The sequence below is a fragment of the Gossypium hirsutum genome, chromosome D11, assembly GCF_007990345.1.
Source record: "Gossypium hirsutum isolate 1008001.06 chromosome D11, Gossypium_hirsutum_v2.1, whole genome shotgun sequence".
NCBI lineage: Eukaryota > Viridiplantae > Streptophyta > Magnoliopsida > Malvales > Malvaceae > Gossypium > Gossypium hirsutum.
The window spans coordinates 23,434,866-23,501,238 of NC_053447.1; the positions used below are offsets into that span (position 1 = coordinate 23,434,866).

Consider the following 66,373-nt stretch of genomic DNA (forward strand, 5'->3'; position numbering starts at 1 on the left):
TGGGTGTTTGTGGAGAGGAACTTACATGAAGAGTTTGGTGAGAGGGATGATGTTCCTTGGATTCCAAGCATCCTTCATCCGTACAATCTAAACAAGACGATGTATATTTAGAGGCATGGGTCTCACATAAACTAAACAACTTGGCTTCCAAAGATGGCAATACCCCGCTACTTTCAACCTTATTCTGTTCCTCCATTCTTAATTTCTTTATTTCACAATTCACATATGAAACTCCTCCTAATATATACGTATTTGTATTACTCACATATATGAGAATAAGGAAATCATAGTTCTAAGAGAAGTAGGACACAAGTTTTCCATATTGTATTAGGAATTCCTACTATTTCCCTTTTTTGTTGGATGACGATTTAACTACATTAATAACAAAACAAATTCGAGGGTGACTTTATGTACTTTTTGTTATTGCATAACATCTGAAAAACAAAAGAGTGAAGTTCATTAATACATCTCTTATATTTTTAGTCAAATAAATATAAGTTAGACAATGCTAAACTTTTGTACCCTTACCCTCAAGCATTCCCTTCAAAATTGAACTAAACTATAACATGAAAATTGAGAATTTCAGTTCATAGGTGAGGCAATGGAGGTTGATTTTGACTTTGGAACATGGATTTGCTTTTTAAGTCTGTTCATTGATGGGACAATTGTCGAGATAATAATGGAGGGGTGATTTGAGGGCTTTGGAATGTTTGGCTGAAATTGGTGGATTTTTAAGGGGTAATTAAGAAATGGCCCTAGTTGGTCATTTTGGTACAACCGCAAGGGACCCTTTGCAGTTGTAGCTGCAGTTTTTCTTTCACCACCTGCAAGAATTTGCTGAATGTTATATTTTTAATAAACTGTATGAACTAGATAAATGAATCATTGAATCGTAAATTGGCAACAAACTTTATTCAAAAAATATTGAAATTCAATTTTATCGTTCAAGATTTTGATGTTTGTATATGATACTGTCAATGTACACTTCTTAATTTGAACATCTAAGGAACTGTCAGGATCTGCCTGCTGAACTTTTTTGTGTATGAAGAAAGGGTTGGAACTAGGAAGTTGCGAGTCGCTACAAAGACGGAAGGAGCCAAAGGTTGAAGAGAGTTGAAGCAAAGGATAGAAACCACGACATGAAAGCCATAGCTGCAGACAACTGATATCTACTGCATATCTTTGACGGGCAATATGTTGAGCTGACATTGACCAAGAGACTTGTCACACTAGCAGTTGAGCAAGCCGCGGCTAGTGAGAGAAATGACAAGGCCTGCAATCAGATAAAACACATGTTTTTACATCAAATTATGATAAGGGATAACACCATGGTGATGATATGCATAATAAGCCTTGTAACATACCCAGTCTCCAACAATGACAACCAGCAGTACCCTTGGTTGTCGTGGTAAGCCTTTAACGAACACGGAATATGCATCAACCAGTGCTAATGACACACTCCATGGAGTCACTAAACCCATGACTGTCACCAAGTAGCTGCGAAAAAATGTAAAGGAAAATTGGAGATTGATTTATCACCCAACAATTGGTGACCAACAATGAAAACACAAACATTCTCTTCTATATCATTATATCTAATGAGCAATTGAACATTATAGTTTGTACCTGCAATTGATCGAACAACACCACAGACAAGGCAAGTTTAGACAATAGAAGACCTTATCCTATGGCAATTTTTTATCATTCAATAGCTTCTGTTACTAGTGCAAGGGCTTTGAAATTGCAAGAACAGATACGGTAAAACGGCCATGCCAGTCATAGCAAATTGGTACTTATGGTCTTATGTTTTTGAAGTACAGAATAAAGTGGTTATATTCATTGTCTTAAGATTGATCCAGATGGTTTGTGCTGATCTATAGAAGTTAGATAGCAGATACAGACAATGCCTCATTATCTAGTTTCATCTTTCCAGAAACATGCAAAACACGAGGACCCAAGTCAAGGAATAAAGTTTAAATGCAAAAGCCATACAAGACCACTATCTACTTTTACAATTCACCTTGTTAACTATCTTGATTCCCTTGACATCAAGCTTAATCATCCTTGATATTAGCACTTGATGAGCTATTTGGTTCCGGCCATTTTGTTAATTGCTTAAATTAAAGCCTTTTTCTTGTACAAATGCTCCCAACATTGTGCATTTTATACACAAAAAAAGACACATTTTTTGCATTTCCATTCACCTAGTGAAAACTTAACAGAGGAAAAGTCCGGAATCCAGCCTTGGATAACAAATATCATCAGCAAATAAATTATATTCTATGGTCTAGTTCAACAACTAGCCAAGTAACAGGTCATGTACATTGAGAATGGTTTTGATAACTCTAATTGTTGAAAGTCCAAATTCAGTCATCCATACAAAAAGCAATTGATCTTTGCATATCCCTGAATCAAAATAGACTCTCAGATAACTTTACCCTTTCAATCATTAAATGGCACAACTTTACCCTTTCAATCATTAAATGGCACCTTTCCCTGCAGTCATCCATAAGCAAGAAGCAAGATTTCCTGAAAATGGCTTTTTTTTAAACCTTAAATTCTTTTGTTTTCATAAAAAAAAAAAATTCACCTAATTCATTTTCTGCCCAAGCCCAAAAGCCCTTCCCTTCAAATAATTTCCATGAAGATACCAGTGGAACCAGAAGTACTTTTGCTCTCTCCAACATGGTAAAGCCGCTATTTTACATGGCAAAAAGACACACAAAGCTTGCCTAACCTCAATCCAAATCCTTAAAGACCAATCACTAAAATGATCACGATTGTGATAGTTTTTCCCTGGAGGTTCCCAAAGTAACACCAGAACCAGCTATTAAAAGTTGACAACGAATTGAATTCCGAGCAAATATCAGAAACAAAGAGGCATGGGTATTGAAGATTAAAAGCCAAAGAGAGGAAGAAAGATAAAATATGACCAAATAAATGGAAGAATCTTAAAACGTTGACAGTTACCTGAAAGAAGTATAGCTATAGAATTCAACATCCAAACACATAAAGAGAAGTGAAGCAGCGGAGAAAACAGTTTGTCCCAAACGAAGAGCCAAGCTGGCGCTTGTTCCCAACGCCCCTGGCACTGCTTCCATCGTCCCTCATGTCATCTTATCTCTCTGTTTCTTCATCTTCAGTGTATTCCCCTAAAACCCAATAAAAAAGCAGAGGCCAAACACTAGGAGAAGGGATTGAAACAATAGAATTAGAGTAAAAAAGAAAAAGAGAGAAACAGTGGAGTCCTAGGAATAGGATGAAGAAATGGAAAGAGAGGAAAAAGAGGAGATGGGTAGGGTGAATGATGAAGGATGAAGGAGGAGGAGGAGGCCAAGTTGTTGTAATGGCGCTTTTGGGTCAATGTCAATTCTCTCTCTCATTCTTAATTTTACAAATGGACTGTCCCTCTTTTCTCCATTTTTGATTCTTGTAAGTGGATTCCCGGGGGTTGTCCACTCTTTTGACGATGTAAATAATAATGTGTCATTCCTTCACGTATATACTACCAAGACACTGTTGAGTTGAAGCTACTATATTTTATTTCTGAAATGCAAATGAAATTCAAATTGGTGAAATATTTAGAAATTAAACATTGAATAATTGGAACCATACAAAGTTGATTGCCGGGCCAAGACAATTGGAACCCCACAAAATGGTATTTAAGAGAGAACAAATTCCATTTCTAAAGACGTGGTTCATCTATCCTACAGTTTGGAACACCCATGATTCAATCATTTCCAACCCAATGTTTATAATATTACTTGTCTATCTGCTTCTGCTTTTTCAACACTTCCCTCTAAATTATACGACTTTCTCTATTTCTTATCTGTATTTATCAAAACACTACAGCATCAGTTGACTTGTCATTTTAGGCACCAAATGCAAGGAAACTATAAGTTTATTCACACAAAACACTATTTTGATGAATTCAAAATTGTCTACACTTAGATCATCTTTCTTTTTCCAGATTATTATTATTATTTATAAAATTATCATTTAATAAATAAATTTCATATTTGAAAATGAAAAAAATATATATTCATTTATTTATAAATATTTTTATAATTTTCTACATATTTTTACCAAAAATTAAACTTTTAAATATTTTGTTTTATGTTTTTCTAATTTCTAAATTTTATTTTTTAAAGAATCAAGGCTAAATTCACAAAATGTATAAAATTGAGGGTTAATTTATTATTATGTAAAAAAAAAAACCACCACTAATGAGTTAACAAAGGGATGACCAAAATATTAAATTTTAAACTTAAAATAACTAAAATAAAAATACACTAACAATTTTGTAGTTTACCTATAAACATTTTCTGAAATTGAAAAGATAACCTTTTCTAGTTTCAGCCTTTTATCAGACTTGTTGAAGATGCTAAGAGGAGTAGTTTTATTTGGTATTATTATGTGGGTGGTACACTCATTGATTTATTTAGTTATTTCTTTGGCAAGTGAAGAGTTTGGGAGAGTAAATTGGACAACATTTAGGGTGTCATTATTCATTTGAGTGCCAGCATACTAGACTTAAATCAATAGTTGTATAGAAAATACTGTTTAATGAATTCATTCTCTAATCTAGACTCTTAAAAAGTAGAATTGTTTAATCTAAATTCGCCTCTTAAGTAAGGATACCCAGAAGAAAAAGGTCAAGTGAATCGTTAGGGTGTATATAATTAACTATAGTTACTAATAAAACAAATAATTTTATATCTCAAGTTCACGAGACAGAAAGAATTGTAGTGAAAAAATTTCACTAACAATTTGGATGGAATGAAATAATTATTTCAACTCTATCCAAACATCTATATATAATGTACAAATAAATACACAAGTGTCTTTTTGAAAAGTCTTTAAAAATTTATCAAATAAACAAGATTATTCGGATTTAAAATCAATAAATAAACATATGTTTTTGACTTAAGGCACCAACTGGGACATCATTAACATCTTTTCTTTCTCCTTTCATGATTGCAAAAATATATGCATATCACATATATAAATATATATTATATAACTATGTATCAATCATAACTATGCATGTAAAATATCATGTATATAATAAACTAACTTTTGATTTTCATAAAACATTAATGCATTAGACATTATACTTTTAAATCAAATTCAAGCAACATGAATAAAATGATAAATTTGACATACATGTCCTTGCGATAAAGGTTTCTTCTAAATCAATTTTTGATAAGATTATTGACCTTGATGCATTTACATTTGTCAATAGCCATCCTTTTAGTATCATGCTTGTAGTGTCGTGTAAATAAATACGCCTTCATTAATATCTGATAAGTTTTCCAAAAAAAAAAATCTTAAAATTGTTGGCGTGTGGAGATAAAATAATCTTATTAGAAATTAACCGAAGGCTTCAAGGCTTGTAACCATGCCACTATTTTTAAGGATGAAGGATAATAAAAAGAAACTTCTGAAGTTGTTCTTTATAGAACAATCTAAGAATATTAGAAGATGAAGGAGAATAAAAGAAACTTGTGTTTTTCAACTTTTGATGTGATTTTGGTGTTACATACAAATGAAATTTCACTCCTATTTATATGACATAACTTTTGATATTTAAGTGACATACATTATCACTATAAATAGTGACAACTCTTGATCAATAATCAAGTGATACAACTCTTGATTACTTATAACTTTGGCATAATGACTTCTTTAACCTTTCAACTTTACAAAAAAAAATCATTTTAGCCATCCATTTTTTTTGTTCGTTTTAGCATTTGAACTTGTATTTTTGTCACATCACCTCAAAATGGATGGAAAATTTAATGTTTGTTAACTCTATTGATGCGGCATACATGTAGATAGCCATGTAAATGACATGTCAACATTTAATTAATTTTTTAAAATTTAAAATTATTAAAAATATAATTTTAATTTTAAAAAATAGTTTTATATTTTTAAAATTTTAAAAATTAATTAAATGATGACATGTCATCCACGTGGCAATTCACATATAACATTAGCAAAATTTTTAAAAAAAATTGACTTTTCCATTCATTTTGGGGTGATTTAATAAAAAATACAACTTTAAGGGCTAAAAAGGCAAAAAAATAAATGAAGAGCTAAAATAGCTTCTTTTTTTTGTAAAGTTAAAGGGTCAAATAAGTCATTATGCCTATAACTTTTCATTTACAACTATTAAAACCCTATATTAGAAATGTTACTACAAATATTTCTCCTACATGTGAAAGACCTACAAAATTAATGATATCTTAAGTTAAGAAGCTGAAACTAGAGTTAATGAAATTTCAACCCCTAAAAACTCTAGTCTTTTAATTTCCTATAGGTAAAGTGTAGTAAAATCCTGAAGTTACTCTAGGATTTCATATCTTTTATCTACTCCAAAAACCATACTTGTGTCTTTTAATCAATGACAAAACAAACCCAACAATTTTATCCAATCATTAGGATGGGTTTATACATGTTTAATTATGTTGTAATTTCCTATAAATTATTATACAACAATAAAAGTTATTTTCAAGCGTTCGATAGCATCAAGGTAATTGTTCACCTTAATCCGATCGCGTTTGATTGTTTGCTGATGTAATGGCTTGCTTTGGTGGCTATTGCTCATTCCTATGGCTTTGAATCCTCCTTTTCGTGTTTAGTAATGGAGGCCTGGTTGAAGTGTAGGTTTTTCCTGAGCAGTTCAACTCGGACTTTAGATTGATCGGCTTTGGGGTGAACTGTGACTCTCGTTCAAGTGTACTAAGATTGTTGAAAGCTTTGGCTCATTTGGAGCTATTGCTCTTGTTGCATGTAAACCTATTGGAAAAACATTTGTTAAGGACCCTTCAGCTGTATCAAGCCCTTTCTCAAGAATCGTAAGAGATTTCATAGCAGCCACACTTGGTTTTGATTTTGCCCAGGCCCTGTTTTCACGATCCACATTGGGGAGAGTTGTACAAGTATTTCATCTTCTAAATGTTTATTAACTACTGGATTATTATCTACTTCTTTAGGGATTTTGAAGAAGATCGTGATGTTGAAGTACTTGAAGCCATGGTTTTACCACCACTTGCACGGAAGAACCAAGGCCGTTTATTGATCATTTACATTCAAACTCCTTAATGAGAGTGAGATTATTTAGTTTCCAGGATTCCCAGTGCTTTGATCAAAAGTAACGGGTTTGTAGTAGAAGCTTAGAAAATTATTATAAGAAGCCAACATAGTAACATACAAAGAAGATAAGGGTTTCTCAGTGGATTACTGCAAAGTTTAGCAACACTTGTTTAAAAATTACAAAACCTCAGCCGAGAATAAACAAATTCATACAAGACTTGTTTATGAATCAAGCTGAGCATACCAGACACCAGTGATCTTGACATCCTTTGGAGTCTTGGCACCCAAGTCAGTGTCAGATGGCTGAAGGCTCTCGAACACACCGATAACTTCACCGGTCTCCGGCTTGCTCTTTGTGACGCTCAAGGTGATTTTCCCTGATGAAGATGCAGCACTCTTGTTGTTCTCCTTGGCTAGCTCTTCCTCATCCCCTCTTCCTCCAGCAGGCAAGGCCACTGCATTATCGTACCCGGTTGAGCCACCCCTCCCCTTTGGGTCCAAGAAAGATGAGCCACGGTAGGATGGTACAAGGAAGTCTCCTCCAAAGCTATCAGGTTTGCCTGATGCAACCAATTGCTTGATGGTGAACAGGAAAGGCACACGCTCACCACCAGGAAGCTGAACTGTGACGGCAGCATAATCAATCCCATCTTTCTCCTCGAATTTGACGGTGCCATCGGTGGATACCTCGAAAGGGCCCTCGATTTCGTCAAGGGTGTAGGTTAAACGGGTCATGAGCTTGGTGTTTTGGAACTCAGGAGGGGCATTCTTGTTAACACCCTCAGCCTTGACAGTGAAGGAAGTGGGCTCCAAGCAGAACTTCTTGGCGTAGTATTTGCCAGGCTTGAAGGCAAAAGAGTCGACACCACCATCGATGGTTGGGCACTGGTTAGCAGTTCCTGTTCCTTTGACTTCCATGTATGTCTTGCTTTGGATTTCATCGTAGGTTAGCCGCTTTGGAACTCCTTCAGCGCTTGCTCCCTTCAAAACAAACCAGTCATTGTAACATATTTGTTCAGATCACGGATCATATATGATCCTTATGTATGCAATCAACGATACTTGGTTCAAATAAAAAATCCAAATGATAAAGTTACAACACCATGCAAGCTCATTAAGAATCCTACCTAAGCTACATAAAAATAAATACAGAAATTTGAAGCAAGTGAGAGGCGAGAAGTAAATACCGAGACAACAAGAGCAGATGTAGCAAGAGCGAAACCAGCGAGCTTGGTAGCATCAACACACGTCTGAGCCAAGTCCTTGAGGTCAGTTTGCAAAGAGCAGGTGAGCCTAGCACCAACAGGCTCCAAACCGAAGGCCTTAGAAACGCTCTGGGAGGACCTGAGCAGCACATTGGTCCTTGATGGTGCAGCAACCTTGATTGGTTGCATCAGGGTAGCTGCAGCTTGAAGTGAGACCGACATTGTTACGAACTATTGGAAAACAAAGAAGAGAGAGTTGTTTTAGTGAGAGCGTAGGGGAAATTTAGGGGCCAATTATGTTGGTGGCAATGGTGAGAGTAAAGATAAGGGGATAGGATATGGGAAGTTCCCATTGGTGGATGAAGGTAATGTGTTTGGTTTCAGGGTATGACACGTGGAGATTTTGTGAAATGGGATAAAAATGGGTGTTAGTCAGAGTGGATGATGTGAGGGACTACAGATTTTCTTAAAGTTAGTTCTGCCATACAAATTCCGGTGGTTGCCCTTCCTCCACTGGGGCCATCATGCTCAGAGAGTACTTTGAGTTGGAAATCATTTGGTTAACATATGCTGTTACTCCCTATATTTTGATACAATTTGAGATTTAGTCTTTGTACTTAAAAAATTTTAAAAATTAAATCTTACTTTTTTTTCTTAAAAATTTCAGTGCAATCATCAAAATCACAAGTACTTTCTGTCAAAATATTTTAATTTTTCGTAAGTATTTTTTTGTCAAATTTTGTTAACTTGAAATTCTAATTAGGTTTTTCTCATATGATTGATAGAAAATAAATATATTAAGTCGACAAATTTTGATAGAAACTACCAACAAAGATAATAATTGAACTAGGATTTTTAAATTGAAAAATTAGAATGATTGATTTTTTTTACATTTTAAGTATAGGGACAAAATTTTAAATCCTACACAAGTACAGGGACCAAATAAATTTCATCAGCTTCTGTCGTGTTTGGGTTCCGACTAGGATGTAAAAAGTGTCCAAAGTAGCAAGCCCAACCCAAACTAGAAGAGAAGTAAAATCATAAAATAATGATAATGGCCCATCCAGGTCTCGAACCTGTGAAATTCGCGTTATTAGCACGACGCTCTAACCAGCTGAGCTAATAGGCCTTGATGGCAAATGAGATTTTATTATATAAATCAAGAGGCTACAGGATTTCGTATAACAGTTCAATAATTCATACACGTGGAAAGACAGATTCGTCATTGACGATTATCAACGAGAATTGACATTGTTTGTGGGAAAACCAGTCTAAAATAACCAACCCCTTTCTTTATTCCTCTGCTTAATTTATTCATATATTAGCCCTATCATTTCTCTTAAGGCAGCACCCTCTGACATCTGGCATGCATCCACAGCATTTATGAAGATTGCTGGTTACCTGCAAAACAAAACTTTAAAGTTGTTTCATATTCATATTCAACCAAAAACATCAAGCTTGGCTTTTTTGTCCCTAGCTCGCTTATCATGATCATCATCTTTCCTTTCGCTTTTTCGAAACAACAGGTTTAAATGTCAACAAATAAAAATACCCATTTTCCCAATATGTTGTAGTTGGGTATTGAAGTAAAGATTAGACGACCTCAAAGAGCAACTAAAACTATGACAAGTAACCTCATACACCAAAAAGTCAAAGAAAAACTATAACCTGAAACTGGGGTTGCAGGTTGCTGATTATTGTTGTTGTTTGTCGCATTAGTTGTGGATGGGATGACAACGCCAGGCCATGATCGGCACATGCAGTGTTTTCCCACATCTATGCTGGCATAGAGGGTGGATAGATGTTTCCCACAACCACCCCAAGTGTACTTTCCACATTGCCTGCAATCCACCCTGTAACACATTCTTTAGGAATTTCTTCGCTGGCAAGATTTTTAAATCTTGTACTGATATTTGATGTTGCTTCACATCTCTTTATCCTTCTCCTTTTTCAGTCTTTATAATGAAACCTTTGCTTTGATGTAATCGAACACATTGTTGCATAATTAGCTAAATAGTAAAATAGAAACTTTGCCTGCTTATCTTCTTGTTTGTATCGCTTTGCCTAGTTATATTCCTGTCGTCCTATTCACTCGCAACTATCCTTTCCGCCCCTGTTTTCATAATAATAATAATAATAATAATTGTTGATAGATATGTCAATGCATTAAAAAAGGTTGGCACTGTTTAAGATTCACCAATAGCAACATAAAAGGATAAATGCATGTGGCAATACAAAAATTCCAATCAGGCTTTTAAAAGTAGGGAAATGATTATATCTAACCATTGATGTACCGCAATTACATATTAGATACACTACTAGATGAGAGCTTTGCACGAAAATGGTAAGAGTTTTTCAGAAGCATATTACAGCAGAATATATCAATTATGAATACAGGCAACCAAAACTGTAGTTTGCTACTACAGATGGTAAGATTCAACGGCAGACCCCGATAACTACTAGTTAGGCATTATCAAAATCTAGGACCCAAAATCAGGAGGCACTGATGCCGCCTCCCTCAGATTATGGGTCAATTGTAGGTTTCTTTATTGAGCTCGATTCTACGGCACCTGCACTCATCAAAACACGCTTCACTCCTCTTCCTACGATGCCAAGACGAGTGACCGCCATGGCCCCATTTGTATGAGCAGTGGAAACAGTTGGAGAGTCAAAATGATCTACGTTGCTGTTAGCAGGAGACATATGTGAAGAGTTCACTGCAGCAGGAGATGCATTATTCTCACCGCCCCTTGACTTGCCAGATGCCATTCCCTGGATTTCTGCAATAATTGACTTTGGGTCGGAGATCAGCTGCTCTAGATCTTCAAGCTACAAATATGAAAATAGACAGAATAATAAAGTATGTTTTACATCATTATTATTTAGTTCAAATAGATCATCAAAATTGCACTTGCCTTCTTTTCCAGGTCTTCAGCAAGTCCAACAAGATTGTCAATTTCTGATTCTTTATCTTTGACAGATAGAACAGTCGGAGAGCCCTTAGACAGTTGTTCACCGTCACCCAATTCAGAGGCAGCTGAAGATGATGCTAATCCAGTGGAAATCATTATCTCATTCGTGAGCAGTTGCACCCGAGACTTGCAAACTGAGATGGCCTTCTGACCGTATGGAATTGCTTCTTTGGGGTTTGAGCCAATCTCCAAACACGTACAAATCCGAAAATTCCTAAATTATAGAGTTAAGCAGCAAATATAAAAACTAAATGACATTGAAGGGTTGACTTAAGGAGATCCACATTTCTTCAACTGACCAAGATACCGCATTATTTAATTGAACCTGGGACAATCGAAGAAACAAAGATATTTCAACCTTAACAAGGATACTGTTCAGCTATTTGCCGGTGATCTGGTTCAACCAGCTGTTGCAAAATGGATAGAGCTTTCTGGTAATTGCCAAGTGAAGATTCAATGTCCTCTAAAGAAGCATAACAGGAAAAAACATGGATGCTTCAATAAAAACTGGTAAAGAGGGTTCCTCCCCCCCACCTCAACAAAGCATACACAAGCTACAACGAGCAGTCAAGTACTGACCCCTTTCCAAGTCAACTTCAGCCAATGCAGATAAAATATCCACTTTCTCCATGGTGTCACCCAACTGCTGTTTTTCAGCAATTGCCCTCGCAGTATCTAGCATTTTCCATGCCAAATCCAAATCCAATTCCGATTCATCCATGTCCTCATTTGCTTCAGCTTCAATCACATCATCAGTGTCGCTATCGTCACTATCCTGTCTTTTTCACCTGAAACACAGAACGAAATCCAACTGAATGTGTAAAAGAACAGTTAACAATTTAGTTTATGAACTATAACATTGATCGTGGAGCAGCTGTTATGCACAATTCACAACAATGTGAACGAAAATGAAAGAGATTCAACTACACTGCTCAATTCAACTAGAGGTAAATAATCCCCTCAGAATACATACTGCCATCCTGTTCCGAATTGCTTCATACAGAAGCAACTGAAGATTCCCGAGTTACAGCACTTTTGGTCGGCCCCTCTTTGTTCGAGTCTTGCAGAATCTCACCATCCTTTTCCGGAACAGAAACCAGAGGACCAGTCTCCTCTTGAGCCTTGCACAGCAATGCGCGTCCATACAGATAGCACACGTTGAGACATGCGACTGCAAGTTCACCGTGATGCAAACCCCTAGTATGAAAAAACCTTAAATGGTTAAATGTAACTTCAACTACAAATGGCAATTCACTAAACCTCTGTTTGATGGGTTTTTTCCCCTAATTGCACTTTGAAACTATCTTAATTACTTCACATAACATAAATTATAATAATGCAAGTTAATGAAAAAAGTTAAAATTTTTATTTTTCTTAAAAGAAAGGGAAAAAAAAGGGGGTAAAACCAAACCCTGAATCATAGATTTAGTTTATTTCCTCATAAATTAAATAAAAAATGGAAAAGAGATCAGATGAAGCAGAAAGCACAAGGTTTAAACCTGATTTCAAGGGCACGGCAAAAAAAATGGGCAGCTTGGGTGAAATCGTTTTCTTTAAAAGCCTTGGATCCTTTCTCCGTCAACTCATCTGCCAACTCCAGCGCCTTCGCTCGGCCAATATCCGGAGCAATTCCACAGCTTTCAGTGTTGTTCTCATTATTGCATGTAGACTCGGTACCTCCACGAACCGCAGATTCGATAATGGCTTCTTTTGAACCTTGCACTTCTAGGGTTTCCACCTTTTTCGGTTCTGGGGTTGGCTCCGTCATCGTCACCGGACACCGCCGTAACTTCTTCTTCAGTGTTGAACACTCAAAAATCGAGTAGAATTTTTAAGAGAGAAAAGAGCAGAGAAAGGTAGAGAAAAAGAAGATAGGGAGAAAATCTGTTTTCTCTATTCATAAAAAATTCTTCACTGATTCCCCACACTTTTAACATAAAAGGAAGGAAAAATAACAAGAATTGACAGTGGCAAAAACGGTTAACAAAACACATCGTTTCACTTAACATGCAACGCCCCGTTTTAATCAATTATTCATTCAATCCAAAACTCAACGTTTCACTCACTTTTCCAGTACACATCAATACCACCCTCTCAGGACCAGATCCTTGTCCTCAAGGATGAAAATGAGGAAACTTAGCTTGTAACTCAGACAAAGACCCCCATGTCGCATCTTCAGGGAAAGAATCAATCCATTCAACAAGAACTTCAGTGATAGCTTGATTCCCTCTTTTCACCATTCGTCGCTCAATGATTCTGACCGGCTCCTTTGGTAAGACACCATGAATATCGACCAAGGGTAAATGAGATTGCGAAGGAGCAGACCCTACGTGTTTCTTCAGTTGGGAGACATGGAAAGTTGGGTGGATACGAGACCCCGGAGGTAACTGCAAGGTGTATGCGACTTCACCCACTTTCTTAAGTACTGGAAAAGGGCCATAAAATTTGGGAGATAGCTTTTGATTCAAAATTTTTCTGACAGTGTGTTGTCTATATGGCTGTAACTTCAAATAGACCCAATCACCAACTTGAAAACTCCTCTCACTCCTATGTCTATCTGTGAATTGTTTCATGCGTCCTTGAGCTCTTTTTAAATGGAAATGTAGCAATTTTCTTGCAGCCTCACGAGCTTGCAGACTCCTATCGACGACCGCCACAAAGGAGACCCCAGCAAGGTATGGCATGTGTGAAGGTGGAGGCTGCCCATATAGAGCTTCATAGGGAGTAAGTTGAATAGAGGAATGGAAGGAAGAATTATACCACCATTCAGCTAGTGGTAACCACTGGAACCAGTTGGTGGGAGTCTCTCCAGTCATGCACCTTAAGTAACTTTCGAGACAACGATTCAACACCTCTGTCTGACCATCCGTTTGTGGGTGGTAAGCTGTGGACAACAACAACTTAGTACCAGCTTGATGAAATAACTCTTGCCAGAAGTTGCTTACAAAGATTTTATCTCTGTCTGAAATGATCGAATCAGGCATTCCATGGAGTTTGTAAACATGGCTCATAAACTCCTGCGCCACCTCCTTCACTGTATAAGGATGAGATAACCCCAAGAAGTGACCGTATTTGGTTAAATGGTCTACTACTACCAGAATAGAATTTTTCTTGCTTGACTTCGGTAAACCTTCAATGAAGTCTAAGCTGATGACTGACCAAGCCCTATTAGGAATGGGCAAAGGTTGAAGGAGTCCCGGGGAAGCAACTGACTCACTCTTGCATTTTTGACAAACCAAGCATTCGCGAACCCACCGCTTCACATCAGTCGTTAATCCCTTCCAACATAACAGACTCGTCAATCTCTTCTTAGTGACCTGAACCCCCGAATGGCCACCTACTGCACTAGCATGGAAATGTTGAAATAACTCCTGTCTCAGTTGCACATTTTTACCCACCATGATTTTCCCATTACGGCGCAAGAATCGGCCATCCCATGCATACTTATCATTTGGAATATTGGCTTGTTGTAGGTCTTTAATAATTTTTATCAGCTTCACATCGATTGTATACGTTTGTTGCACCTGTTGCAATAGTTCAGAAATAGTTGAACTGGATGATAGTGTAAAAAACTGACCTTGTTCCAAGTGAGGTTGTCGAGATAAGGCATCAGCAACCTTATTGTTAATACCCTTCCGATAGGACACCTCGAAGTCATACCCGAGCATCTTCGCAACCCAACGCTGTTGGAATGGGGTAATGGCTACCTGATCTGACAAGAAACGTAAACTTTGATGGTCAGTCCTTATTTTGAAGTGCCGACCCACCAGATACGAATGCCATTTCCTGACGGCTAACAGTGCTGCTAACATTTCTTTTTCATAAATTGACAAGGCTTGGTGTCTGATTCCCAAAGCTTTGCTAAAAAAAGCCACCGGTTTTCCTTGTTGTTGTAGCACTGCACCCACTCCAATTCCACTAGCGTCCGTATCAACCACAAACTCCATCTGAAAATTTGGTAGAACTAGCACAGGTGCTGCACACAAGGCTGCCTTTAACGCTTGAAAAGCTGCTGTAGCTTGGTCCGACCAACCCCATCCGTTTTTCTTCAGCAATTCTGTAAGTGGTCTGGCTAACGTCCCATATCCTCGAATGAACCTTCTGTAATAGCCAGAAAGACCAAGGAAACTTCTCAATTCCTTCACAGATTGTGGAACCGGCCAAGCCGAAATGCATTCAATCTTCGAGTAATCCATAGAAACTGTACCCTCAGAAAGCACATGACCCAAATATTCAACTTTAGATGTTCCAAAACAGCATTTGCTTTTCTTTGCAAACAATTGTTGTTCCCTTAAAACCAAAAGAACCGACTTCACATGCTTCAAATGTTCAGACCATGACTTTGAATATATGAGAATATCATCAAAGAAAACGAGTACAAACTTCCGCAACCATGGTTTAAAAATATTATTCATAAGGGCTTGGAAGCTTGATGGGGCATTGGTGAGGCCAAAAGGCATTACGAGGAACTCATAGTGCCCCTCGTATGTTCTGAAGGCTGTCTTGTGAATATCGGGTTCCCACATTCGTATTTGATGGTATCCGGACCTCAAATCCAACTTGGAAAACACGCGAGCCTCCCCCAACTCATCCAACAGTTCTTCAATTATTGGAATAGGAAACTTATCCTTAACAGTGTGCTGATTCAATTGTCTATAATCAACACAAAGTCTCCAACTACCATCCTTTTTCTTTACCATCACTATAGGAGAAGCAAAGGAACTGTTGCTGTCTCGTATGATGCCTGCCTGAAGCATTTCTTGGATCAACCTCTCAATTTCCCCCTTTTGAATGGTCGGATATCGATACGGTCGAACCTTCACCACCACACTCTCGTCTTTCAAAGGAATCTTATGATCATGCAAGCGAAAAGGAGGTAGTCCTTTCGGTAATTGGAAGATATCAGCAAAATTTCCAAAAGTTCATGAAGTTCGTTTTCCGGTTCAACCGCCATAATAGTTGAAAGCACTATTTGACTAGAGGAGCACAATACTACTGCATAGGGACCCAAAGAGTGCCCAATAGTCGAAAAACACCTTGAATTGGAATTCAAACTTTCCTCAGCTAATAAACCAGGAACAATTCCCTGTAGTAGGCAATTTTCATTCTTGAACTTAAACTGCATGATTAAGGAACTAAAATTCCAGTTGATGTCACCCAAAGAGAGTAGCCACTGAACCCCAAGCACCATATCACACCCTTTTAATGGTAAAACCATAAAATCTGTTTCGAACGTATAATTTTGAACCTCCCATGACACCCCTTTACACACCCCTCTAGTGAATAAAGATTCACCATTGGCCACGGAAACTCTTAACTGCTCTTGGTACGTTACAGGTAAAGACAGGTGACTAACCAATCTAACATCGATAAAGTTATACGTGCTTCCAGAGTCAACAAGAATAATAGCTAAAAGGGAGCCTACCCGAGCAGCAACACGCATGGTGTTATGACCTTGCATACCTGTGAGAGCATGTAATGAAATTACAGGTGACTTAGGTGGTTCCTCCTCCAGAGTACTCTCTTCTAAACGATCCGAGCACTCCTGAAATTCTTCCGTTTCATTGTCAGAAAAAGGTTCCATCAGCAGCTGATACAATTGTGATCTAACACATTTATGCCCCGGTTGATACTTAGCTCCACACCAAAAACATAAGCCCTTCTGTTTCCGTTCTGCCATCAACGCTGGAGAAATGGAACGAGATGTTGGCTTACAAACAGAAGTGTTGCTGCCTGATTGTTGAACTGAGTTTGCTCTCGTTGGAATTGAAGAGTACCCAGCTGCCATAGAAAATGGCCGAGAGGAATTTTGTAAAGAAAACGAAGATTTTTTAGCCGTACCCAAAAGTAGTATCTCGATCTTCCTTGCTAACTGGAAAGCCTCTACCAATGTAGAAGGTTCAAACAGATCTAAATAATGCCCAATTTCCGACTTCAGGTTACTGAGGAAGATACTAAGGGCATAAGACTCAGGCAGATGTAGCTGATTCAACAACTCTACAAAAGAATCCTGGAATTGTTCCACCGTGCCCAGTTGCTTAAGGTTGACCAGAGCTTTCATCGGGTTTCCAAATTGCCCAAAACCGAAACGGTTTTGCAAACTCTCCAAATAAGCTGGCCATGCTAGCATGTGAAGACCTCCATTCCGTCGCGAGTAAAAATGGTGCCAATCCAAAGCTCTGCCCTCCAAATGTAACATCACAACACGAACCTTCTCTTCTTCTGGCGTTCCTTCCGCCTCAAAGTATTGCTCGAGCTTAGTTAACCATCCACGAAAATCAGACCCATCAAAACTGGGGCACTCGAGTCGACGACTAATTTTTTCTGACTTCCTCACGACATGAGAAGTAGCTCCCAAGTGAATACTAGTCCCATCCGCCAGATTCGACCCACCTCTCATCTCCTTAGGAGGAAACCCAGGCGGCGCTCCCAACACCCCATTCCCTTTATCCTCAGTTCCCACCATCGTCGGACCAGGCTTGGGTTGGCCGAGATATTGTTCCAAAAGAGCCTGCACATCATTACGGAACTCCTGGAACTTTGTATCCATTTGAGTTTCCATTTTACCCTCCAAACGACCCAGTTCGGCCTGCAACTTGGACATCTCCTGTTGAACACTAACAATATCCTTCTGCAGCCTCGTCGAAACTCCGTCACCCGCCATCAACAAGATCATGAAGCTCTGATACCTTTGTTGAACACTCAAAAATCGAGTAGAATTTTTAAGAGAGAAAAGAGCAGAGAAAGGGAGAGAAAAAGAAGATAGGGAGAAAATCTGTTTTCTCTATTCATAAAAATTCTTCACTGATTCCCCACACTTTTAACATAAAAGGAAGGAAAAATAACAAGAATTGACGTGGCAAAAACGGTTAACAAAACACATCGTTTCACTTAACATGCAACGCCCCGTTTTAACCAATTATTCATTCAACCCAAAACTCAACGTTTCACTAACTTTTCCAGTACACATCATTCAGCCATCACTTTTTTGCTTTAATATTTACCGAAAAATACAAAAGTATGGATAACCGAAAACAGGTCTTAGGCTTTCTCTTGCCCGCCTTCCAGAAATCCTTTCTGGCGGAAAATCGAGGTTTGAAAGGAAAGACTGAAACCTTGAACGACAAGCTTTGAAGGAGAGAAGTGGAGGAAGGGTACTTTCGTAATTGAAAGGAAAAAGGTTTCTTTTTTGTCAAATTATTATCAGTGTCAGACGATTCTGTCATTTTGATTTCGAAAGGTAAGGCTCTGAGGAAATGAAAGCAAAAAATGGCTTCCACAACTCTTTCTCTCAGTCCGCTGTATGTTTTTATATATAATATAATGCTTGCTGGAATTATAGAATCTTGTTGATGGCATATATTTAAGATGATAAAAGGGAGCTGATAAGATAACAATCTTCCAAACAAAACGATTATAGTATTGTAATCACTTTACTAATCGAATTAAAACACTTTCTGGGTTTCAACATTGATTAACATTTTGCGAAAAGAAAAGAAAATTTTTATAGGATGAATAGCATTCACAAAGCAGTTGTTGTTCAGGTCTCATCATTCTCGCCGAGATGAATTACCCAACAAGCTGTTTGTTGAAGGTGAGCTCTGTCCACTTGACCAATGATCTTGTACTGATATAGGAGACCTATTTTTTACTTCTTCTAATGAGGTGGTTAAACATTCTCCTTCCCTTTGCTTCAACTTCATCAGTCTCCGGCTTCCCACATCGGACATCTTCGTTGACTTGTTGAATGATTTCTCACTTTCTTCGTCTGAGGAAGCTGCAGGAGACTCTATGCACATGCCTGGAACCCAAGCGCTGAGTCTGATGTGTTCTAGCTCTTCCGCGACTTCGATCATGGTTGGCCTCATGTCCCGATGAGGAGCGAGGCATCTAAATGCTAGCTCAGCCACATTATGAATTGATGAAAGTGTCCAAGCATCTCTATGTGGATCAAGGTATGGATCAATTATCTCATCCACGCAGCCTCTTCCTATCCTATCGATAGCAAGTGCAGCTAAGTTTACCTCATTATGAGCGCGTGAAAAGTCAACCACTTTCAGCGCAGTTATTATCTCCACAAGAACCACCCCAAAACTGTATACATCACTTTTATCTGAAAGATGGAAGTATTGATGGTATTGAGGATCAAGATACCCTGGTGTTCCTTGAGGGGCAGTTGAGATGTGGGATGATTCAGCCATCCCAAGCCTGGAAAGACCAAAATCAGCTACCTTTGATCTATAGTTGTAATCCAAGAGAATATTGCTAGACTTAATATCTCGGTGAAAAATAGGCGGATTCACGGAGTGAAGATAGGCAATAGCCTTAGCAGTTTCAGCAGCTATGGTGAGCCTTACTGTCCATGGAAGTCCTGAACCCCTCTCTCTTTGTAGATGCTGTGATAAAGTTCCATTAGGCATAAACTCATAGACCAGCATAGGTTCACCCTCCTCCATGCAGCAACCTAAGAGGCGAACAAGATTTGGGTGACTGACCGAGGAAAGGAGCTTAATCTCATTCATTACTTGGTCAATACTATCAGGATCTCTATATCTGAACCTTTTTATGGCAACCCAGTCATCGCTGTGGAGTTTCCCTGCATAAACTGTACCATAGGCTCCAGTTCCCAGTCTCTGTTTATCACAGAAGCCATTAGTAGCTCTTTCAATTTCTCTATAGGCATAGCAAGGAACACTTGAATTGCCTGCGGCTTCGGATATAAGGCGCTTTGCACTCATCTGTTTGTTGATGTTATTAGAACGCCTTCGCAAATAGAAACATACAAGAGCCACAATACCCATTAGCAATGCCCCACCAACAAGCCCTAAGAAATTAAACAAACAACGTGGTCCATTAGTTACTTAGAGAAGAGAACACAGAATCTGTAAGAGGGATGGATGATGAACACATTAATACAATTATTTTGAATTACAGCCAAATTACCTCCAACCAGAACACCAACTCTTGTAGTTCCCCCACAATTGCCAGAAATGTATTTTGAAGCATTGCAGCTAGGCACTGATTAATGTTGCATTCAAAAACATATTGTCAAAAACTATAGGCATGAAACCGATAAAATATGCAAAAGTCGACTTTCCAATAGACAAGCACCGATCAGAATCAAGAAGACATTTGTGTATTTGTTGCTAAAATATTTTCATAAATGTAGTGCATAGTTGATAGGAAGATCCTTCCAACAAGTTGGTTTACCAAAGAAGTTAAATTTCGGCCATATTTCCTAAATTACAAATCTTTATATTTTAGGAGGTATGAATTACCATATCCAAATCTACTTTTATGCATGCCCTTAACTTCCACGAGGGAGCCAAGTCAAATATCAGACAAAGATGTAAGGTGAGCGATCAGTTGGCCCTCACAGCCAATTTTAGCCACCATTGAGGTTGAACATTCATGACACGCATTACCGGTAAAAATAAGTTTCATCCTTTTGGTGCAATTCAACCACTAAATAAGATGCAACTTTACAAGCAGAAACTCTTGATCTTGGTTCGTAGTAATGCCAAAATTTGATGAACCATAGTGCAAAAGCATCAAATTGTATATGATTTCACCAAGAGATCAACTCCTACAATTCTACGCCATTTTCTTTTCAAATGTAGTTAAACTGTTAAAGCTACCATTTCTAGAGAAACATTACTAGTCAAGAATCCCACAATAATTTTGCTCTAAAATCCAAGTCAAAAGAAAAAAAAACAAACCCGACAAAATAAAATAACAAGTAAAACAAAATCTTAGACTTGGAAGCGTTGACTAACCTCTCCGGCAACCACCGCCTTCTTTGAATCCATCTCCTTCAAACCCTTCCTTGCAAAAACACTTACACCCCACCGTCTTGTTACCATTCTTGACGTCCGTACGGTTAGCGTTTGGGTCGCAATTACAGTCTTTAACCCACCATTCCAATTTAACTCGTTCCAAATCCACAGAGACCGCTGAGTTCCTCGCCGGGTCAACTACAATAGCGGTCGAGGAAAACAAGAAACGGCACTGCGTTTTATTAACTTCCTCGAAACTCAACAGCCGGACGCCGTCACCACCGCTGGAGAAACAGCTTATGTTGTCACTCCTAGCAGCGCAAGGGCCAGCTTGAAACGACCTTTCTAGAAACATTGGCCTGATTTCACAAGGACCTGGTAAGGGGTTGGAACAGTTTTGGAGAAGGAGAGTGTTGTCCACCGAGAGCGCGTAGTTCTCACCGGAGAGAACGGCGAGTGAAGCAAGCGGTCGGTAGCATTTGGCGGGCAGGTCGATGATGATGTCGTTGGAAGTTATGTTGAGGACATGGAATTCTCCAATTCCGACCCCGGTCGAGTTGCAGTTGAGTTGGATGGGGCAACCCGGTGTGAACCCGAATGGAAAGGGTATGGGGCTTGAGAAATTGCTGGTTTCGCAGGAGCCTTGGCACTTGTTGTTCTCCGAGTTAACTGAGTTTGCTCGGTAGATAACAAAAAGAAATGTTATGGTTATTGAGAAGGGTAATTTTGCATAGCACGACATCATTTTCGATTCTCAAAGAACAAAACAGAGCAACATCAGCTTCCTACAAAAAAGAAAAACAAGCTTGAATAAGAGGAACAGAGTAAAAAGTAAAATATGTAGGTATTGAAAAAAAAAGAGGGAGTTATTGAAGGGGGGGGGGGAGGGAGTTAAAGCAGATCGATTGATGGCGTTGGGAAGTCCATCAAAACTCAATAAATGCTAATACAAAGAAACGTCAATGCATTGTAAATTCGGGAAATTTCTTTCAAAAAGGAAATTTTTAATGAATGGGCTTGGTTTAGTTGAGAATATTTATGAGCTTACCTTGTTATTGTTTCTTCTTCAATGGCTGCAACAATTGCCTCTTCTTTATTCCAATAACAGAGCTTCAAATAAATATCTGAGCTTTGCTAACGCTTCTTTAGAAGTACTTTGATTTTGGGTTTTTGGTTTTCATTTCAAATCAAACAAGAAAAAAAAGAGAGAGAATTTTGGAGAAGAAGAGGAAATGGGAAATGAGTTGAAAGTTTTTAAATATAACACAGAAAGAGTTGTTAAAACTCCATTGACAAGTGTATAGTGAATTAATTATTATGAAATAACTGTTTTACCCTTTTAAGTTCGGGAGCTGAGGGAAATGATTAGACGGAAATGTCCTTCCAAAAGTAGGTTAAATTACGGAGATAGACCAAACCAGATATTATATTGTGGGTCAGCACCGCACACAATAAAAAAGAGGGTTTCGAGTTTTGACTAATAACATAGATATATATATTTTTTAATAAATTTAAATACAAGTATAAAAACAATAATATTTTAGCAAATTTTAAATTGTATTTTTTATTTAATTAATTTTTAATTTTAATTCATCGATTATGTTTTATTTATGATTTATATTATAAACATTGACGTAGAATCTTGAATTTTAATCCTATAAATAAAAACATAACTCTTAAAACAATTTTTTTCAATTAAAATCCAATGAAATTAGTCAACGAGGGCTTAGTATAATCAACAAATGGCGAGAATCTAGGTTTTAAGTGTCTAGATTCGAATCTTATTATGCACAATTGTCATGTGTAAGTATCTCAATCTTAACATGTGAAGTTTTTATAAGTGGATTTTGTTATATTATATTTTGATTTTTTATGCATTTGTAATTGTATTGGTTTGATTATACACTTCAACTTAGGTTAGTTTTTCTCTGTTTTTCTTATTTTTAAATCATTTTTGTATTTGGGTGGGTTGGCCTTTTTTTTGTGGTTTGAGACCATTAATTTGAGCTAAAGAACAGTTCTACCAGTTCAAAATTTGTTGGTCAACCCTAATTCTGAGTTGCACTCTAAAACCAATCTAACCCCTTTAACTAAATTAATATACTAGTTAATTCTTGATTCAATTCAGTTTTGACAATATTACTTTAGGTGCCAACAAGAGGTTTAATCACGGCTCCCTTACATAATTGGCACTCCTTCCTTACTATAATAAAGATATACTAGATTATCACGCACTAGGTGAAAAATTATATAATAAATATATTTACTAAAAATGTATATAAAAATAAAAAGAACCTTAAATGTAAAAATTAAATATTTAAAATTCGTTGTTTCAGGAGTTCAAATTTTACTAGGGTTAAATATTTATTGATTTTATATAAAAATATAAAATGAAAAAAATATCTTATAAAAATTAAGATTATTTTAATAATCTCGTAACAAAAAATTATTATGATAATTTCTCAATCGAACTCTATTCAATTGACTCGTGACATTAACTCATTTAATATAAGTATAGATATAAAATATTGTTATAATAATTATGTGGCCTCTTTTTTTCAATTTAGTGATACTATTTAATTTGTTATAAAATAAGTTATACTGTTTAATATATTAAAAGTGGATTAGACTTTGATTTAGAGGTAAAAATTAAGGTTTTTTTTTGGTAAAGGTAGAAACTTTAATTTAATCTCATCTACTTATATTTTATTTTTAGATAAGGTTTCATTACTTTAATGGTGATAGGTGAAGGTGATAATTGATTATAATTATAATTTTAAAATATAAATAATAAATCAAATCAAATTAATCTTGAAAGCTCAAAATTTTTATTACAGAAAAACAAATCCAAATTGAGGACTTGTCTTTTTCATTTTTCTATTTGGAGAAGAAGTCAAGAGGTTTAAAAGTCAACAAGACAAAAGTGGACTTTTCTTTTTATAATTATTTATATATACTAGGATAAGTAAAACCCAAATTGAAATTCTGGTAATATAAAAACCATGTGGAAATTTTTAGTTAATTTCTACCCCTTATATTTCTGAATTTATAGAAACAAAAACAAAAGTTTACCATCACAAGATTATTACCTTTGTTGCGATAAGCTGTGGTTTTTTTTAAAAAAAGTAATATTCTAGTCGTGATAATTCTAATATTTAAATTTGGTTCACTTCTTCCAATTATTTGTTGGTAAATAAATATATAAACTTTTAAGATGACATCTACTTTGAATTTCGGATTAAATTTAACTTGATTTCAAAGATAAAGCCCTCTCCTCAATTTCTTTGCAAGCAATGCTATTGGTAAGAGGAGCAGCAACTTTTGACCAGTGAAGGTTGTATTATTTTCATATTTCAGGGCCTTGATTTGTGCAGCATAGACGAAAAAAAGCTTCTTCAAGGGTGTCAAGCATGGCGTATAATTAATTAATTTTTTTAATGCTTTCCAGATAACATTGAACGACTTTCCCGTTAGGTTATCTACTTTCTGTAAATTTTCACCATATTCCTGGCAAATTACAATAGAATTTTGGCATCAACTTTGAGAAGGTAGTGCCATTTTACTTCCACATTAACTTTTAGGTACAAAAGTTGAAATGGTGCAAAGAAAATTACAGTTAAACAATGGCATCGCATGCAAGTATAGAAGATTATTAAGAAAGGAGCATGTGTTTATTTGTAGATTTCCACCACTTCCACTCTCATCTTATTTTTCTTAAAAATCACATTTTATTTTCAAATCATCACTCGAGCGAAGTCCCATACCACTTCACTCAACCCATTCAGAATTATCGATGAATAAATATTTGAATAAACTCTTTAAAATAAAGAAATGATTTTCAAATTAACAAGTAAAAAGATGTTCCAATTGAGAATTTCATTACATCATTCAAGATAAACTCGTTTTAAATTAACTCTTTATGTTATAGATTTGTGAATGAGTTGGTAATGATAAATCCATAAATGTTTTTTATTCTCAAATTTGAAAAGGCAGGCAAAAAGAACACTTCAGTTTGAGTTCTAATATATGTAGTGTTTGGTTGAGGGTACATAGATTTGGAAATGGAAGTCAAAGGGGGGTGGCACATGGCCAGCCCTAATAGATTAGGGCCAACTTTGCTTTTTCATAATGTCAACAATAGAAGAAAATGATGCAATTATAGACCAAGGCTTCTACTTATTATAAACCTTTTTCTCAACTCCAATTTAATTCACTAATGTTTAATATATAATATTTAGGGTAAATTATACCAGTAGTCATCTAATTATGTTTTTTTTTTCTAGTCATCCAATCATGAAAAATTATAAAATTTTCACTCAATTGTTCAATTTTTATCTTTTTTGGTTATCCAACTAGCTTAGATTTTTGGATGTTTCTATTTTTACGTTAACTCGCCGATGACAAAAAAAAGACAAAATTGAATATTGAGTGACTATTTTGTAACATTTCATTATTAATAATTAAGTGACTACTAATATAATTTATCCTAATATTTATTAGGATAAAAATCACTCACCCCTCAAGTTTACTATAAAATATAATTTCCCTTATAGTTTGAAGAATACTCTAAGCAAATTTAAAATAAAAAGACAATTAACTCTATTTAATTTATTCATTTACCTTACGAAAATTTAATTCTATTTTTGAACTACCATAAAATTAAATATATTTGACTTATGTATTAAAAAAAATCTATTTCACTTCAATTAAAATAATGTATCTTAAATTTATATTTAATTTAGTTCATGTTAATCTTTAGATGAATTTATTAAATTATTTTTATAAAAATTAATTAATAATCATTATTTAAAAAGTTTGAATAAAAAATTTACTAAATAATAAGAAAAATGATTAACCACAAAGAAAAAATATTGAGGACAGATCAAATAAATAGAAGGCTTAATTAAATAAATGTTGATCCTTCCCGCTGTTAAAAAGAAAAATCAGAGCTATCATTAAAATCTAATTAAATAAAATATATATTAATATTAAATAAAATTAAAAAAAATCCTCCCCACCAAAGCAGGGTACGGAATCGCGTTCCAGTCCACAACCAAAGCAACCTATCAATATCTGTTAGTATTCATGAGTGACAAACAATGTGGGGATCCTGAAATCCCGTTGTAACATTACATCCTTAAGCTGCACCACAAAAACAATCTGAATCAACTTCAAATGCAGCACTCATCCCACCACCTCCTTACCTTACAACTCTCCTTTTCAAACGTATTTGTGATTTCAGTCTGAGATGGTCTCTTTGGAATTAATTTCAGCCATACCATCAAGTTAGATTAAGTTTCAATTTGCATAGTTTTACACTGCGTGTTTTAGATTAAACCTCACGTTGGCTCAAACTTAGGGGGAGGGATGGTGGTGGGAGAGAGGGAGAAAAACGATGTGATACCTCACACCCGACTCAATTGCCGAGCCCAAATGTGAGACGCCATATTTGTTGTCAAAGCAACTCAAACGGACTCGTACATTGAATTCATCATGATAATCAAACATTAATGCATAAGTAACCCAACTGAACACGTCAATTTAACTTAGCATGCAAGCAACACCTGTTTCATTGAGTAAACACCATATAATGATCATGCATACCAACATAACCTCATATTCATACCACTTCACATATATACAAACTTAACTTGGCTTACGATTCACTAGCATTGTAAATTTAAATCATAGAAAGGGGCTTTAAAGCTAGCTTTGACACTAGGTGCATGCCAACTCGAAACATTATATTTTAAAGATTATACAAACATTGCTCAGTTGAGAAGTGAGTCATGGATGCTGTCGAACTTTTTGTACCCACGAGACCTAATCGTCACTAAATTATTTGTTCATCTTCTGTTCTTATCCTTACGTTGTTCCTCATTTTCAACCTTGCTCAATGACACTAGTGTAGAAATGATATTAATTTTTCATCATTAAATATATTATTCAAACCTTTCACTTTAGTCTCCTTAATCCTATTATTTAAAATTCTCGTATTTTACTATTTACCCAATCAATTTATAACTATTCTCCAGGGACCTCAAACTATCATTATTTACTAATAAATCTCATAGTCCTTATTTTTTACAAATAAATCCTTAGTAATTTAACAAACATCACCACTTCAATTCTAAGATGTATAACATAAAATCTAAATTCAACAACTAAGATTTCACGGCTTTCTAACTTAATATTCTACATTAAAACTTCATCAATTTATCAATCTAACAAGTGAGTTTTTCATATCTATCATTGCTTATAAGAATCACAAAGAAAACCTTACCAATTTTTCTTACGGCAATGAAGGAAAACCAAAGCCAAAACTCCTTTCTTCTTTCTTGGTTCGGCGGGAGAGATGATGAGAATGAATAAGGTTTGTGTCTCTTGCTCATTTACTATACCTTATTTCCGTCTAATAACATTAATCAATGGCCCAAATTTCTCATGAAAGATCTAGTGGATGTTTATGGCATTCATCAATGCTTGCTACTAACTTCTAAGTCAACTATGGGTTAATTAAGTTTAAGTCCATGTTTAATTGTTTAGTAAGGACCTGCTCAAATCTTAAATCAAATCTCCTTATTTACTCACCTTATAATTTAGTCTTTGTACTATTTGTGTAATAACTTAATCAATTTAATGGTTCAATTGTTCTACCATCTAACTTTGTACTTATCTCTATAATTTTTTGTTTTAAAATTTTTGGATGGCTCGGTTTGATAAGTTCAATTTCGAAATTAACTTTTTTGGCACCAGTAGAAATCAGGTTGTTACAAGCAAGGAGGAGAGGGAGGTGTTGATTTGATTTAACATTAATATAAAAATTTTATTTGATTATTTAATAAGGTGATGGTGTGGCGCTTCTTAATTAGCTATGACTATTCTTTTATAGGAATATAGTGATAAAGACCAACTTTAATTACGGAAAATAATTTAAAACCGAATTCAAACAAATGACATAATTTAAGAGCCTCATATTCAATTAACCCTAAATTGAATAATAATTAAGTAATAAAGGGTTATTTAAAATTCATTTAATAATTAAAACTTGAAGATAGTATATTTTTTTTATCAAGCTTCAACAGGTAAGTGGGTATCTTTCAAACCATATCGGTTTCCATAATTAAAAGAGGGTAGGCGAATTTTATATCGGTTTAAATACTTTACCTTCTAAAAAAATTAATTATAAAATATGAAAAATTCCATAATTAAAAGATAAATAATTATAAAACAATAATATATGATAAATAATATAATAATAAATGTTAAAATATGCTCCAAATTCTTGTATTTTTTATACACTTGGAGTTTAATTCCCCTAATTTTATTTTAAAAAATTTATGAATTTGAAAATGCAAGTTTAATTGTTAACACGTTAAAATTCTTTTGTTTAATTCAAGTTCATTACAAATTTTTTTTTTGTTACATAATTATCAAATGAGTAATTTCTTTTAACTTTAAGATATCACACCAAGAAAATATTTATTTTAGCCATTTATTTATTTTTTCTCCTTTTCAACCCTTAAACTTATATTTTTTTATCAAATCATCCCAAAATGAAATGAAAAGGTTAATGTTTTATAACTTTGCGAACTATACACACGCCAACATTTAATTAATTTTTTTAAAATTTAAAAATTTAAAAATTATAAAAGTTATTTTTAAAAATTAAAAATTATTAAAAATTATAATTTTTTTAATTTTAAAAAATAATTAAATGTTGAGATGTCATCTCTGTGGCAATCCACGTGTATGCCACGTCAACAAAGTTGACAAACGTTAATTTTTTCCATCCATTTTGAGTGATTTAACAAAAATGCAAGTTTAAAAGTTGAAAGAGGCGCAAAAATAAATTAAAAGCTAAAACGATCTTTTGTAAAGTTGAAAGGCCATAGAAGCAAATTATGCCTTTTTTGTTTCTTTATAAAATAAGAAAAAAAACAACAAAATACCCCCATAATAATAGACCTATTCATAGGTCGGGCCACCCTACTTAACCTGAAGGCCCGTCCGAAAAGTGAAAGAGTTTGGGCAAAAAATAAGGCCCAAAAAATGGGTTGGGCAAAAAATAAGGCCCGTTTAAAAAACGATCTAGGCCTCGAGTAAGACATTTTTTATCCAGTCCCGGCCCAACCCAAATTCACAAAAGGACAAAAAAATCTATTTTTTTTTCTATTTTAATGCTATTTTCTTGTTACTTTCTCCTTATTTTGCTACTATTTTGTTATAATTGCTGAAATATTGTAAAACACTTATTTTATTATTAAATTTGTTATTATTTTAAAAACATTTGCTTGTTAAGTTGCATCTATCTATCGAAGTGTTATTTAAATATACATATTTTTTAAAATTTATTTTTAATTTGTTGAGAAATATTTATTTTAATCTTTTTAATATTTTTGATGTATTATATATATTTATAAATTATATAAAAAAGTTTAATATGGGCGGGTTAAGTCACTTTTGAGTTTTAACATCTTTATCTGGGCCAAACTTCGGGAAATTTTAAGCCTATTTTTTAAACCAGGCCTAATATTTTGATTGAACCCAACGCATGAACACCTCTACATAGTAATAGAATTTATTTAAAACATTTTAATAATTTCATTAACTAAGTTGATATCGAATTGACTCATGACACCGACTTAATGATGCAACTTAAAAAAATAGTATAGATATTCCAATTTATAATTAGTTTTCTATTAAATGAAATTATTAATAAAAAAAAGTTACATAAGAAATGATAACACTATTGAGAGCAGGAGGAATTCGAAGCTGATTCAAACGGATCTTTTAACAACTAGAGAAATGATAACATTATTGAATTAATCACGAACACAGACAAAAACTTCCTAAGTAATAAATAAAAAAATTAATTAATATACATTTGCACTAGAGCATAGTGTGTTGCGATATGGAACATTAGTGGAGTTATATTTTCATAGGTTGACTGATGTCATGATCTTCCTAGGGCAACATTACAATATAGGAATATAAATAAATGGTTTTAAAAATACTACAGCTATTTACAATCAGCCTAGCTAAGGGGTTGGTTCATCTATCATTAACTTTGGTCAAGAAAACTCAACAGAAAGCCACTCACAATTCGGCGAGCTACAGGGTTAGGGATACTTCGACACAATCTTCCATCAATATATGCCAGTATACCTGAAAGCACAAATTTGGCTATTCCCCATTTCCATATAAACCTTACCTTCTGCACTTCTCCCGTGTCTGCAGGGACAATCTCTTTCGCTTCATCTTTCTCTGCTTCTTTCTTCGATTTGATGATTGCGATATATTTATCCGCTTGACTTCTTAATTTACGGATTGCAAAACTCACAAACAGGTGCTCACACAATGTTATGATGGTCGGTCCTATTCTCCATTCCTGGAGTAACAAATTATCCTCCATTAATAGAATGTGAGTGTGGCAATAAACATCAGTGTTCAGCACAGTCCATTTACAATTACAGAATGCACATATGCATGTTCCCCTTTCTCGGTATCCTTTCTTCCCTCTCAGAGACCTCTATACTATATTTCCAGTTTCCAAAGAGATGCAGAAATCAAAAAGACCCACTTAAAAAAACAAAGCAGAGAGAGACAGAGACCAATATAAATGGGAAAACACAAACACACATGGTATCATTATACAAATCAATCTTGCACTTACTGGATACTAGAAAACGTAGTGGAAAGGATCAGAAATGGCAACTTGGATTGTTCAAGAACCCTCAAAAGCACAAAAATTTAATAAAGTGGCAGATTAAATTGATGGATAAACTTACACTTTCTCCTTGAACATTGCGAAAAGGGCGGGAAGCTGTTGCAGGATCTCCTTTCAATAATGCTTTGCTTATAAGAAACCCCTTCACACTATCCATGATCTCATTTATGAGGGAACTGTTAGGAGGTAGATTTTTGAGGAAAACCTAAATATAGAATAAATCAGATAAGAGCATGTATGAAACTCATCCGTCAAGTTGGTAAGGCAAAGCAAGATTCTGAAAATGAAGGTGGGTTGGGAAGCCAAAATTTGTCCTCAAAAGCAAGGTATACTTGGATGAACACTTTGTTAGAAGTGATAATATAATTATGAAAGACCCACATAAATTAGATGTCCCCTTTCGCTGCTATCTAAATCTCAAATAAATAAATAAATTTTGTTGCAGTACTGATATTTCTATTTTCTCACTTAATCAGTTACCTGGTCATCAATTACTCTCACTCGAAGATATTCTTGCCTGTACATTGAGTCTAACATAGCTTGTAGATATCCTTCAATGTATAACTGCAGAAGTTGAAACCTTATCAGTCACCATTAAAGCAAAAGTAAAACAAATAGATTAATAACATCAGAAAAAATCAGCATCCATTGAGCAGTGAGGCAAAGCAATAACAATCTCAATTCCTACAGAAGTAATCACATAAAGATGCTGCTTAATATCACATGCAAAAAAACACTAGTTTTCATGTGTGTTTTTCAGGTTCTCTGGTCATGGTTCTGTATCTGACACTCGTTACTAGGTATCTATATCCTCAGCATTATTAGTCAATACTGCTTTCATTACTGTAAAAGGAGACTTGAACCGAACAGTATGATATAGAATTAAGAGTACAAAAAACTGAGATTGTTACCTCATCAACCCCAGGGCTCCTATCAAGCTTGATTTTTCTGTCTGGCCCACTCCCCATCAAGGCTGTACCCAGGACCGAAGGCTCCATAGCCAATTTTAATATTCCTTGGTGAAATCCACTCACCTTTAGAATAAACAGTCGACTGTCACTTTCAACAGTTATCCTTAGTAATACTTAGAAAATAAGCTAGAAAACTTATGCAAATATATGCAAAATGACACATTGACTGGTACCATCCCATTGAAACCACTTGCTTCTGCCCCCTTCAAAACAGAGTCAGATATTTCGGTAACAGCAGCAAAAATTACATTAGAGCCTGCTGTTTTTAGCTGCAGAGTTGGCACAGAAATAACATAGGTAAGTGCAAAGGAAGTAGAAAGAAAATCACATTCCTTATTGAAGGTTTATAGAACTTACAGTTTTACCCAGATCACCAAAGTAGCGTTTTGTTCCCGAGAAACCTTTACCATCAATACATCTACTGATGAATTTAAAGGTACCTGTGCAAAATGAACAAAGCAGAAATAAAATATCTCAACTTACAAACAGCCATAATCAATTATGATAAAATAAATATATCTGAATCTAGAACCTGAACTTAATCACAGAATAAGCAATCTACACATAATCAGTGCCTTGAAAAGTATAGTCCCCAGAACTAAACTATGAATCTTTTATATTTCTCATAACTCTTATAATGCAAAATTAAAAAAAAAAAAAAAAAAAAAAAAAAGGGAACTCCCAACTCCAGTTTCAGTAATGTAGCATATGCACCTAAAATCTAGTGATGATGACCCTCTCATATATGCCCAAATAAATCATGCATGCAGAATAGGTAAAACAAATATCATAGATGCCACTATTAATTCCAAGGTAAACCCATACAGGAAAGGAAGACTTGAGTGAACAAACCATATAGAAACCATACCCCATTTGAAACCAGGAAGATTCATCAAGCCTTGAGAAGGATCAAAAAAGATATCAAGGGAAGACGAAGCTAAGTCATCAAATATTGATGCAAAAGCTGGGGGCAGTAGTTGGCTACCTTTAGCAATAGAAATGGACCTCATGGCATACCTGGTTAATTATATCATTCTGAAAGTGAGGATACCATAGTTGCAAAACAAGCAAAACATAAATGAAGATCTTACCATGAATAATGTTGTGCACATCTTATTAACAATTCACGAATTGTTACTAGAGCATGAATAACCGAGACACCATTTAGCTCCACAGCCACCTTTTTTATAGGAGGAACCTATAGAAGCAAAAGAAAAGTGTATAAGAAAAAGGAAAATGACCCTACTCAAGATGACACCAAAGAACGCATGTTTCACTATATAAGAACAACTAAAATCATGCAAGCATATATTAAGAGCGAGCACAGAACACAACTCTCACCTTTACAACACTATGTAGCAATGTTCTCAGAGCTTCCTGAGCTGAATTATAACTAGAATAGGATTCCCCAGGAACAAAAGTTGCAATAATCTGTAGGTAGAAGATATATTAAAACTAATGTGGTAGTTAAGACATTCATCAAGAAGAAATAGAAGCAAAAATATATTACCTTTATTGGGTGGATCTCAAAATTGTCAAAATAAAACTGCTGACTCGGAGAACTTGAGTCACTCAGAGATGTTCTCCAAAATGAGACGATTTTCATCAAAGTATCCTCATCAATATTCAAATCAATTGGCTGCATAAGAAAAAGCAACAAACTTTGAGCTGCTGTACTCTGTTCAGGGAAGTAAATAGTACCTTCAAATTTAAGCTATTCTTCACAGTTCCCAACACCCATAGTTTCTAAAAGAAAACAGAAACAAAAGGAACAAATGCTACAATGGTTCAGGATAGATCCCAGAAAGATAAATACAGACTGCCTCATTATACCTGCAGAATAACAGATGCATATTTAACTTGTTTAACATCAGCGCCTGCTGAAAGTAGGACAAATATGATTTTGAGCATGCTATCATTTGCATCACTGTCATCTAACCGATGTCTACGTAGCATTGATGCAACAGGAGCTCCCATCCACTTGACATCAACCGTCAATGACTAGAATGATGGTTAAATCAAGGAGCTATTAGTACTCACAACACTAAAAGTATATCAATTTAAACTCTTAGCACATTTTAAGGTATCAAACACATGGAAATATTTTACCTGAACAGCAATCTGGTTATATTTCTGTTGGTCCATGAACAAAGAATCCAGACTAATGTTATGAAGCCTTGCAACAGCAAATGGTGTATAACAAAGTGTTCCACTCTGGTTTAAATCCTTGACAATATTATAACATCAAACAAAGACAATAAGTTGAACAGACCAATATCATCACGATGCACTTTACCAAACCTATGATAAATATAAAATGCAATCAAATAATCAAAGTCTGATTTCTACTTTTCATGCTGTCCAATTTTACTTTTTGGGATTTTCACTTTAGCAAAATCGAAATCTTTTAGCAATTTAGTCAATCCAAGGTCTATTCTATGTGTTTCCAAAAGTTCCTTTTAAGTGCAATACAGTTTTTATGCCTTAAGTAGTTAGTTCACAAGTCAACAAGGCTTCATGATTGAGCACCTAAGACCAAAGTAGAAGAATATTCAGTCATTAAGGCCTGGAAGAGAATTGTCTAGTTTGGCACAATTAGATCTAAGCAGATAAACATGGCACCTGCAAACCAGAGTGATATTGCCCTTTGCTAGTTTTCTGAGTTCAGACTATGAAGGAATGAAATTATCACACAAAGAGAGAGGGAGGAGAGACCTCTTTTGCCTTCTCAAGCAATTGGATAGCAAACTGGGAAACTCTCATCCGAATCTTAGCACATGAGTGAAAAGCTTTGTCTTGCTTATGACTATCTGAAAACTCACAAATCCGCAAAACACGTGTGGGACCATCTGCATATACTTCATATCCCACCCTTACTGCATTCATGCCCTGATGCTCACCAAATCTACTTCTCTTACCCTTGGATTTTTTGTCAAAAAGTATATGAGACGCTAACCTTTCTTGTGTAAGTTTATAAAAGGGCTTCCATGTCCGCACTTTGTCTAAGTTGATTTCTCGCGGCAGATTCATATCTACAAGCAAAATCAGCATAGCCATAATTTCATAAGCATTTTTCTCAACATTTAAGCTATGGACCACTAATGTGTATATTCATGTAACAGCCCTGAACGACTAAATATGCTTTGTCTAAGTATCTGCTTATTGATCTAATTGTATATTAGTGTAACAGTAAAGCATAGTAGAATTCTACAGAAAACCGTAGAAGAATATATTTTCTAGCAGCATCCCTGTCTAATCCTCCACCTAAATTTTCTATGGTACATGAACACTTCTATTCCAACTAAAGACAGATGAGAAAATATATAATTCAAACACTATCTTAAGTTTGACACATCAAAAATTATGCTCACTGAAGTCAAATGAACTCATTAGTAGAACAAACTTAAGGCTCACAACAGAGTGAGATCCAAAATAGAATTCTCAATTATAAAATGCAAGAAAAGATCAATATACTTGGACGTACAAGTTCTTTATGAATCCCTTTTACTTGTTCTACTATGAAAATCAAATTCCAGAAAATTCATTGCAAAGCAATTACACAATAAAGAATAAACCTACAGAAACTTATCAATACTAGCTGTAAAAGCAACCTTAAAATGTATGTTAATGATATGAACAAGGCATTTGCATTCAGCTGGTTAAATTGTTTTCCACGAAAGTAGAAACTGATTTACCAAGGCATTTTATGCTAATATATATGAAAAAAAACCCCTACATCTCTCTTCCCAAAAGCAGCCAAGAAAGCCCTAATGGTGAAAAGGCAACTAGCAAGATTAGTTCATATCAAATGCAAAGTATAATACCCATACTCCCTTTTCTCTAACAGTCCTGCTAAAACTGGATGATGGTTAACAGAAACCAGGAAACCATTACAGGCTTATCTTCATGGAAATCTCCAAAAACTAATTGAGGATTGCCAATCGTCGTGAAATGTCAGTAGAAATCAGTTACAGGTCATGTTTCCTGCATCTTCCTACTTAAAGTTTTAGGGGAGAGTTCATAAAAAAATCCATAGGGCCCTAGTGCAGTTAGAGGATTCATTTGGTTAAAGGTGGGAATGGTGCAACGAAACAGCTTAAGATGGAAGTTAACATTAATTCACACACCTGTTGAAATAAAGTTTCTCTCACTTTCAAGAAACTGCTGATCTCAGTGAAATATACTTATGCATTAAAGGAAACTTTTATCAAAGTGTTTGATTTATAAATCATATAATACATTGTCAGAAATTCAAATGTCTAATCAGATTAACAAAGCAACCGTCACATTCAATGCTTCGTTCAAGTGGTCTTTTCCACTGATTTTGAGTTGCTCTACCTTCTAACTTTTAGCTGGCTAGATCAAGTGGCATACAGTTTTGCAACCATCTTGATGAGAACCCGAAGACCAAACTTAAAGTAAATAAAATATATTGCCTGGCATATCACTCAGATAAAGAGAGAGCAGAAGTTAATAGAAACAGATACGTGTGCACCCATTGTGAATACTCCACGTTCTAGGAAATTATAAAACTCAAACGTGTAAGAAGAAACAGCACAAATGATAGATCCAAACATGTTGCACAAGGAGTTTGACTGTTCCATTCTCCAAAGTTCAAATGTCGGTTATGTTGATTACATCATAATTACTATAAAAATACATGCAAGTTTGGAATAATGAGAGGCAAGTAATTACCATTTAGTATAACAACCAGTTTACGAGGAAGTGTAACATCATCCCAGGTATAATCAACAAAGCATTCAGATCCAAGAAACTCTGACTCTGATGAATTCTGGGAAATTTCCAATAATAATTATCAGTAACAAATTAATACATATGGAATGCCTCAATTGAGCATTAACTAATTAGACAGAATAAGTAACATGGACTCAAAGCACAACCTTCTGATAGTAAGTGAGGGATGCACCATGCAGATAATTCTCAATCCGATACGGTAGCTTGCTGCTTGGTGGTTTTTGGAAGCGCACTACAATTGTAGAACCTTCCTCGACTACATGAACTTCTGCAAATTCTGCAATCTTTTTGTCCTCTGCTGTCAACTGACTAGAATGCTTTCTAAATTTTAGGAAAAAACGTCCTAATGAAGTGATGCATAATGGTCCTGACCAGTCCAACTGAGACTCATTCAACCGAAACTGAATATATATTAAAGAACTATCAAAATCATTTCTATGCTTTTTGATGATATTCTCAAATAAACTGTATTCTGCCCTCTTGCCAATTTCTTTCTGCAGCAATAGTGCTGCACTCTGTCTACTGTTGATGGAAATCATGCCAGCTGTGTCAACCTTCACATCCAAACACCGAAAAGGGGAAGAACAAAGAAAGTAAGAACTTGAAATGCATAAAATAAAACTGCATCCTACATCGGTGGGTACAAACCTCCAAATTACACTGACGAACAGTAATATTTTCCTCTGACTCATTCAGCACAACATGCCTTGGAGCAATTGTTATTGTTTGTGAAGGAACAACACTATTCAAGGAAGGTGCAATAGATACCCCAAACTTTGCAATATATTTCACTCCAGATCTTTCCGCTATCTCCAGACTTACTTCTGTAGGGCCTGATAGAGTATCCAAATCAATTTGTGGTTCTGATGCAGGATTTTCGAATAACCTGAGATGCATCTTACAGGATCTGGCGACAGGAGTGCACAAAAAAGTTATAACCAATGAAGAAACCATAATATCAAATATGCTCTGATCATAAAGGTAGATAACGAACTTTAAATGCTATATAACAGTTCCAAAAAATTTTGCTTACCGCAAAAACCATGACCCTGTTGACTTTGGGGGTAAAAATAAACCTAATTCAGGACGAATGCCCTCCATTTCATTTCTGCAGATGTTCATGAATTACGGCCATGAAGTATATAAGAAAGCATAACCCAGCACTTTAAGAATTTGCTAACAATTTTCAGAGATAGAAACTACCTAAACGGAGGCTTCTGACCAGAAGCAAAGAAGAACATAGAGAAATCGGTTTCATTCTTCAGGATATATGGTGTATAAACAGTAGCCTGTAACAGACAAATAATTCAGCTAATACATGCTCTGGAACTTGTTAAGCATCCATCCAAAAATCAATCGGTAATAAGAGGAGGGGCCCAACTTTAAAACCACAGGGAACCTAATATTTAACAGATGTGAAATTACACCACTTAACACTCCCCTCACGTGTAGCTCACAGGGCCTACATGTGGACAACCTTACCAGGGGTCAGGTTGGAAAAACAACATAACAAAACCTTGGTTATAGATGTTAAGCATCCAACCTAAAACCAATTGATAATAAGTGGAGGGACCCAGCTTAAATATAAGACCGTAGGAAACCTAATATCTAGCAGATGTGGGATAACACTTAATAGAACTTCTACAGCAAACAAAACTAAACATGATTAAAAAAAGAAAAAATGAAAACTCATGATACGTGTGCACCTCAGAAAATATATCATCAAGAAAAATTTAGAATGTATCACATTTGCAAACAACCTCTAATATGCCTTTGTATCCACGGGATAATCTTAAGGATGCAAAGTATTTTCCACCACAGAAATCCAGGTCAATGTCCAAGCAACGAACACCAGTCTTATGCTTCAGTAACTTCTTGACCCATTCTCCACTATTTACTGGTTTAGATGTTGAACTAAAAGCAGTTAATGAAACCAAAAAGTACATTATAGCAGGATTAGCATAAAAATCAACAGTTGATCTGCAAGGTAGAGTTGCCTCCTTCCCAATGTTGTCATGGCCAGTAGGGGTACATGAATCTGCAACAAGATGGAAGTTAAAAGAGTAAAAATAACAAATACTTTATTGTTCAAAAAACTCGCAGGTCATACTTGTCTCAGTCAAAAGCACGTGTATTTCTGAGTGCAGAAGATTGGAAACTCGCACAGTGGGGAGAATACAAATTTCTTTCTGCTCTTGTAGTGAAATTGGTGCATTTCTATTTTCAAGCCCATCCTTGGACTTATCAGGTTTCATGATAGGAACTTCTCTTCCAATGCTTTGAATTAAAAAGTGCATGTTAGAAACATGTCCAGCTGCAGATTTGACTGTACAGGAGGCCGTGCTAAAGGAACATTTCACTGATCCAACAGATAAAGCCTTTCGTACTTCATAGCTTAATTTATCAAAAATTCCAGAAAGGCGAATTGCCTTTCCACCTTTAATCTCATCTGACCACTCGACTGAAAGTGAAGTATCAGATTGTATCAAGTCATGTGACATTTCAGGTCTAAAAGAAAATAAGAAGTTACCTGCATGTTATCACCAACCACATAAAGCTCATAAGATTTTGAAATGATTTCAGAGAATCACATGGAAAATAGCAGAGTATTCCTTCACTCCTCACCCCCCAGCCAAAAAAGAAAAAAAAAAAACCCTTTTTTCTCTTTCTTCCCTCCTTTGTCCCAAAGCACTCAAAATATCATCTTCACTATACTTAGCAAATAAACAATGGCAGTAGGTAGAGAAAAAATTAAAAACTCTCTGCTAATGATGTCATCTACATAAAAGTTAACATAATCAGGAGGAAACAGAAAATATAGAATACAGACAACTCCATTTAGAGTTCTACGGTCATAAGTTTTTTTCTGGTTGAACACCCTCCCTTCCTCCCTTCCCCTTCTTCCCCCAATTAATAAGGCAATTTCAGAGGAAAACAAAAGAGCTTCGCTAATGACATTGTCATCTACATAAAAATCAACTTAATCAGAGGAAAACAAGAAATCTAGAATACAGACAACTCCAGTTAGTGTTTTGCAATCATAAGTTTGTTCTGGCTGAGCACCTTTTTTCCCCAATTGACAAGGCAAATTCAGTAAGTCACAGTTTTGAATTTGATCTGAAGGCTAGCTACCCTGACATATAAATCAAAATATCTAGAATACAGACAACTACATCTTTTTATGTGTCTATGTGTATGTGCATGTGGGTTTATAACAAGCTTGAGATATATAATTAAGAAAATACTCTCTAAAAGGTGATCTAATTTATCTAATTTACGAGGGAAGCTGACTACATGGAAAAGAAAGCAGTCTATTGTAGCCAGAAGACGTGCAGAAGATGAAATTAGAGCAATGCCACAGACAACTCCAATTAGTTTTACAGTCATAAGTTTATTCTGGTTGAGCACCCCCCCCCTTTTTTTCCCCAATTGATAAGGGAAATTCAGTAAGTCACAGATTTGAATTTGACCTGAAGGCTAGCTATCCTGACATATAGTTCAAAATATATAGAATACAGACAACTACATCTTTTTATGTGTGTATGTGTATGTGTATGTTTATGTGTATGTGTATGTGCATGTGCATGTGCATGTGCATGTGCATGTGCATGTGCATTTATAATAAGCTTAAGATATATAATTATGAAAATACTCTATTAAAAGTGGTCTAATTTATCTAATTTACGAGGGAAACTGACTACATGGCAAAGAAAGAAGCAGTCTATTGTAGCCAGAAGTGGTGCAGAAGATGAAATTCGAGCAATGTCACATTGCATTTGTGAAGGAATCTAGTTAGAAAAGGTGTTGAAAGAATTAAAGATCTCTCCAAGAAATTCCACGAAACTTTTTTGTGATAACAAAGCAGTTTATAAGCTGCGAAAAGTCCCATTCACCATGATCAAACTAAATACATGGAGATTGATGCCACTTCATCAAGGAGAAGACAGAGGAAGGACTTCTTAGGCTAGTCTACACATACACATGTCAGCAGACTGCACATTCTTACAAAGGCATTACCTCAAAACATTTTCAAGAACTTGAAGTTGAAACTAGACTTGATAGATATTCTAGCCCAGTTTAAGGGGAGTGTGGAATTCAAGGCATGGAAAAGAATAAATATTTTTTCTCTCAAAAGTTTCCTTTTATTTTCTTTCTCAATGAACTCTTTTTCTCCAAAAGTTTCTCTTTCTCAACAGAAACAAAGAGAACATCAATCAAGCAGGTTCTTTTAGTGCCTATCACCTTACAGAAAAGCATGCCTAGGCCCAGCCAGTGTGCACCAAATCAAATGAGCCTAACCCAAAAGGATTTGACACGCTTTTGTTCTTGAGCTAAGGCGCAAGGTCTAGGTGCACCTAAGAACACCTAGACAACAAGGTGATATCCCAAAAGAAATCCCTTATGTTTCAGAATAGTTAAAACTGAAGGGCTAGTCAAATGGAGAGAATAAATTAACTTAAGGCCTGGGAAGGGGCAGCATGGCATTAGAATGCAACGCAGATTAGACATTTACTAGTTTAAAACTATGTCCAAATAATTATGTTTAATTCATTCAAAGCTTCAACCAAACTGATGACACATAACCCCAAATGCATGTGCAAGAAAAAGGACTTCTGTTCTTGAACAACTTTTGTAGACACATGACCAACCAAAGCCCAACCCCTCTAAGGTCATAATACATATTGTAAGAGCCTAACAAGGATACTGATAGAAAAGATGAGGATGTTCAATCACACCAAGCAAAGGAAAAATAAAGGATAGTAAAAAGGTAAATTTTAAACAGCAACATTAGCAACACATACCAACATTTAACGACATCAATGCTTTCCTAAATCCTCCAGAAAAATGTATAGCATCAAATGAAGCCATGGAATCATCAAATGTATCACCAGCCTTTAAGGACATAGATGCAAACTCATCCTCCATTCTTTCAGGTCGTCTAATCCGTAGCTCAATAGACAATTTAGTTTCATTCTGTATTCTGATTAATGGAGAAACTACTATCGACAAACCATCCTACAAACAATAATCAATGTCAAGAAAGATCAAGCAAAGAACATTATAATGCAAGCACATATATATATGTTTGCGTATATGTAACAAGGAGAACACTAATCTTAGCAATACCTCTTGTTTCCTTGAAATGTCAACCACAATGAATGGACCAGGGTAAGATTTTGAATCTGTTCAAAGATGGTAGTAGACAAGAAACAAAGATAAAAGTCCAGATAAGATCTATATAGAAGGCAAATGAATTTAATTCTTGAACCATCTTTGCTAGCAAGCAGGACATTCTCAAAGAACCAGCTAAAATTTAGAAATGAAAGACAGCTTATTCAAACCTCAAAAAAAACACTTCAACCTACCACAAACAATTTCCACATACCAGCCTTGTAAAACTTGACTCAGTCTCCATCTTAGAGATGCATCTGCTTAATTGAATTTTGCTTCAATTTTTGACTATTTGCAAGTTACAACCTCATAGAAACCAAGAAGCTCCATTTAATTTCACGTTTTTAACCCCCCCCCCAAAAAAAGAAAAAAAGAAACCAAGAAGGAAAACAAAATCTGCCTCCCAAACTTTCTATTTCCAAAACAAAAAGCCAGAACTTTTTTCTCCCATATATACCATATTATATGCTGTAAATAATTCAAAGTTAGATGAAAATTACATTGATATGCATAGTTGAATAGAAAACTATATTGGTAACACACACTGCATAAGTATCCATTGCATAAATCAGCGCACATGAATTTAGCTGTTATACCCCAGACAGTCTTATTCAGAAATGTAAGACACAACCAGAGAATCAGAGATTATGAATTCCTTTCTTCTTTTTCCTATTTCTTCTCCTAGAAAAACTTTGAGATTTAACTGATCACCTCAAACAATGTTACCATTGGGTCAATAGTTAGATGGATCCATATCCGGAGCAAATTTAGGTTAAAGATAGCATGTTCCATTCTATTTAGTGAATACTAATATGCTACTTCTAGAGTCTTCTGGCTCATCACAGAGCAAAAGAAACCACCTCTGTAAAACTCTTCAAAGAAGTTGCATGGTGAAGGTAGCAGATTCACATACCTTGAAGTGACAATATGCGTGTTCTCCAAGAAAGTACTTGAGCTCCTAGAAGAGAAAGATGAACTGGTGAAGTTGTAAATGAACCAGGAACAGAAAGCTGGATTGAAACAACCGGTTCTGTTTCTGGAGGTTGACTTTCAAAAGCTGAGAGCCTGACAAACATGCATAGAGCAAGATCAACTAATGAATAAAGAACACTAACCTCAAACACCCAAAAGAATAAAATATGCATAAATTAAATGAAAAGGCACACGTGCATTACAAATAAATATATAAGCTCTGTATGGAAAAACTCATAACAAAGGTTAATAGTACCAACAAAAAATGAAGTCATGCAAGAAAAGAACTACCAATTTAAAACAAAGCAGGAATCTAACTTTCAGCAAAATGACCTGTAAGCAAGAAGAAGTATAGCCAGTGCAGTACAAGGATACCTTAGAAAAATGGAAGAAGACTGTTTCCTGCCCACCGTCACACTTTGCTTACCAGAGAAGCGACAAAGAAGGTTCAAACCTGTCTGGTTTTCTACCTGCCATAATAGAAATGATTATAATTAAGAAAAAGATTCAGTGGTAGAACAATCTTGGATGGATGGCAGGAGGGAGAATGAATTGGTGGGTTGATGTAACCATTTACCCCAACCAGTCTTTGCTTGAATTTAATTAATGAAAACTATTTGATATTATGAATCTAGTAATGCAAGGAATGGTGATCGCAGAAATTCCATCCAGTATCAGTTTTTGATATAGCTTGATATACTCTTCCATCAGATACAAGATTGAATTGAGAGAAGACGTATCAATTCCCACATGATTTTTCTACCAGTTAAGCTGCTTAAAGAAGAGAGAGAACTATCCAAGAATGGCAACCTGACCTTGCAGCAGTTGGCCAGAATCATCGAGCTTCTCAGGGAAAAAGGACCGGCCAAATTTAATTTTCCGACCACAAAAAGAAGAATGTCCAAGGAAAGCTCAGTTAGAGATATTTCCAACTGCCAAAAAGCCAGAGCATTGTTGTTGAGCATGTCATTAAAAGTAAGAGGAATAATCAAAGAAATATTATATAGAATATAAAACTCCAGACCTCTTTGGTTCTACAATAGACATGGACAGGCACACCATGTTGATTTTGGGGACTAGAACGATAGAAAGTACATATTTCAACAGGGTGAAGAAAATCTCTCCTGCAACGAACAGAAGGTAGGAAATGACTGAACACATTTAAATGGAAGATTAATTTCAGAGAAAGAAAAATGCTATAAAAATTAACTATTCCCTTTAAGTTATAAGAAAACACTCACCAGAAGTTTGCCTGAGCATCAAAATGTTGAAGCAAAGCCTTTGAGGTGCTTATAACTCTGGTTTTAGTGGAAAGAATTTGTAAAGTTATTTGAGTATCAAAGATGCAAGCATGAAGGAGAGGAAACCTGTCATTTGCATCTGACAGTTCATGGAAGATGGTTAAAGAAACTTTGTCAATACTAATACCAATGCAAGGCAGATTTCCTCTCTGCCCGTAGCTTCTCTTTCCATCTTCATGTGCTCCAAGATTTATCTCAGTTTCAGCAACATCTTGTGCAACCGACATATCACTTAACCCTTTGAACTTGAGTGGATTTCCAGGCTTTTTGACAAACACTGGAACCCTATCATTGAAAGCAACAGCACAGTCATTCTTCTTGTTCACCAGGTAAAAACTGTTTCTAAGCACACAATTGTAAGGCTCCCAGTCAATGTCACCATCATAAGTTGGTTGATAAAAAAGAACTCTCCAAAGTGACCAAGCATTATCAGAGGTGCTGGAGAGCTCAACAAAACCTGACCCTGGTTTAGAATTTAATCGCAATGGCGCTCCTGAGTTGTCCTTAGCATGCAGTGATATCAAGGAGAACCACAAAACTGACGAGTTCCATTTCCTTTGTTTGTGGTACTTGACCTGTACATATTGTCGCATTTGCATATATGATCAATCATAAATGCTTTAGAAAGACTTGACATTAACAATTAATAAATCTACCCAAGGGGGGAATGGTCCAAGAATGTTATGCTATTGCCTTAATTAATTATAAGGGATCATCCTTCTCAACATGTGCTAATAACAGTAACCAAATAAGAAATAGCTGATAATAACTATTTACATATTTCAACAAAATAACTGATAATAACAGGGATAACAAATAAGGGGAGAAGACACAAATATTTAGTAATTAAAAAATTGAAATGGCAGAACATCTGGCATAAAAGCATTATACTCTAAGAAAATAAGAAAAATTGAGATCTTAACCTTTTAAAGCTAAACATTTAGTTGCACAGAAACCTTAATTATGCATCAGCGTGCATAAAGATATGTCTTTTCATATAAAATACAAGCAAACAAAATGTTATTTTAAGAAGCTGGCGTGAACACAGCTAGTTTACGGAAAATGTAGTAATATACCCTGAAAAGAGCTCTTTCTCCAACAAAAGAATAGTGAACAGAACCTCCTACAGCATACTTATTTTCTCCACCTTCAACTGTGAAGTAAAGATGCTGATGTACATCTTGAATAGCAACAATGGCCCCTGGGCATATAACGAGTAATAATTAGTACAAGATAAACAAAATTTGCAAGCAACAGACATAAGACAGTTAGAAAATAAAATACCATTAGGGATCCTCGCCTCAAAATCATTGTCATCTGGTGTGTTATAAGACCAGTTCCTTTGCACAGATTGACCAGTTGAGCCTTTGAGAGATAACCCAGAGAAGGATGAGACCATGGACAGAATCATCTGATTTGCAAAGGAGGTTAGATCCAGCAACATGAATCTTAGCAGTTTCAGTCAGAAACAAGATAGGAGTAGGCTATACTGATGGCATCTGACAAAGACATCAGGTGCATGAAAGTTTATGGTAGAAAGAGGAAAAGCTAAGAATTTCTTACCTCTAGTTCAGACAACGAAATTTTCATATCAAAACCTGAAACAGAACCACTGCCAACCCAAACCTGTTCTGGGTCCAAAGGAATAACTTTGCCCTTCTCAACTGATAAAGAAGCAGTTAAATGTTTCAAGATATATCCTTGATGACGCAAGCAAAATGCCCCCTCAGAAACAGAAGCTCTAGGGTAACTGTCATCAACCCGAAAACTGCCATCACGCTGAAATGCTACAGCAGATTCTCCAGATAAACGCTGAGAAGGTAAATTTGACTGGGCAGAAGAGAAATTAAAAACTTGGATTTTATCTTCTCCACTTTGTCGAATGTCTTGAGAAAAGACTGATAACCGAGAAAGCTTAAGCATAAACTTCTGTTGCATATTATCCAAATCAAGGTTCAGAATAAGATCAAGCTCCAATACAAATTCCCGAATATGACCTGCGTAAGCAGACTAACTATTGAAAGAAATATTGATGGTCAAAACATCCAACTAAAGAAGGGATTTACTTACATGATTCACTTTCAACAACAAGAGCAAGAGAAAACTGAGAGACATCAAAATTAAAAGCTTCAGGCAGTTCCCATTTGACTTGCTGAGATGTAAGTAGCATCTCTTGGGCATGTCCACCAACAAAATGATCATGTGCAGGTCGTGGCTTGCTCCTCACAGTTGATTTCACAATAGACAATGCATTTTTAATGTGATGTAGGTAGGAAGCAGAGCACTGGATAAACATTGCCAAAGCTTCTGTTTCAAGGCAAAGAAAACCGTCCTGCCCATCATGTGTTATTCGTCATAACATGATTGAACCAAATAAAATTTTCAAAGGCATAAATTATGTCAAATGTAGGGTGTCCAAATCATGCACTATCCCCCATATTTAACTATTCCAAAATCATAGAGCAAAAGATGGTTCCCAATATATTGCATGAGCAAGTGAAAACATAAAAGAAACATTAATTTTCTATAAAATTTGCACCTGGATCCCCCATGCAATTGCCTGGGATTTTGCCCCAACATGAAGAGATGACCGAAGCTTATTTACTTTTTGTGCACCAATCAGAATATTTTTCACTGAACACCTTGTCACAAAAACTTCAGCCACTTCCATTTTCATGAATATCCAATGGCTTGAGGCTGGCACTGAGATATTTGAAGTAAATCCCAAATTTTTAAGAAAATCAGGAGACTGTACACTTGGCTGCAGTTCACTGCTAAAAGATGTATCTTCCGCCATATTTGATGTACTAACCTCAGAAGTAGAAATATCTAACATCTCATTCACACTAGCTGAAGTGGAATTCTGAGGCATACTCAATAATAAAGTAAATATGCAATGAGATAGAAATACCTCATATAAGCAATTGTGTGAACAAAGAAGGAACGCTCTAAATGCAGAGCGATTAAACCTTTTTTTTATGTACTCCTGGTATCTGACGATCACAGATTGAATTCCTGATAAATCAATGAGTAATTCCAATTTCATTTCTTCATATAATATGTCAAAACACATTTGAGGGAGTGAAATCCAAATACCACAATCAGATAAGTTATCCGCAGCTGAATTTGTGCTACTAGCAGCACCAAAAACCATCTTAGAACCCCTTGCTTTATTCCTGATCCTAGAACCACAGAGAAAGAGATCCATTGACTTGAGTTTAATGATGCCATTAATTAAAAACGTGTTATTACACATCAAAGGTGTCGCTATTGAAAGCTCTTCATCCTTGGTAGCCCCAGAAACTCTATAGTGTCTCAACATTTGGAAGGATTCATTAGCAGGTGAACCAAAGTTGTTACAAATATGTGATAAATCAGACGACAAACCAGTTAGAGCCTGGAAAAGGGAACATTTAACTGTCATTAATTTGTATAAGTTAAGAAAGCATGTAAACGAAACAAAAGGAGTAATAAAGTATTTAACTTGAATATTAAGGAAAAGAAACAAGGATAATAGACAGATGCAACTAAAAACTACTTCAAGGGCATCTAACGAGTTGTTAAGACTTAAGATAACTAATGCTCCAATAATTACAATTGCAGTAGTAATTATTATCTAGTATTTTCCATTAAAAACAGCAAAACTATCACAATCACATAAGAAATTAATGCATGTCTAAAAATAATAGGAGGGTAAAAGCCAACCAGACAACAAAGGTTGAAAAGCATCACCTGAAAGCAAACACACAACTCATCCATAAATAATAACAGCGCAAATCCCATCGCCAGCCCATAAAAAGCAGTTGAAAAAGCAATAGAGCTTGTGCTAAACGAATGAGCACACTGCCTGAGACAGATACATGATACTTGGTCATCAAAAAGTTTTATACTAAGGACCGTGATTGATAATACAATTGAAAATTGCATAGCATAAAAATAACTGAATTGATGGTGTAAGAGAGGGATAAGAGAAGGGAATCAAGATAAATGATTCACAAATATTTTAGGGAGAGTGAGGGTGTGACAGAAAGATGGGCAGAAACAAATTATTGGCCAAGGAGATGCCATGTCAGTTAAGAATCATAAGGCTTTCAAGAGATGTGTATTGCTCGACACAATCCATATATTTTTAAAGGAAGCATATTATGCTAATTTCTCACAAATAAAAAATTTAGCACAAAATTCACAATTAAAGGAAATGAACAAAAAAATCAATAGTGTTCATACCTAGATTCACCTCAGCATATACAATGTTATTCCAGTAATTAATTTTTTTATGGGAAATAAAATCAATAGAATAAACATCATTGAATCATTTGCTTTAAAAGTTGAATAGGCCAACAGTACCCTATGATATTCATAAAAAAAAGTTCATGAGACCAGGAAAATATGAATAATTATAAAGGTTGGAGAGTCAGCTAAAAATTCACTCCGTGCATAATACTTTAAGTGAAAGTAACTTCAAAATGTACATAATACTTTATTAACATCAAACAATTAACAAATGTAATTGCATGATCAATTAAACCAAATCATAATTACAATCAACAAACGAAATCAAGTATTTTCCACCAACCAAATATTGAAGTTTGCTTAGGTTGAGTAACCAGCAACCAAACAAACAGGCCTTCAAGTTGAATTCGATATGAAAAGACATTGGTAAATTTAAGGAAGCAGCCATAAATTTTCAATACTTATATAAGATAATGCAAGGCTAAAATCCCTACCTGAAGGATGAAAATCGAAATGTTATGGGATCCAATACAAATATTTGGTTTTTGTGTCTGTCTACAGTGTCCACCAAGTAAGCCAGCAAACCATTGAGCTTCAGACAGAAATGAAGTGAATTTGCATCCTTAGATGTATACTTATTATTTTCCAGTTTCGGCATATCAAGTATCTTAGGCTCCTGCAACCTGAGGCACTCAGGATATTCATCATCCTGTTCTGTGAAGGCATGTATAGGTGCCAAACCAGACTTTGAACTTGGCCAAACAACAACTTCAATATCATGGATATCAAATCCAAGGTGAAAATCATCCTCATTAACTACATGGTTGTTCACAACTTCATTTGCATTCCTTGTTCCGGTCTTCCTCGATGAGAGTTGGATGCAAGGACCAGCTATAAGCACTCCTATTTGAATGCATTTCCCAGGAAGCATTATCGTAAAGAACTTCTTTATTTTACTAGAATAGCACTCATATTTATTTTCCCAACTATCCTCTGGCTGGTGCACAGTAGTATTTTGAGGAGAATATGGAAGATCCCTGGCACTCTCATTTCCTTGAGTCCAGTGTAGAGCATGTTGTATCTGCCTAAGAAGCATGACAACTGATATCACTGATGGATATTGCAATGCTATGTTGAACTTTCCCACTGTCAGATTGCATTTCCAAAGCCCAGAACCTAGCTTTTTCAAATCTGGATGTCTCAAAAAGCTTTTCATCTCAAAAAGAAGCTGTGGACTTTGAGGACACTTGATTTCACTTTCTTCAAACTGCTCGCAATCTCTTATCCAATCCAAGCACATTTTTCCTATAAAATTTTCTAGACATGGGTCACACCCACCTTCAGCATGATTTATGGTACTGGATTTATTGCTTTCTGAGAAGAGAAAGATTTTTGCAGGCTCACCATGCAGAATAACTTTCAAATTCTTAACTCTCTCATTTTCTTCTCCAACAGAACTGATGAAATACTTCACTTTTACTTTTCCACAGGAAAAAGATAATGTCTGTTTAAAGATGTCTTTTGTGTACATGAGTAAAAACACTTTAATAGAGAGACGGAATAAAAAACCATCTGAATATGAGATCCCAATACGTGATTTCACTTTTTCATTAACAGGCTCGACTGCACTCATTGAAGAAAGGGTAATGTAAATTTTCCCAAGACTTAAAATGAAGCGGAAGCGTGAATAAGAATTATCAGAAACATTTCCCAAGTGTCTGGCAAACATTTCATCTTGCTTTGCAGATCTCCTCCAAAAGAGAAGGTGCTCTAATGGATGGATTTTTTGCATAACTTTCTGAACAAAGGTTTTGAAATGAGCACTAACAGAGGGTTCTGAGTAATTTTCAGGCTGTTCACCACTTGACAAAGCCTTATATCGAGCTATTTTCCGAGCCTGTGCAATAGCTTCTGCAGGCAGCTCTTTCTCAATGTCAAAAATCACCTCCCAATAGTGCTTAGCAGATTTCAAATTTACCTTGTCTCTTAGCATCTTAATATCAGGTCTTTCCAATAAGTGATTAGGGGAATATTGAATCAGTGACAACAAATACTCGTAGTGATTCACATAATGCATCCACAAACTAGTAAGGCTAACTAGCTTGTACCATGATAATTTGGGAGATGAAATTACATGGCCTATTTTAATTGCTGCTATTCTCCATAGATACCGGCCATTCCTTACCCGCTTGAATTCTTTTGAAGGCACTTTACTAAGTTCCATGAAAACAGGAAAATCAACCGGAGAAAATGAGAAACTTAATTCTGAAGCACGAAGATTGAACTCAACAAGTTCAAGATCATTTAACTTGATGCAAGTAACCAGTGCACTGGAGGAACAAACATGGTTAATTTGATTGCTTTTCTTATATCCTATCTTAAAGGAACTACCGCTTACAATCAAAGATCCCTCCTTCAGAGGTAGAAAGAGAACATTAACAAGACCCTTGCAAAGGCATCCATGAACAAAATGTAGAGATTCTGCATTAAGCTTCTCTAAATCCAACAGGTATACAAAGGAATCGTCTAAAGTGGGAAATTGCACTTGCAAATTAATACCAAGTATCTGTAGACGGCAATGTTGGAGAATGAGATTCAAAAAAGAAGACTGAAACCGATTTCTCCCACAAGTAGTAGCCAAGATTGCTTCCAAAATATCATGCAGAGCACTACCCTGGTAAGGAAGAAAGCCTAAGTTACTTTGGCCAAGATTAACACATCAAGTAGTAAGAAAAGAATCCTTAACTACAACGAGATAACTGATTTAATAATTTATCATCCAACTCAAACACTATGGAGCAAAGAGATGTTAAACTATTAGTTTAAAAGTAATTATGCGATGAGCAACAAGTTTCACAGTGTAAAATTGAAATAAGGGTTTTCGCTAACAAGTGCCCTTAGGGCACTCATTAAGGTTAGTTAATATACTATCTATAGTAATTATATTATATTAAATGCAGTAGTTGACATCTTTATTCTTGTTAATGCATGGCTGAAAATGTTATGATATATAGTAACCTAGAAGAGTAACCTTAGAACACCAGTCAGCAAAATCCTGGAACTAAAGGCATCTCTATCACGATTCAAGGAGTTAATTTTAACATAAACTCAGTACTAAAAAAAGAATGAATAATGCTATTTACTCCGCCACTATTGTCCCAACTATAACAGTTAACACCCCCGGATGGAACATACAGTTAGGTATTACCAATTCCGTTGATGAGTTTAGCCATTCATAGCAAAAACAGCAGAGCTTTACTGCTTCTTAGTGTCACTAAGGTGCAACTTAGAAAGATGATTTCCTACTAGACAATAAAAATTTAAACAAAATAATGCCAAAACTGGGGGGAGGGGGAACCTCGGGATCTATCAGGGATAAATCCTTCTTCAAACTCTCCAACGCTGCATTACTCGAATTTCGCACTTTTGCAGTACCTTCCTCTTCCATTTCCCTTCAAAAAAAACACGACAATTAATTTTTTTTTCAAATTAACAAACAAAAGGTGCAAAGTTGTGACGTTGCTTACTCAAGCGACATAGTAACCTTGACTCCACGAGCTTCGAAAACGAAGGCAGAATCTGACCAATTTGAGAATCGAACAACGAACTCCTCGATAACGAATTCTTTGAAAAAGAACCGCGAAGACGATGAACCATCTATAATCAGGCGGTTGAGAGTAGACGTATCAAGGCGTATGTTTTTGGCGACGGCGGTGGAATTTATGAACCCTAACTGGAGGTCTAGCTCGAGATCTTGTTCCAGCCATGGGCGAAGCAGAGATGATAGTATCCGTTTAATGAAGTTATTGAAGAACATTTCCTTGAGGATTTCGGTTACTTGAAGCGGGTTAAGTTGATCAATGTTTCATCTATTGGACAAATAAGAAGATTTTCGCGAGAAACAAACGGAAAATTCATTTTACGATGAGAGGAGAGAGCAAGAAAGTTCGATTATATCACCAGAGTGAACAAACATGCGCACTCAGCATTTTTCTCCATCTGCAAATAAAAATTTAGGCGTTATCCTTTTCTTGTGTTTTGACGTTTTCTAACGAGAAGGTGAGCAAATCCGGGCAAATTGCTTAAAAAAAGCTTTTTTTTCAAAATTTACCGAAATAGGCCCTTTATGTAATTATTGACCGGAATGGTCCGTTTTCTGTGAAATTGCGTCCATGTCAGCGCGATGTCAGGGTACGCGCCAGGAAATCGCGTCCACGTCAGCGCGATTTGCTGACGTGGACACAAATCGCGCCCCCTAAAACGCGATTTGCTGACATGGTATGAACAGTTTAGGTTTTTAATTGAATTTAATTTAGTAGGAAATATGTTTGTTTTTTATTAGAATTACTATTTGCTATACTAATAGTGTATTTTTTATTCTAAAAGTAACCTTAATAAATTGTTTTGTGTATTTTTTTTCTTTAAATATTTTTTTAATATTTTACTTTTACCCTGTAACACACTTATTAACCTTATGTTTTTACTTGTAGAGTTTAAAAATTGCATTCAAGTACACAAATATTTTTCCTTTTTATTATGTTTTAAAAGCTTTGTTTCCTAAAAAAACTTGTAATTTTTACATAGTTTTAAATAAGATATTTATTTCGATTTATCAATTTATGGTAGTATTATACATAACTAATTTATATCATATGTAATATTATACCTCTAGCAATTAATTAAAGAATATTTATAAACAATATTATGATATAATATTATGTATATAATCCCTTAATAAAGCATTTATAATGTTATATACATGGATGAAAACAATTATGTAATAAGTTCATTAAAACTTGATATGAAAATTATATATGACTCTATTGAAATGGTGAAGATGTGGAATGAATGTAATGAAATTTTGGATTCAAATCTCATCATATAAATTCTAGATTTTATATGAAAAGGATGAAAGCATCCTTAAAATATTATTTATTGTTTTGTTAAAATGATAGTCTTTTAGAATATAATAGAAAGTAACAAGAACTGTAAGGGTGGCCTAGCTCAAGGTAATGGAGGCGATAGGGTTGCCAAAAGGATGGGCGTCTTAATGATGGTGGCATGGACATTGAGACATCAAAAGCAATCCCAATATCTTTTAAGGACAAACTTTTAAACTGGATAAGAAATCGAAAGGAGGAAAAGATTCACTCTTCGAGTATGATATTGTGTTGAAGGAAGGTGACATGATTAAAGAGAATATTAAGGGCTTGCCTACTATCAAGTTCTCCAAGCAAGTCCATGAGTTGGTGGATCAAAGTATGATGTGAACAGTGGTAATCAAACTTTTGTGGAGAAAAATTGGGTTTAGTGTACTATGGAATAAGATTAGCTCTTTGTGGAAACCTTAAAGTTCTTTTCAATTAATGGGCTTTAGAGAATGATTACTTCGTAGTCAAATTCAAGTTTGCAATCATTAAGCCAAAGCTTTATCAAAAGGACCATGGTTCATTTTTGGACATTATCTAACTGTTCGATCTTAGAGTTCATCCTTTTCAACTTCACAACCATACCCATTGAATGTTGTTGCATGGATTAGGTAGCCCAATTTATCAGTCTTTTTATACAAAAAATCATCCTTAGTGAAATCAGGGAGATGGTTGGAAGTGTGATTAAAATATATTAAATACTGACGATAGGATTAGGGGGTCGCTTTGCTCATATGGTAGTGTGTGTTAACTTGAACAAATCTGTTATATCCAAAATTGGGACTAAAGAAAAAGTCTAACATATTGAATATGAATCCCTTCATAGTATTTGTTTCTAGTGTGTGCGTTACAGTCATGTCAAAGAGATATATTGTAACACCCCTAACCTATATCTGTCGTCGGACTAGGGTTATAGAGTATTACTGGAGTTTACGGGTCTATTTGTTTAGGGTGAAAATGTTTTCTGGAAAACATTTTCCTTATTTTACGCTGTTTGCTTCCTAGAAAATGAATTCCTATAGGAAAACATTCTCCAAAACACGGGCAAATCATTTCACAATTTCTGGAAAACGTCTTACCGATTTCTAAGCCGTAAGACATTTTCCATTCTCTTCTCTTCACTCTTATCGCAGTGGTTCTCCCTTCCTCTCTATCTATCAACCTCCGCCTCTCTTCCTCATCTCTATTCGTTGGCCTCACCTCATCATCTCTGCCTCGTCATCTCTGTTGGTCGACCATCATCCTTACCAAGTTTGTATTTTGAAGAAACCCTAAAAAATCAGCAGCTACAGTCCTATTAATTTAATCTCTCATCGTTGAGAAAAGAAGACCCAGAAGGTTTCTTTTCTTTTCTCATTGTCGGTTCCTTCAAAATCCCTGGCAAAGTTTATCTCAACTCGGTACTGATTTTTACTCCCTTTGTTTTTATATCACCTCTTATTAGATAGTAATTATCGATTTTGGAAGTTCCTGGTTTGATTTTTTGGTTGGGGAGGAAAAAGGAATTTCAGGGAAAATCATTTGAATTTCTTTTTCTTTTGTTTTGATTCAAAATAGGGATTTTTTAAAGCATGAATCTATGTTTGAATGAATAAAGTTCTATTCTTTTGGATACAGAGTATATAAATTTTATGATAATTTTACTTATTTTATTTTCATTCTCGCTTGATCTCACTGCTTATGCCTTATATTTTTGTTTTATTACAAATTAGATGTTTTTCTTTACCTTTACCTCTTATTAGATAGAAATTATTGATTTCGGAAGTTTCTGGATTCGATTTTTCGGTCACAGAATGAAGGAATTTTCATGGGAAATAGTTGACTTTTTTCCCTTCGTTTTGTTTTTATTAAAAAACGGATTATTCTTTGAGCATGATACTATGTTTGAACAAGTAAAGTTCCATTTTTTTGGGCGTCACCTTTGCCTTAAACATGTAATGAACATTTCATGGGATTGAAATGGCATGTTCTGCCTGTTCTTTTTTCCATGCTTATGGTAAGTTATCTAGGAAGTGGTTTTGTAAGTTTATCAGTCAGATACTGCAAGTGTAAAAGTCCCAGAACTTGATTTGGAGCTAGCTAGTGGCACACTCGGTGGGGTTGTTACAACGGTTGAAGGTTTGATTACCAAAATTAGTGAAAGTGGGACTTTATTACTCATTTAGTTTTTCCATGTGAAAATCTGTTTGATTGTTGATTCTATTATTTATAGTTCTTTTTCCTTCATTGTTTGCTAAGTTTGAACACTTCACCCTCAAATGGTTCTCTTCACAACCTCGTTTAGGTGTTCCAGAAGAGAGAATTTCATTTGCTTGATGATTCTGTTGTTTATAGTCCACATCCACCTTTATTTACTAAGTTTGAGCCTTTCACATTGTAATGGCTCTATCTTACAAGTGATGCTTTATATTTCTAGAGCAGAGTGAGGCTAGTTTGCTACTATGTACAGCGTAGACCTCTGCATCTTCATTTGGCTAAAACTTTGCTTCATTCCTAGGTTATTCAACCAAGTTCCCTCTAATTGCTTCCACATTTTTTATATTTGATGTTCTTGGGCAACTAAATTAGGGAATATTTTGAAAGTTACTGCAGATGAGATGGATGGGAATATTATGCGGTGTAAGGGCAGCATACATTACATACATACATACATACATACATGCATACATACATACATACATACATTCACATATATGTTTTTCAATTTTTTATTACAGTAATAATATGGGACATGTATATGTATGTATATACTGTTGGGAGTTGAGACATATGTTCCAAATATAATAGACATGATAATTGTAGTAAGGAAAGTGAATTTGAAGGCAATTATTCGTATCCTTGTGCCATGGTAAAAAATGCTAGGAACACAAGAGCAACGATTAGGGAATAATTCAAATGGGAATGCTTTCTTACCGACTACTATGATCCATTAGTATCCTCCATTTGAGATCACAATGAATTCAGCCAGTTAAGTAGTCTTGGTTATCGTAAGTTATAATCTCAGTGAGATTGATATTTAATTTATTGATATATATTATATATCTTTTTAGTCTGTTGCTCAGCTGGAGGTATAGTAAAATAAATCGCAGTGTTCTTTTGCTCGAGTTTGGTTATTTTGCTGAAATTTATTTGTTGGGCTAACTTTTTTGAACTATGATTCTATCTTAAGTCATAATGTGTTAATGATATGGTTGTAAAAGGTTTTTCCACACATAAACCCTGATTTCTAACTTTATCAATCTCTGATTCATGATTCTGATTCTGATTCTGATTCTGGTTCTGATTCTGATATGTTTGTTTTATTAAATTTGTGCTGCAGAGATGGTCAAATAGCCTTAGTAGCAATTTTTGTTTTGATGCATGAGAGGTGATTTACATAAAGGAGTTATACGGTTTAGAAACTTATTTAAATAAAAGGTAAATTGAATTGGTGGTTCAATCATGATTTTACATTCATATGGGTTTTACTGGCAAGTGCCTTAAGTAAACTATTACAGTGGATCATTTATTTTAAATGTAGTAGTTGACTATTAATGAAATGAATTCCGATGCATTGGAGAAAATATTACGTAATATGATAACATTTTTTTTTGAAAGTTAATATGATAACATTGAAGTGTGTCATTTGGGGACCTTTTTACTTGTTCCCTATTTATATTCAAGGCATTTTATGTTATATTACTTTGTCTTTAATTATTTACTGAGTGTGAGGGTAAATATCTAATTGATCTTAGTTCTCTGTAGCTTTTGATTATTGAGTTAGTGAAGTTGTTGTGCAATTCAGAGCATTGGGTATTGCTTAGAATTTCTAGTTGATTGTATACATGTGCCACTTGCTAGCTGTTATAGATGAATATAACATAAAAAATTGAAAAACTGACTATTCAATGTTTTGAAAAGAATCTAACCATGCCTCATGAATATCCATAAGCTCCAGTGACGTTGCATAGGGGTTACTATTATTGATGAATATTTATCTGAAATGTTTTGTAGGATGTTTATCTATTAGGAAAATATATTTGTTGATGAATTTTCAGACTATGAAATCTGAAGAAAGAAAGACCTTATTTAATTTTTATGGAGGGACCAAAATTGAGTTATAAAATTTTGCAAACATTATAATATAATTTTATTATTATACTACTTTTATAGCTTTCAAATTTTTATAAATTAAAGAATAATAATTTTTTTCTATTTGTAAGGGAGGCAAAAATACTTGACAGCCTCTGTCGCCACCTCTGTTTTTATGCATCTAACTTTTTAATAAAAAAATATACTTTATAATCAGTTCCATTGGGTTCCATTTTGATAGCTAAGTATATATGCCTAAGAATATGCAATCTTTAATTAAAAATTATTTTGATTACATGATACCAGAAAATAATTAAAATAATATATTTAAAAACTAATACTGATATGATTAATATTTTAACGAACCAACCATTGAATTCATCAATCTAAAATATTGTATATATTAATATTTATTGAAGTGTTGGTACAAAGAAAGTAGCTTAATTTCTCAAAAAATTATTAATGCAATTATAATTAGCCTGATATGTATGTATGCACTTTAGTCATGGTAACTTTTAGTCATATATGTAATCTTATGAAAATCTTGCATCTTTTTTGTAGTGATCAAATATTTGTGTGGCATTATTTTGTGTAGATGGATCGTAATCAAGATCAAAATGCAATTGTCGGAGTCGTGGCTTCAGTTTTAGCTTTTAGAGCTCTTTGGATTAAAAAATTAAAAATAGGAAGGAAATTTCTTCTCAACCTAGTGTGAATCGAGATTATGAAAGATAAAATTATATTAATAGTATTTTATATGGTGGTGACCAGCATTGTATTGATGTGATAAGGATAAGACCGATCACCTTTTTTAATTTGTGTAATATTCTTAGTAGGAATAATTTGTTACAATCAACTAAATCTGTGAATATTAGGGAGCAAGTAGTTATATTTTTACATATAATTGGTCATGGTGTAAGGTTTCGAGTGATTGGATCTAGATATTATAGATCAACTGAGACAATTCACCGTTACTTTAAGGTTGTATTGAGAGCTATTTTGAAATTGTATAAACTAGTTATTAAATTACCTGATGAGTCAACTCCTAGTGAAATCAGAAACAATCCAAGTTTTTATCCTTATTTTAAAGATTGTATTGGAGCATTAAATGGAACTCATGTTCGTGCATCCGTTCCACTTAGCATTCAAGGAAGATTTCGTAGCCGTAAAGGGGGGACGACACAAAATATATTGGCTGCCATTACATTTGATTTGAAATTTTCCTATGTTCTAGCTGGTTGGGAAGGTAGTGCACATGATTCTCGTATTTTAAGTGATGCACTTTCATGCCCAGGGGGATTAAGAATTCCGGAAGGTAATAATTATCATTAAATACCAAATAGTTCTAGTAAGCTCATAATTTATTAGTATTAATTATGTTTTGTAAAATTGTAGGTAAATGTTATATTGCTGATGCTGGATATGGCATACGAAATAGATATATTACCCCATATCGTGGTGTCCGATATCATTTAAAAGAGTTTAGTGCTCAAGGGCCTGAAAATGTAAAGGAACTCTTTAATCTTCGTCATTCATCATTACGAATCACTATTGAATGTGTTTTTGGGATTTTGAAGAAACGGTTTCGTGTATTAGATGCTGAACCATTTTGGAATTTTCAAACTCAAGTAGACATAGTTTTGGCTTGTTGTATCATTCATAATCATATAATGAGAGTTGATCCTAGTGATTTACTTAATCAAGGATTATAAGAGGAGGAGTCTGATTTGATAATACCAACTCTTACGGAGCGAGAAGAAAGAGAAGAAGCAAGAGAATGGTCTGCTAAGAGAGACGAAATTGCACAAACTATGTGGACTAATTATATGGTTAGAAATATTAGGTAGGTTTAAGGCTTAGGATTATTGTTTCTATGTTATGTATGTTTTAGTATTAAAATTGTTTTTTTTTTGTTAATGTTGGTTGGATAATGATATTGAAATTTTAGTTTGTTGGATTTTGAAATTATTATGTCTTGAATTTGTTAGATATTGATTATGTTTTAAGCTTGTTAGATATTGAATTTATTATGTTTTAAGCTTGTTGGATATTGAAATGATTGACAATGACAATTATTAATGTAGAATGGTAAGGGCAACAAAGAAGGGACCTTCAAGTAATTCAGGTGGACAAAACTGATGGAACATCTTTTTCTTGAAATTCTAGCAGAGGAGGCCCAGAGAGGAAATAAGCTTTCTAATACTTTCAAAGCAGTTTCTATTAATCGAGTTACCGAAGCTATTTCTGAAAGATTTCAAGTCCAATGCAATGTGAAGCATGTGGAAAATCATTTGAGGACTGTAAAAACCAAGTGGCAGATTATATGCACAATTCGGGGTGAAAATGGTTTTGGATGGGATGATAACATGAAAATGATCACATGTGATAGAGCGACATATGATGTAGCAGTGATGGTAATATATGCATATATATTTTAAGTATATTTCAATTGTTTTTTACTTGTTATTCTAATTGTGTATAATATTCAACAGGCACACAAGAAGTATGAACCATTTTTGAATAAAAGCATTGATCATTATGATGAAATGACTTTTGTTGTTGGCAAAGATATGGCAATAGGGAGTTTTGCCAAAACATTTTCTGACAATGAAGAGACTGAAGAGGTAAGAACAAAAGTATCTTCATCTGGCACATCCAAATGTAAAAGAAAAAATGTTCAATAAAGTGTCGTTGATGACAAAATTAAATTTGTGGGTGAACAACTTGGCAAAATTGCTAATGCTTTGGAACAATTTACTGCGGATAAGACACCACATCTTTACGAAGAAGTGATGCCGATGGAGGAAGAAGGATTTGATGATGACTTCCTGTGTTCTGTGTTTGATTATCTAGATAGTCATGAATCTGAGGCCAAATCTTTTTTAGTTAAAAGTAAGAAGCATAAAAAAAATTTGGCTTCGAAAATTTTCTCAAGGTTGAAAATATTGATACTTTTAATATGGTGTAATATTAGTTATGCACTTGGACAATCTTGTTGTTATTATGTGGTGTACTACTAATTATGCATTTAGATAATATTGTTAATTTCTAGTATTAATTGTGGTTTAGAAGCTAATTTATAATTATTCAATCCTTTTTTTTATTTTTATAACACAATTACAAATAATTTATTTGACTTTGGTTGTTTTCAGTTTATGACGGTTAATGTTCTAGCTTAATAATTGAGTATTATTATATATTTAATTTGATTTATTTATTTATAAATAAATCATTACAATAAATGTAAAAACAATTTAAAATATAAATTTATTAATATGTATATAAATTTATTAATATATGTAAAAACAATTTTTTCAAAAACTATTTTCAGGAAATCTGCCAAACAACAGAAAATATTTTACACAGATTCATCCAAACACCAGAAAAGTAAATCATTTTCCAAAAATCATTTTTCGAAAAACATTTTACTGGCAAACAAACAAAGCCTACAATTCAAACGAGCACATATTTATAAACATTTCATATCATATCAAGAAAAATATTAAAACCAATTCAAAACATACACATTGTCCCTTATACGAGCCCTAGAGGCCCTAAATACACGTTAGAAACAAGTCGGGACTAAATCGGAAACTCAGAGGATTTATTAGAAAACAAGAAAAATTTTCAAAACTACAGGGGTCACATGGCCGTGTGGCCAGGCCGTGTGGGCATTCGAAGTAGGGACACACGACCAAGTCCCAGCCCATTTCCGTGCCCGTGTAACTCACTAACTTGGGTCATATGGCCAAGCCACACGCCCGTGTGCCAGGCTATATACCTTTCGAAATAACCTCACATGCCCGTGTGACAGGCCGTGTGCTAGGTCGTGTAACAGTTTGACTTGTAACCCTTTAAAAGTGACAAGGGACACATGGCAGAGACACACGCCCGTGTCTCTGCCCGTTTGGATGAAAATAGACCATTTTGCAAGCCATTTTTCTCACCCAACGCATATACCTACAACCAAAATTGCACATATACACAAGCCATAACAAGACATCAAAATCATGCATAAACAAGTCATATACATATGGTATAATATCATACAATCAATATGCCCTTAGGCACCTCAAATGATAATATGTAAACATATCTAACTATGTACTCTATTTGGCCAAAATGATCAACTAACTTCCAATTAGATTTGCCTTAATGCATACCATAAAATCTACTTACTAAAACACACTAAATGGTACTAAACATGCAATTCAACTACTAAGTACCAATACACAACATTTCCAACAAGTTACAAACCGTATATAATATGCATATTCAACCCATAATTTCATCTTCCACAATTCAAGCATATCAAGCCAAACATCATCCATATAAGGCTAATATTTACATGCCAAAACTAAATTCATTTGAACACCAAAATACCATAACTCAAGCCAAACTAAATGACCATTTCAACATTCAAAACACATGGCCAACATTAGCTAAAATACCTATACATGTCTATAACCAAAATTAAACTTCCAAAAGTACCGATAGAGCCGGTGGATAGTGTGATATAACTCCAACAAGTTTCCAACCCGTACGAGCTTCTGATTCACTATAAAACACGAAAAATAACATAGAGTAAGCATAAAAGCTTAATAAGTTCATATAACATAAAACATAACTTACCATTTCAATACATAATAGGTAAGATAACATAGCATAATCCAACTACACTTGGCCAAAGCCTAAACATGTACACTAAACATGTTAGCCATTTGATCATATAACATAGGCTATGCAATCAAGACATATAATTATATCTCATATACATGTATCATCCATTTCAATTCTCAATATGCCATGTAGTACTAATTCAATGTAATTAACATATGTCCCTGTATTAGTTCATATCAAACTCTCACCATGCTGTATTAGAGTAATGCCCATTGAACCATTTAGAATACCGTGGGATACCTGAGATAACTCACACATAGTGTGCTAAATCATATAACTATAATCCGTCAAATCCTGTACATGTATGCTCACACGAGCTGTGAATTAGAATGGTCACACGAGCTGTGAAAATAGGTCTGCTCACACGAGCTATGGGTGGAATGTAGCTACACGATCCTGAACACACGAGTTGTGGAGTATCCGCAACACATTCCAAACCTCAGCCATCAGTAAGACATTCAGAACCAACACCCGAATCATGTAAACCCTAATGACATGTCATTTGTATCCTACGAATTCCTAAGGTTCAAACAGGACTCGGTAATTTTCGTACTTCATTGGATATGCAAACCGTGTATACATGTAGCAAATTTAGAATTCATGCATATTTCAAAATAAAACATATAATCACAATTTAATCACACGAACTTACCTCGACGAGTATACGTAGATACGAAGACGACTAGTTCGAGACTTTATCTTTACCCTGATCTAAAGCCGTACGAGGTCTGTCTTGATCTATACGGATAAATTTAGCTCAATTCAATATGAATTTTATTCAATTTAACCCAAAATAATATTTTACATTTTTCCCCTATACTTTTAATTTCTTTACAATTTAGTCCCTATATCATAAAAGTGGAAATTTATGCAATTTCACCACAACCCACTATATCCAAAGATCTATTAGGTCCCTAGCAAACCTTATATTTCATTTATTTCACAATTTCACCATGTGAAATTTTTTATTTTTCAATTTAATCCTTATTTGACAATTTCACTAAAAATCACTTAACAAAAGTTGTTTATCTAACAACAACTATCCATTTTTTATCATCAAACATAAAAAACAACCTCTATTAATTCATGGAAAAACTCTAATCTTTTAACAGTTTTACAAATTAGTCCTCGAGCTAGCTATATTAAGTTACAACGATCCCGAAAACATAGAAATTATTAAAAACGATACAAAAATGCATACGTAATCAAGCAAACAAGGTGGCCAAACCCTAGCTCAAGAATGGTTTCCTTTTCTCATGAAAATTTGGTTGAACATGGTAAAAGATGAAAGCTTTGTCATTTTGTTTTATTTAATATTAACTTTATTTACTAATTACTTAATTAACCTTAAAAAACTTTAAAATTTACACAAATGCCAAGCCATGTACATCCACTATTACTATTTATGGTCTAATTACCATTTAAGGACTCTTACTTTAAGGTTCTATAGCTATTTAATACTCTTAGCTACTAGAACTCAACTTTTGTATTTTACGCGATTTAGTCATTTTTATCAAATTGAGCATGTAAACGGTAAAATTTCTTAATGAAAATTTTATACGGTACTACTATCATGCTATAGAAAATAAAATAATAATAAAATAAAATTTTCAAATTCAGATTTGTTGTCCCGAACCACTGTTCTAATTGCACTGAAAACAGGTTGTTACATCTATCTTACATTTAAGGATGGAGATGGTTGTAGAGACATGGAAGATGCACCACCCAAGGAGCCGTCAGTAGCTTATCAAGTAAATATGAAGGAATATGGTTCTTGGATGGTGTTTGAAAGAAGCAGGAAGCCTAACAAGAAATATTCCAATAATGGTAAGAATCTCGATTTTAATGGGATTAATGCAAATGTTGAGATTTTTGTAAAAATCTGGTTCGAAAATGATTTTCTTGCATAACGGAAAATAATTTCTTTTAAAACCAACCCAGTTTATGATATTTATAGCAATAAACCCTGGTCTGAATTCGCATTTGTGTTTTCGGATAGACAAATTATTGTCATTCTCGACTTTCAACCAAACAATCTTCTCTGCTATTCTCGTACTACGAACCGCCTTGAGTGTGGGCTCGAATCATTCGAATCAAAACACAGAACTAGAAATAGTTTTCTTTTTTTTTAGGGTGAAAACGAAAATTATCTTCTCAAATAGAAATCGACAGAATAATTATTCCCAAAAATATATTTAATTCTTAGAGAATAAAATTCTCTCTATTTCTGAGCAGAATAACGATATCTGAAAGTTGTGTAAATAGCTCATATTGGTGCCATCTATTTATAGGGAGAGAAGGTAAAACCCTTACTGAATTGTAGAAGTTTATTTGAACTAGAAAAACAAACTCCTAGTCTAACTAGGAGTATAGGGGCGACAACCCTAGTTAATACTACTAGGGTTTGACATCCCACCCTTTTACATAAAGGACTTTTGGGTCTCTTCCATGTTAGGTCCAATTACAAGTACTTTCTGAGTTTTAAACCCAATACTTTATAATTTAATCTAACCAAATATTTGTTTTCCTATTTCCTAAAATAAACTTCAAATATTTCTAATTAAATAAATTTCTCAACTCAATTCTAACTCCATTAAAACAATGACGACTTTACCGTAAAAGAATCTATGAAAAAATATATTTAATATTTCCTTATTTAATGGTTCACTATGACTAAATGATTTATTTTCATTTTCGAACTTCATTTAATTTGAAAAATATAAATTCAATTTTCAGGTCATTTTCATTTTAGAGAAAACCATAATCATTTTCAAATATTTCATATTTCTCCATTTTCACCATTTCTATTCATTTTTGTTCATTTGATTTAACATGAAATTCATTTCTGGTTTCATCGAGCTAGCGGAGGGACTGATTGGACATATGCAATTGAGGCTCAAATGATTTTTAATTAAGTTCTAGCTTTTCGCTTATTAATTATAAATTTATTTAGTCACAAAGTCAGTCCACTATAGTATCATGACTAAGCTCTCCCTAATGGTATAACATTACGTAAGCAACTCAATTAGTGTCCAATGACCTTGTCATAAGTGCGTTACCCTCATAGGATATTCTTAATCTCCTTGGGATAATATTCATTCTCCCAATATGATTCTATTTTATCTCATGGTAACTATTATATCTTCTTTCATGAAAAGTCAATTACTATCAAATAGTAATTAAGTCATTCATCACAAAGACAAACGAACCTTGACCACGTTTACTTTTCATCAACCATGTAATGCTAATGAGAGGATATCATTTACCCATGTCTCGGACTATAAACTCCACTTTTGTGAATGACGTTACATACTGCAAAAGTCGTACACCAACATACTAGCTTTTAGTTTCTTATCTATTCGAACTAAGGTTTTTACTCACATCAAAGTGTATGAGTCACACATACATAGTCTATCATCCATGCAGGATTTTGGTATGCCACATTATGAACATCAAAAGTGATTAAATCCATAAAAGGATTCAAGATCTATTCTTCTTGGGTCTAATTTGATGTAGTGTCGATCCAGTTAGTTACATCTATGTCTCTATTTTCTAGGAGTCATCCACTCCGATGCCTAAGACAAAACATCTCCCCAATTGGACTTGATGGATGACATATTAGTCTTTCAATCAATTTGCTCATTTCTGATTAGACTAAGGACATGTCATCTACTAATATAAGTTATCTCTCCGTATTATGATCCGACCACGTAATATTGTGTAATATTGGTTTAAACATTAGATATCTGATTAACAACATTTGCTTCTATTTTGTTTTGCATGCAAAAACCATATGAGGATAATCATACAAAGTATATTAATGTAATCAATAAAATTTTTTTATTAACCAATCTGTTCAAAAAAATTTACAAGTTTACAAATGAATATACTACAAAAAAAATTATTTTATCCAATAGCCTCCCATTTGCCCTAATAAAGTAGATAAGTCATGTTACGTATTCCTATGCTCTCCAAGTGTTTCTCAAAACTCCTAGCCAGTAGAGTCTTGGTAAATGGGTCAGCAATGTTCCTCAAATGTTACCTTGACTAAATTTGCAGTTCCGTCTACAACTACCTAATTTATGATATGATACTTTTGATCTATAACAACCCATTTCTTTGTGGTGTCGGAATAATGATTTTGGGGCAAAAAATCTGATGTACGAGTCTGTAAATATTATTATTTAATATTTACGAGTAATATATAGTGTAATGATAAAAAATTGATTTAATGACTTATGTTAAATGGAAGAATAATTAAGTTCAAGTGGTAAGACCTTAAAGTCAAGTGGTTTTAAAAAATAAGGTATCGGGACCTCATTTCTATAAAATGAGTCGTAAATATTTTATTAAATATTTATGGAGTATTATTAAGGTCGTATTAAATTTTTTTTGAGAAATTTTGATGTTTAAATGATTAATTAAGTAAAAAGGACTAAATCGTAAAAAGTGTAAAAGTTGAGTTCTATTAGTTAAAGGGATCAAATAGCTTTGAAATCTTAAACTAAG

General features: G+C 34.7%; 5 protein-coding genes and 2 non-coding genes across 16 annotated transcripts; 1 reads left to right on the forward strand and 6 right to left on the reverse strand.

Annotated features, from left to right (window-relative positions):
• Nucleotides 1–897: 897 nt before the first annotated feature.
• On the reverse strand, nucleotides 898–3,574 carry LOC107913116 (CASP-like protein ARALYDRAFT_485429). Its single transcript, XM_016841577.2, has 3 exons — nucleotides 2,971–3,574; nucleotides 1,365–1,497; nucleotides 898–1,273 (listed from the first exon to the last, which is right to left on the reverse strand). The coding sequence occupies exons 1-3, from the start codon at nucleotides 3,099–3,101 to the stop codon at nucleotides 1,079–1,081; spliced, it is 459 nt and encodes a 152-aa protein (XP_016697066.1). The 5' UTR covers nucleotides 3,102–3,574; the 3' UTR covers nucleotides 898–1,078.
• Nucleotides 3,575–7,213: 3,639 nt separating this feature from the next.
• Nucleotides 7,214–8,865, reverse strand: LOC107913117 (oxygen-evolving enhancer protein 1, chloroplastic). The gene is made up of 2 exons (XM_016841578.2): nucleotides 8,286–8,865; nucleotides 7,214–8,079 (listed from the first exon to the last, which is right to left on the reverse strand). Exons 1-2 carry the CDS (start codon nucleotides 8,523–8,525, stop codon nucleotides 7,321–7,323), a joined length of 999 nt encoding a protein of 332 aa, XP_016697067.1. The 5' UTR covers nucleotides 8,526–8,865; the 3' UTR covers nucleotides 7,214–7,320.
• A 493-nt stretch (nucleotides 8,866–9,358) lies between these two features.
• TRNAI-AAU (transfer RNA isoleucine (anticodon AAU)) lies at nucleotides 9,359–9,432 on the reverse strand. Its single transcript has one exon. It is a non-coding gene; the product is annotated as a tRNA-Ile (tRNA).
• Nucleotides 9,433–10,564: 1,132 nt separating this feature from the next.
• LOC107913120 (nuclear autoantigenic sperm protein) lies at nucleotides 10,565–13,209 on the reverse strand. Its single transcript, XR_005921272.1, has 6 exons — nucleotides 12,775–13,209; nucleotides 12,218–12,472; nucleotides 11,855–12,063; nucleotides 11,648–11,738; nucleotides 11,219–11,489; nucleotides 10,565–11,132 (listed from the first exon to the last, which is right to left on the reverse strand). It is a non-coding gene; the product is annotated as a nuclear autoantigenic sperm protein (transcript).
• Nucleotides 13,210–18,674: 5,465 nt separating this feature from the next.
• LOC107913121 (wall-associated receptor kinase-like 14) lies at nucleotides 18,675–22,361 on the reverse strand. Of its 2 annotated transcripts, XM_016841581.2 has the most exons (4): nucleotides 22,100–22,361; nucleotides 21,052–21,836; nucleotides 20,219–20,293; nucleotides 18,675–20,099 (listed from the first exon to the last, which is right to left on the reverse strand). In XM_016841581.2, the coding sequence occupies exons 2-4, from the start codon at nucleotides 21,794–21,796 to the stop codon at nucleotides 18,826–18,828; spliced, it is 2,094 nt and encodes a 697-aa protein (XP_016697070.2). In that variant the 5' UTR covers nucleotides 21,797–21,836; nucleotides 22,100–22,361; the 3' UTR covers nucleotides 18,675–18,825. The 2 variants fall into 2 exon arrangements, with proteins under 2 accessions (XP_016697070.2, XP_040962459.1); XM_041106525.1 differs by lacking the exon at nucleotides 22,100–22,361 and having other exon boundaries at nucleotides 21,052–22,037.
• Nucleotides 22,362–29,891: 7,530 nt separating this feature from the next.
• Nucleotides 29,892–52,209, reverse strand: LOC107913122 (uncharacterized). 3 transcript variants are annotated; one of them, XM_016841583.2, is made up of 37 exons: nucleotides 51,713–52,204; nucleotides 51,544–51,637; nucleotides 48,680–50,859; nucleotides 47,685–47,799; nucleotides 46,492–47,349; nucleotides 46,023–46,284; nucleotides 45,516–45,949; nucleotides 45,237–45,363; nucleotides 45,029–45,153; nucleotides 43,893–44,527; nucleotides 43,676–43,775; nucleotides 43,467–43,583; nucleotides 43,027–43,121; nucleotides 42,593–42,744; nucleotides 41,635–41,690; nucleotides 41,310–41,523; nucleotides 38,618–39,037; nucleotides 38,268–38,545; nucleotides 37,711–37,796; nucleotides 37,541–37,615; nucleotides 37,156–37,414; nucleotides 36,654–37,061; nucleotides 36,448–36,544; nucleotides 34,468–34,784; nucleotides 33,862–33,978; nucleotides 33,586–33,753; nucleotides 33,263–33,391; nucleotides 33,094–33,183; nucleotides 32,844–32,950; nucleotides 32,738–32,769; nucleotides 32,621–32,650; nucleotides 32,110–32,192; nucleotides 31,926–32,021; nucleotides 31,693–31,815; nucleotides 31,262–31,345; nucleotides 30,843–30,986; nucleotides 29,892–30,442 (listed from the first exon to the last, which is right to left on the reverse strand). In XM_016841583.2, the coding sequence occupies exons 1-37, from the start codon at nucleotides 52,000–52,002 to the stop codon at nucleotides 30,116–30,118; spliced, it is 9,324 nt and encodes a 3,107-aa protein (XP_016697072.2). In that variant the 5' UTR covers nucleotides 52,003–52,204; the 3' UTR covers nucleotides 29,892–30,115. The 3 variants fall into 3 exon arrangements, with proteins under 3 accessions (XP_016697072.2, XP_016697071.2, XP_040962460.1); XM_016841582.2 differs by having other exon boundaries at nucleotides 32,621–32,769; nucleotides 51,713–52,203; XM_041106526.1 differs by lacking the exons at nucleotides 29,892–30,442; nucleotides 30,843–30,986; nucleotides 31,262–31,345; ... (8 more) ...; nucleotides 33,586–33,753; nucleotides 33,862–33,978 and having other exon boundaries at nucleotides 34,467–34,562; nucleotides 34,709–34,784; nucleotides 51,713–52,209.
• A 1,781-nt stretch (nucleotides 52,210–53,990) lies between these two features.
• Nucleotides 53,991–60,308, forward strand: LOC107913123 (uncharacterized). 7 transcript variants are annotated; one of them, XR_001688418.2, is made up of 6 exons: nucleotides 54,001–54,513; nucleotides 58,327–58,499; nucleotides 58,580–58,689; nucleotides 58,889–59,027; nucleotides 59,269–59,598; nucleotides 59,677–60,191. XR_001688418.2 is itself a non-coding variant. In XM_016841586.2 (3 exons), the coding sequence occupies exons 2-3, from the start codon at nucleotides 59,323–59,325 to the stop codon at nucleotides 59,866–59,868; spliced, it is 468 nt and encodes a 155-aa protein (XP_016697075.1). In that variant the 5' UTR covers nucleotides 54,020–54,513; nucleotides 59,269–59,322; the 3' UTR covers nucleotides 59,869–60,308. The 7 variants fall into 7 exon arrangements, 3 of the variants coding, with proteins under 3 accessions (XP_016697075.1, XP_016697079.1, XP_016697077.1); XR_001688417.2 differs by having other exon boundaries at nucleotides 53,991–54,513; nucleotides 58,580–59,027; XR_005921273.1 differs by lacking the exon at nucleotides 58,889–59,027 and having other exon boundaries at nucleotides 54,011–54,513; nucleotides 59,677–60,308.
• Nucleotides 60,309–66,373: the final 6,065 nt, after the last annotated feature.

What these genes read in the sequence shown, in the direction of transcription:
- LOC107913116 (XM_016841577.2), bottom strand. Translation starts at nt 3,101, where the DNA reads ATGGAAGCAGTGCCAGGGGCGTTGGGAACAAGCGCCAGCTTGGCTCTT. An exon ending in TATAGCTATACTTCTTTCAG is followed by an intron (nt 1,498 to 2,970) that starts GTAACTGTCAAC and finishes ATTTTTTCGCAG; the next exon opens with CTACTTGGTGACAGTCATGG. An exon ending in TTGTCATTGTTGGAGACTGG is followed by an intron (nt 1,274 to 1,364) that starts GTATGTTACAAG and finishes ATCTGATTGCAG; the next exon opens with GCCTTGTCATTTCTCTCACT.
- LOC107913121 (XM_016841581.2), bottom strand. Translation starts at nt 21,796, where the DNA reads ATGATGTCGTGCTATGCAAAATTACCCTTCTCAATAACCATAACATTT. An exon ending in AGGCGGTGGTTGCCGGAGAG is followed by an intron (nt 20,294 to 21,051) that starts GTTAGTCAACGC and finishes AACATTAATCAG; the next exon opens with TGCCTAGCTGCAATGCTTCA. An exon ending in AGTTGGTGTTCTGGTTGGAG is followed by an intron (nt 20,100 to 20,218) that starts GTAATTTGGCTG and finishes TTAATTTCTTAG; the next exon opens with GGCTTGTTGGTGGGGCATTG.
- LOC107913123 (XM_016841586.2), top strand. Translation starts at nt 59,323, where the DNA reads ATGGAACATCTTTTTCTTGAAATTCTAGCAGAGGAGGCCCAGAGAGGA. An exon ending in CATATGATGTAGCAGTGATG is followed by an intron (nt 59,599 to 59,676) that starts GTAATATATGCA and finishes AATATTCAACAG; the next exon opens with GCACACAAGAAGTATGAACC.
- LOC107913122 (XM_016841582.2), bottom strand. Translation starts at nt 52,002, where the DNA reads ATGTTCTTCAATAACTTCATTAAACGGATACTATCATCTCTGCTTCGC. An exon ending in ATTGATGTCGTTAAATGTTG is followed by an intron (nt 39,038 to 41,309) that starts GTATGTGTTGCT and finishes GATAACATGCAG; the next exon opens with GTAACTTCTTATTTTCTTTT. An exon ending in TGCTACATAGTGTTGTAAAG is followed by an intron (nt 32,951 to 33,093) that starts GTGAGAGTTGTG and finishes TTGCTTCTATAG; the next exon opens with GTTCCTCCTATAAAAAAGGT.
- LOC107913117 (XM_016841578.2), bottom strand. Translation starts at nt 8,525, where the DNA reads ATGTCGGTCTCACTTCAAGCTGCAGCTACCCTGATGCAACCAATCAAG. An exon ending in CATCTGCTCTTGTTGTCTCG is followed by an intron (nt 8,080 to 8,285) that starts GTATTTACTTCT and finishes TTTGTTTTGAAG; the next exon opens with GGAGCAAGCGCTGAAGGAGT.